The sequence below is a fragment of the Haliotis cracherodii genome, unplaced genomic scaffold (assembly GCF_022045235.1).
Source record: "Haliotis cracherodii isolate W230 unplaced genomic scaffold, xgHalCrac1.p SCAF_2, whole genome shotgun sequence".
Taxonomy (NCBI): Eukaryota; Metazoa; Mollusca; class Gastropoda; order Lepetellida; family Haliotidae; genus Haliotis; species Haliotis cracherodii.
The window spans coordinates 18849637-18921725 of record NW_027266275.1 but is presented as its reverse complement, the minus strand read 5'-3'; the positions used below and the strand labels follow the sequence as shown (position 1 = coordinate 18921725).

General features: G+C 39.5%; 2 protein-coding genes across 2 annotated transcripts; both read left to right on the top strand.

Annotated features, from left to right (window-relative positions):
* The first annotated feature begins 51011 nt into the window (after positions 1 to 51011).
* On the top strand, positions 51012 to 52814 carry LOC139467494 (uncharacterized). Its single transcript, XM_071249033.1, has one exon. The coding sequence runs from the start codon at positions 51012 to 51014 to the stop codon at positions 52812 to 52814; it is 1803 nt and encodes a 600-aa protein (XP_071105134.1).
* A 922-nt stretch (positions 52815 to 53736) lies between these two features.
* On the top strand, positions 53737 to 70561 carry LOC139468940 (neuropeptide SIFamide receptor-like). The gene is made up of 3 exons (XM_071251080.1): positions 53737 to 54182; positions 68135 to 68234; positions 68984 to 70561. The coding sequence occupies exons 1-3, from the start codon at positions 53909 to 53911 to the stop codon at positions 69777 to 69779; spliced, it is 1170 nt and encodes a 389-aa protein (XP_071107181.1). The 5' UTR covers positions 53737 to 53908; the 3' UTR covers positions 69780 to 70561.
* Positions 70562 to 72089: the final 1528 nt, after the last annotated feature.

Sequence of the window (72089 nt, the reverse complement as noted above, 5' to 3'; positions counted from 1 at the left end):
TTGAAAAAATAGAAAATAATAACTAGCAATTTTGTGATAACTAATTCCATTTTATGCTCATAAAACTTCTACAGACATGTAAAAATCATTACTGTGACGGCACTAAAGCATGGATCATACGATATAGACAGAAACCTTTTAGTAAGTCGATGTCCTTTCAGATCACCTGTTTTTGCTCTATTTATTGATGGCCTAGAAAAGCTCAAAGTAGTCATTTTAAAAGACATTAATACGCTTGGAAATTTTGTGTGAGAAATAGATTCAATTTGCTTTACAAGTACGTATTGAATTATATCGGAGAATACACAGTTATTTAACGTTTTCCCCAAACGTATTTATTCTCGACTTGTTTTCGTGTTAAGCAGCTTGCTGAAGTGTGTTGTAACGACACTTACACCAGAATTACACAGCTTCACACAGTGCTTGAAGTCAGACAGAAAACATTCATCACATGGTCGAGTTCGTCACCCAGATGTGATTCTCATCTTAATATCAGTAACAGTCGTATCATTAATTTAAGGAGAATGGAAAGAATATCGGTGTGGATCTTTATCCACATTGTGATTAACTGATAGTTCAACATTTCATGGCTACCTCCAGAGCGTCTGAGCACTAAAATGAGACGATATATCGTGACCAATTGACATGTCAGCCGATAATGGATATGTATTGCTCTCTAGCGTTATGTGCAGTAGTTTGGGTTTGGTTTGTTGTCAGTAGGTCTGTCAACATATCTAAGTGACCACCTGTTGTGTGAGGTTACATCGACGGTTAACAAATGACTTCAGTGACTTGCGGCTGGCATAATCGACATGAACCGTTTACACGGCTCTCCCCATATCACCTAATTCACTGATCACCTATTACCAAGCTCAACAATACCGCTTTAGTGAATCAATGTTATTGATTAAGTCGAGTCGGAATTTTGAGAATTTGTTTTGAATTTGTTTGTTTTTTGGAGCCTAGAGAGTCTAAAATTATAACAATGTTGGTTATTCTGCCAGTTATTCTGCGGTTATGAATTAGTTTAGGTTTTATCATGATAATTCGTGGTTATTTTAATGGGTTGATTAACATGGATACCCGTGCCTGTGTTTTCTTGTCTTGTGGTGCATCAGTATATATTTGGGTATGTGTTGGCCAGTTTGATTTGATGTGGTTAAGCATGCATATGTTGTTGGTTTTTTTCTGTTTTGGTGATTTTAGGTTGAGCTTGCATTATGCTATGTAGAGAGATATCTATGTAAGGTGGTAGTTTATCATGTAAATATTGTTGTGGTAAAGGGGCTTGTTGTAAAGTTTTGAAGTTGTGAGGAGTTTGTATAGGTGTGTTAGGTAAGGGTCTTTGTTTGTATTTGTTTTGAATTTTGAACCCAGGTAAGGGTCTTTGTTTGTATTTGTTTTGAATTTTGAACCCAGCAGTTTATGCTAATTTGTTGTCTTCTGTATTTGATAGATGTGGTGCCTGTTATTAATAGTAATATGTTAAGTGGTGTACTAGTCCTTATGTCTAGGGTTATTTTAAGGGCTAAATATAGAATAGACTTTAATGTGCCATTATTGGTATTGGATTGGAGCGGCGTAATCAAGATGGGATTGTGTGGGCGTTATGTATATCTGTTTAGTGGGGGTTTGCTGTTGATATAATTTTAAGAACCACGAGGTACTTCCTTACATCTCTGACGTCGATATGTATAAGTCCGGATTCTTAGAGATTGCAAGAGACAACTTCGATCAACAAAATCTACGATGACGAAATGTCTGTACTGAGAAAGAATTCCGAAATAATCCCAATCCAGGCTCTTCACCATTTCCCTACTTTTGACACCTACTATGTACAGAGAGAGAAAAGGAATCTACCTAAGTTACCCAAGACAACGACACGAGAACATCTGTAACATCTCTGTGAAGCTGTGGTCGTATTTGCTGATGTTACTTCTACTCTGTTAGTCAAATTTATACCCTCAATGCTGAACATCAAGGCATCATGTCTCCTCCTGTTTACTGCGTCTACCGAATAAGACTGAAGCTTCCTACACAGCCGCCTTCCAGATAATGAAGGATTAAGGATAACGACATCCGTATAATCTGAAACCCCTGGTATTCCAGGCTGATTCTGTTGCAGTTTTTGAAGATGTGGCTGTTTTTTCCATTATACTCAGGCTATTATGCTCTCTACAAAAAAGATGCAGAATTCAAGAAGCTCGCTACCAGAGCTAAGGCCTTTCCCCTTGTACTTCTTGACCAGACTGTCAATGTTTGGTTGGATACAATTGCCGACAGTCCACAAGGACAAACGGTCACTACGTTTATTGACATTGTAACTACTTGGGTAGAGAGTATTCACATCTTTGCTAACAACGGTCACATGACCAACAGCATCAAAGGTTGCATAACAAACTGCACTCTTTGACTACTTGCCACCCAAACAGCTTTGATTTTGTGAAACTAATTAAGCGTGAACAATCCAGAACCGAGCTAAAACGTGCCCAGCAGTGTTGTCACCCCAGACAACCAAGTAGAAACGTCGCTATGTTGTAGTCGACCAGGGGCTGCTGAGAGCTAAGGACAGACTCATCAATGGCCACTTATCTATCTTGGGCTGTATTGACATCTTCTTGGCGTGTGGGATAGCTAGTCTATAACAAGATGTATGCTCAGTGTGTGATTGATAGTGCTCTATTTATTTGTACCGGTGTATGAAAGGACGCATTTTTCATACAAAGATTTAAAATAAATAACATAAAAGCCATTCTTTATTTATTTGTTTAGTTTTTGGTAACACCTTAAGAATTCAAGAGTGGGATCTTTCATACCAACATCACCTAAGTACCTAAATCCAGTCAAGCAAAGAAAACCCACATCACCCCATTATGATTACCTATCGTTTACCAAAACATTTGGTGACGTGGATGGACACCATTTACACAAACTTAAAACATGAAATTGGGTTCTGGTGAATAAGCGAAAATGTTAATAAAGTCAAGGGCGGAAGCAGCAAATTCAAGACCTTTAATATTTCGAACATACATTACTTGAAGATACAGTGATGACACAAGGTTTTAGCGAAAAGGACTATGTCATTAAATATTAGGTCATACAAATCACTGTGATGTTATAATGCTGACACCAGATGATCGCGGAACGAAACGTTTAATACTGTTCACGGCACACGTCGTATATACATTAGATTAAGAAAATAGTGTTCTTGACATAGTTGGTAACGATATACTTCAATACTGTGTGGTTTCTTTAGATCTTTGCAACCTCTTTAGATCACAAAAAGCGGGATGTGCCATACTGCATGTATCATCAAACACTATTGCGAGATGTTACAATTATAATAATTGTAAAACATAGAATGTGATCATTATATTCAAATGTCATTTTTTAGCCACTGCAGTGGAAATAAACATATTCACGGCCCTGGTGTTATGGAAATTACACTTTCCCCCTTTCAACGTTGATGTATAATATATCAGATAACATGTACGTTGAATCAAATGCAAATAGAAAAACACAAAAAGCCTATTCATTGTAGTCCTGTCTTTAAAAGTGCGATCTGTCTTAATGTCAGCGACTTTCCAAACCTCGTTAGTGCAGACTCGTACAATGTCAGATGAATATGCCCCTGGCTATGATTCCTCAGACCTCTTGCACAACGGGGACACTAACGAGAGGGTTTACAGTGTTTCACGCAGGTTATGAGTATCAATCCGGTACAGAAACTCCAGTTTCAGGTCACATACAGGAACAAGAAGATATATTACACGAACCGACAACTAATGGTCCTGTGCATCTATTCAAGCTGCTATTTCTGTTATATTCTGCCTACAGGAAAGGTTGAGAAATGACCATTATTACCTTCCAGCATTAAAGAGTGAGTGAATTTAGTTTGACATTCGCGTTTAGGAATATTTCAGTTATATTAAGACCTTTCAGCTTGATGTGGGAGGGACACCCGACGTGATGCATGTCTTAAAAATTAACCGCTGTGGTGAGACCGCCTCTGCGGTCTAGTGGTAGAGCGTCCGCTCGGAGAGTTTCGGGGTTCGAACCCCTGCCGCGTCATACCAATAGATCTTTAAAGATGGTACTTGTTGTTAGCCTGCCGAGTGTGTGGCAGGGACTGGTCGGCCCGGAGTCAGTATACTGTGTCTGAGTGGGGTTTTCTTTACGACAAATGGAATCCGTTTTGGCAGATAATGTATACTGGTTATTCTCTTGCAATGACAGTTTATATCATACCCACAGACATAAATTCCGTTAGCATGGATAAAAGTCCCAATGACATCGCGATGTGGTTTTATCGTATGTGAAATACGTGTCGTCCACACTGAAGCTGCGTTCAAGGAAATGCATTGCTGTACATTGAAGCTCATTGTTGTTCTCAAGGCACTGATAATCAGTTCCCATGCAGCTCAGCTGAGGACCTGCACGAGTTGCATGTTTAACAAATAGACATAGAAAAATAGACCTTCACGTTCATACCTTGTTTCTGATTGAGAAATTGTCCACAGAGCGCATCTTACGAAAAACAGCTTCAGTCGTTGGATACATAAATGAAAGTGATTGTCCCGCAAAGGTGGCCGTCGAACAGCCATTTCACTACATGTTTGTTGTACGATTGGGGAAGAAAACCACAGGGCTTTTCAGCGTTTACACAGTCAATAGTTTGTTTTTCGATTCCTTCAATCAAGATGTTATACTGCTGGTTTTGACTGAAAGGGAATTACACTGTGGCGATTTTAGGCCACGTATAATTTTAGGTCTTCCAGCCTTTTAGGATGACTCCATGGTCATCTTTAAGCAGTGGCTGTGTCGTTTCCATTTTTAAATGTCTTCAGTTTCATTCGAAAATATATTGAAAATATATTCGTGCCCTTATTGTAAATGTTATGGGATGAGACGCACTTTGAAGGAGGTCGTAAAGGTGGGAGAGTTACTGTAGGGCAGAGTCATAGAGGCTATCAAAAATCAGATATATAGCAACGATTTGGCAGCTATATAAAAACAAATAAATAGTTATAAAGATACATGTTTTTTTATACGCATCCTCGATTTGAAAAAAACAAAACCATGACGATTTGTTATCAAATGTGAAACTTCGCAGATGAACTTGCAAGAAAATGTATGATTGATTTATTGTCAGATAATATACTGAATCTAATGTTAAAGACACGCAGATATCAGCATTCATCCTTGTCCACACAATGTATTTCCTTAGGAACAAGTTAATATTGTTCTCAATCTTATTGATGATTTTGTCACTCCTGTGAAAGATGTCCTTGTTGGCTCCTGATTTGCTGATTTGGTGCTGCCATGCTGTACATAATTTATCACCCTGGCGCTGGTTATTCGATAATTATTTACGGTTTTATCCAATTCGTTCCTCATTCCGTGTCAAGAGAATACAAAAGGTAGAATTTAAAGCCTGGAATAGCCCCTGAGGCTTATGTTAAGGCATATTTTATCTGTACTTCAGCCCAACCGACAACACAGAATATTGATTGTTGTTAAGCCGTGTCCTATTGTTTTCAATGTTATAGCTTATAAACAACTTTAATGTCAAATAAACATTGTGACATATTGGTAGCTTGTAAATAGATGATACATGTATGTAACACGTACAAGAAATATAACATCCTATGTACGTGTAGGTACACGCACATGTACGTGTATTTGCTATTTTCTGACACCCTTTCTTTGTTCGTATTGCTGAAGAAAAATGTATATTTCATACTGGTTGGTTCACAGAGTCGATGTAACAAGCTCATAGAATAACCTTATCAAGAATAGATATCTGAACATCGTAGCAAAGGACATCAAGTATCCATGTATGCGATATTTGAATATATTTGAATATATAAAATGTATCATCAAAACGCAGATGGTTCAAATTACAAATTTATGTTAGTGGTCTATGACACAACTGGAGAAAAGGAATGAACAAAGGAAACATAGTGGACCCTTGAAAGACCAAATATATAAAATATGAAAGGGCTCGGATACCAACATCATACTGCTGGGCGTCTATACTTTAACACTAAATATTTGAAGAATCACGTTAAGGGTAACTTACGAATGCTAATGATGATATGATACTAACTGAATTATACATGTATAGCAACTGTAATGCATGGTCACCAAACTCTGTCAATTCATTTGCAGCTGGCACTTTCATTTAACTATATGCTTATATGAATCTACAGCGGTGAAATATTTGTGAGCGATGAAATATTTGTGATCATTAAATGCGACGCCAATGTAAATTAACCATGGAAATACTATCACTTTCATATGGCTACACGCTGAATATTTGTGTTTGTCAAACGCAGCACACAGGAAATAAACAGCGATGGCATTTCTTACTTTTATAAGGCTACACGTTGAATATTTGCAGACGTTAGCGCCAAACACGACAGGAAATATTATGAGGCTAGATGCCCAATAGACGAATATTGCCTTTGCATGTGTTTGTGACGGGTGCCACTGGTGCCACCGGCGGTGCAGGGTACGATCACGGGTACGCGGACGCTAGTAGCATCACTATTTGATAGTTGTTCGTTAACACATGCGTACAAAGATTTTTCTTATCAATACTGAAAGTGTTTTGGCGCTCATATTTCAAAATGAACGCTCATCAAGATATGCTACTTTATTGTTGAAAGGATCGAGAGGGCGGGTGCCAGTAATTACTGCTAAGTATGAACATCATCTTTAGGAGTGAGTGAGTGAGTAAAACGTTTACTACGTATAGGCACAATCTCATCCATGTAGCGACGAGAACGAGTGACAACTAGAACAGGCCTATTATTATCTCTGACCGGACTGAAACTGTGGAACCCCCGGGGGATTTAGGTTTAGAATTGATTATGAGAGTAACGCTATTTGTCAAGGCATCACCATTTGCAGAAACCCCAGGGCAGTTGGACAGACCGAGAAATTCTGCAATTGATGGTGCCCTGAAAATACCGTAAGGGTTATTACACTTTGTCCTAATTTGTTCTTAGAATGATGATATGCCTGGTCCCATCCAATCAAAGAACAACGTAACGTACAGTGACACTGTACTTAAACACGTAATCAACAATGAATTACGCCACTATAAGTTACAGTGAAGTCATTCTACCTTGGCTTTTGATTCCGCCAACATCGCAGAGAAACAGTTTTGTGAGCAAATCGAAAGTACGTTTTTGGTGCTTGATGGACATGGACTTGTAATTGATGAGGGAAATTCAGAGTGGATATCTGAGTCTCTACTCTTTTCTTTTTAATATATACACTGGGTATCATCGACCCATAAATCATCAATCGACTGATAACTTTCGGGCCGTTTTATCGTGGATTGTTGATCATAAAACCAATCATTGTTTTGTCTGGTTCAGAATTGGTTATTTCCTGCCGCCATTTACCTTGAATATTGCTACAGTGTAGCTTTAAACAAAAAATAAATAAACAAAGAGTACAACAAATGCTTATATATATATATATATATATATATATATATATATATATATATATATATATATATATGCATGTATGTGTGTCTCTGTGTGTGTCTCTCTCTCTCTCTCTGTCTCTGTCTCTTTCTCTCTCTCTTTCAAGATGTAGTTTTTCATATGATCACGAATCATGCAAAATAGTTATATGAATATCTGTTCATGTCCATTGATCCTAGGAGGCATTTCCCTACAATTTGTGAACTTATCAAGCATTGTGAAAAAAAACATTGTTTAAAAGGTAATGATCGTACAATGGGGAAATGTTTTCCAAATTTGTACAATTTGAGATGTTTTTTTTTTTTGGTTATAGTGAAAATTTTAGTGAATAAATGTTGTTGAACACCGGCAATGTTCTGGCTATATCGCGCAACTTCTAAATGACCGAGGCTATCACTGTGGAAAGTAAAATTAATCCAATGTAGTTGCGAATGTTTACAATGCCATCTGAATTTAGTCGCACACCACGTATGGCCATATTTGATTAACTTAATATTACAAGTATTCCACATAGATATGCTCAAAATAACTTTACTAACTATGCATATCGGATAACATATTTAAGTTTTTTTGTACAATGTATTTTTTAAAGTAATTTAAACAAAATGATTCCCCTTTTTATGATTGAACGAAATGTATTGATTTATTACTCTTCATGAGGCTTCTTTGCACAGAAAGCTCCCCTTCGTGTGGTGCAAATGGTTTTCTTATAATTACATTTCCCCCGACTACGCTCAACATTGAACTACTCATCCATAATAACTATGTTCTTTTTTGTTCGGTAAAAGTAGCATGTTCATTGTGTATTCCCGGAAGACTCCAGGGCCATTTTCGTAATGTACATTCTTTTGTCTTACCTAAGCATATTATTCTCATTGACATTTATGAGTATCGCGTGTCCTTGTCTTGTGATATATTGCCATATAGTTGACTGTAGAAACAATATATTATTGTTCGATTGTAAACTGACGGCCAAAAGAAACGTGGCCGTAAGATATTGTCAATGTAGCGTTGTGCTGTCAGATTGCTTTCGATGATGACAAGTTCCATCTTCTCGTCCCCGCAAATGCCTCCCCTGACCATCACACTTCCGCCCCCGTAAGGTTCCACCTCCTGGACACAACAAGGAGCCGTACGTTCACCACGTCGTCGATAAACTCGCGTCCGCCCATCATGTTTGAAGAGTTGGAACCTGCTCTCGTCACTAAACAGCACTCGCCGCCATTCCCTTTGTTGCCGTCGCTGAGTTTGCCTGCACCACGTCATTCTGGCACGTCGATGTTGACGGGTCAAGGTAACGCCCTTGAAAGGGCGATAAGCCCGGAGACCATAATGTTGTAGTCGTCTGGTCACTGTTTGTCTGCTGACCGGATCTCCTAAGCTGATGACGTCACAGTAAGAAATCTGTTCCTCAGATGAAGTACCCGTAAAAAGCGGTCATCCTGTGGGGTCGTGACCTTTTGACTGCCACTCCGTGGTCTGTCTGCGGTTCTGCCAGTCTGTCGGAGACGTGCGACCAGTCTGGTAATGGTCATCTTGGAGCCGTTCATGTTAATGGCAACCGCTTTCTGTGTCGCTCCCACCTGCAGCATACCTATGGCTCTCTCCCTCTGGACAGCGGTCAGTCTTGGCATGTTCGTTGGTGTTAATCATCGCAACCAATGATAGGGAACAGATCCGGTCGTAATTTATACCCGGAAATTGCACGATAATTTGGGAAAAGAATGTTTTACAAAATTGCCGACAAACACCAATATCTCTCAAAACCCGCAAAGTACATGTACGTGCAAAGAACGACAGAGGACATGAAGGCTGTATTCGTGAGATGTGTTCTTTACTGTTTTTGAACAAGTTGGCATCTTTGTTTCAAAGTGGCAAATCAGTTAATGTTGATAACGTTTCTTTTGTCTCAGTTTATTTGCAAAAAGTAAACGTGCATGTACTTGTTGACTTTATACAGAGTAAGGAGAATACATGGCCCAAACATTCGAAAAAAGGTTTATCAGTATAATTTTCTAAAAAAAGATTGAACATTTTCTTTTGATCTCCGTTAATGTCTTTCAAACATCAACGTCACTTCATGAAAATAATTCCCGAAAGTTACCCATTGGAATGCATTTTTGGAGGTATCCCGCTTTTGACATTAGTCTGTATCCACATTTTACGTTAACGGCCAAAATAAGACACAAATATGGATATAATGGGTCACCAAAACGAAGCTTATCAAACGACAATGGTACAAAGTCCCAAATGCTTTTGATAAAAATCAAAATTCACTTGCGTTAGCTTGTGCCATTTCTGATAAACGGCACCCCAATACGTGGATCCCATATTCTTGTATCGTTACTAGCTGCATGCCAAGTTTTACGAAAAATTTAGGGAATCCAAAACATAAATCGTGTCACCTTAAGACCGTTAACATGAATTTGGATACAGACTAATATAAAACGAGACACCTCCATTGATATTTCAATGGTAAATTTTCATGAATTATGTTCATGAAGTGACGTTTCTTTTGCGGTTCAGTATATATCGTATGGCTGTGTTACCTCACGGTACTGGCCAATGGTTATCGGGACTTTCCTCAGCTGTTGCCGCATGCATAATGTATGTCATTATGATGTAGGCTTGCTGATGCGGACCATCTGTTAGTATGTTAAACTTTCAATGACCGTTTCAACTCACATGATTTGCAATGGATACCATTAAGACCACTATCATCACAAAAACAGGAAATACTCCCGGAACTTTCCTGTCGTTATCGGAGGCAACGTGCATTGTGATCGTTAAGTTGCTAATGAGATATCCTTTCATAGGAAATGTACACATGTGTCATCGTATCAGATCAACAGCATATTAACATAAAGTGGCGCGATACGTAATTCAATACAATCTCTCGATAAAAAGAATTGCGAGCGTTAATATTTTCACATTGCTCATATACAGACATATCACAGATCAGGCGAAATTACTAGGATGCTCATACGCGTTGGGCGTCCAAACACCATATGTTGTTTCAAAAATAGAAAGATAATTGATATGAAATAGAATAAATGATCTACATATGGTCTCTATGATAGACATTTGAATGTGGAGTTTTGGTTGAGGACTATGTTTACTGGTTTGGGTTTGTTTCTTTTGTTTATTTGTGTTTTGTTGTTGTTGTTTTTTTAGTTGATATATTTTTTGGGGGAAGGGGTCGTGAGATTAGAGGTAAGCCTTGACAAACCATCAACTGTGCCTCGAGTAAGACATGCACGTAATGGCAAATGTGTGCATTTCTGTTAAAGGCAGATTCGGATGATTCGACTATATTTGCCTGTGTATAATTAGTTGACATTTATCCCCAAACCCCCTCGCCCCCTTATATAATGACTAAGATGAAGACGTGCGGACAAATAAACTGGCATTTTCAAGAGGCTACAAGAAGTTATGTTCACGCAGTTACAACATAAACAACCCACGCCAGGGGGATTAACATATTAATCCACCTGATGTCTAGACTTTGTAGAGGTATTAGAAAGTGTGCATCGTTGTCCTTAGGGATACTGACACTGTAGTCGGAAATGTTTCAAACACACGTTACGGGCTTATACGTTGAAAACATTATGTATGTATGACACACGCTCGGTTGGCTAAACAACACCCTGCCTAATCCCATCTTTCATCCAAATTCTTTTTCATTGAGACTTAATACATTGCCACAAGATGGTGATCATTACGGTGACTAGTTCATGTTGCTCGGGGGATTCAAAGGAGTGTCAATGAAGATTAACATTTCCAAAATGTATACTCTCCCTGTGGGTATAACTTTGCTTGTGACACTGAATTCAACAAAACAAGAAATAAACTCATCTATAAATCAAATATGCATAGAACCTACGCAAAATACACAAGAAGCAGCGTACACGAATAACATGGACCAAAACAAACATCTTGTGTGTTTGGTTGTTGTTTAACGCCGCACTCAGCAATATTCCAGCTATATGATGGCGGTCTGTAAAGAAACGAGCCTGGAACAGACAATCCAGTGCTTGACATCATGAGCATCGATCCGCGCAATTGGAATACGATGACATGCATTAACCAAGTCAGGGAGCTTGACCACGCGATCCCGTTAGTCCCCTCTTACGACAAGCATAGTCGCCTTTTACGACAAGCATAGTCGCCTTTTACGACAAGCAAGGGCTGCTGACTATCGCTCCACAATACGTCACATATATGTCAGAGGAAGTAGTCAGCGTTGTTTTGTGTTTTTGTTTTAGACTATATAGTTGTAGACATTTTATAAAAAAAAAGGAAAAATTGTGAATTGAATTTCTTATTTCCGCGCACATTTATCGAGATGTGCACATAAAGGTATGCAACGTCGTTCTGGGTGTTGTGTTTGCTGTTTATGTACACGGATTCGAGCTCGCAAATTGGAGTTTGTCCAATATATTCTTCTTTGCACCCAATGCAGGTAATTACATAAATGACATTTCTGGCGGTACAATTTAGATCAAATCCAACATGGAACAACACTGATATAATCAGACCATTCCCCATTCCACATGTAATAATTACTGCTTCTCAAACACATACCTGCACCTCAAGAATAACTATTTTCTCTTAAATAGATCACAGGTTCGCGTTATCTTCAATACACTCCAACACAGAAAACACAATTTCTCTCTAACTCTCTAAATTGAATCATGCAAACACACTCTCTACATACCCACCCCTTTATACTGCCTACAACAAAGTCCGCACTAAAGTCTACGCTACCACCACGTTTACAACTCGCAAAGGATCCTTACGTCGCTCTCCCCCAGGACCGCGCTATTATACTCTCATTAAACTACAACTCACCAGCCAAAACAAACCTTCTCACCGTCCACGACAGGTCCAGGGGCGGTCGGGTAGCCTAGTAGTTAAAGCGTTCGCTCGTCACGCCGAAGACCCGGGTTCGATTTCCGACATGGGTACAATGCCCATTCCTGGTGTCCCCCGCCGTGATATTGCTTAAATATTGCTGAGAGCGGCGTAAAACCACACTCACTCACTCACACCTGACAGGTCCGTGTCTGCCTCTTATTTTATTTTTCAAAACCAAACCGCAGTCATACTAAGATCTATGTTGTTCCTTCACAGGTCTGTGACCCAAATTCCCAATCTGCAATTAAATAAATTTAATATCCAGTTAAGCTTTCATTCCGGCAGGTTAATACAAAACGATCTATTTATATGAACCATACCACCCCATATCAAAAATATTAAATTGTTTACAATGCCAAAGCCAAAGAGTACCTTATAAATTCCCCATAGAGCACTGCAAACCCCAGCATTTCTTAATTTCTCGAACAGCCTCAATATTCCCTATATCTGCTCACCATAAAAATATAGTTAAACACTCATTCAACAGACCAATTAAATCCGTATCTGTATGTGGATCAGTAATACTACCCACATCCATAGCGGGCAGGAAATGAAATCCTTGCGACCCAGTTAAATAAACATGCCGGAATTCAGGATAGCCACAAACTCATTGTTGCCCTGAAAGCTCATTTTCTGCACAGAAAAGATTCGTTCCTTGCATCAGGTGACGCGTCTGTTGGTGACGGCTGTTGCTCATGTCCTTTTACAGTGTAATGCCAACTATTTCCCTTCCTTTCTTCTTCATGGCCGTGTGACACGGTTAGGCATCAACCAAATGGCCACGTCTGTTTCGCTTCACAACTACCGGAAATGGCGCCGGTATATTAGTGTCTACCAGTGGTCCTGCAATAAGGCGAAATAATTTGATGACAGCGGGGAGTCTGACGGCCACCATAGCCTAGTTATGAATCCGTCTGTGGGAATAAGACATTATATTTGTTCGTTTCGAAAATAAAGCTATTAAAATAATAATGAGAAACGTGTTCAAGAAGACGTGGTACCACAGGGGCATTAAATGCTATTCCTGCTATTTTCCGAATATACCCAGAAATATATATTAAAACATGCATAAATACAACCTGTTCGTTGAACTATGGTACCAAAAATATGAAAATAATAAAATAAGAAAGGGAGGGTTGTCTCAGGTATAATATATAAATAATAACACATAGTTTAAACTGGTATGGTTTCGTTGTATATTTTAAGGGAAAGAACATATTATTAACTATTTCTGAGACCACATGGGATGATTTTAGCTGAGGAGTACCACTTCAAAAATTTGATGTCATATAACTAATCAATTGAAATACTCGATTTTTGAGACCCCCAATCCCATTCCCACCCCACCCTCACCCCCCACCACCCCTTCCAAAAAAACAAAGAAAAAGAGAAAAGAAAAAAAAAACAATAACAAAAACAAGACACTGTTTCCTGAGTCAAGCTGCCTGTGTGAAATAACAGTGTCGGGAAAGATTATGTCAGAGCACAAGAAAATCTTCCGAAATATAATGAAGATTCACGGAAACACAACATCAATAGTTGTATGTGTTATTCGACCCGTACAGTCCTTTTTTCGTACTTTTGCGGTTCCAGGGCAGACAGACCGTCCATAGGAGCCCATAATTGCTGCCGATGAGCCGACCTAATCTGGGGTGTAACGGTTATGCTTTGTTCTGGGGACATGTAATGGTCACGGTACACTGCATCAAGGCATCAATCGTTGCTGACAACCACTTGTGTGTCATGTTATTAACTAGTCACCATCATACATCTGCAATGCCGCTGACTAACACATCAAACCATACACACATGCAGACCAACCAAGTAACCTGAAGTCACGAGCTCGATATGTATCAAAAGTCAAAGATTCGGAAGACAATCCCAATGCATTTCTATCGCGTCAGAAAGCATATAGTTGATCCAAATGTCTAGACACTTTTCGAATTGTTTGATACATTATGGATGTGATATGCTCAGCCACGTCTAGTATGCATATACACCCAACCTTATCTGTATCCCAACATGAATTTAGTTACAATATAATGTCAAAATACGACGTACCTCCCAAACATGCATTGATGTTTCAATTGGAGACTTTCATGAAGTATTTCATGAAGTTACGTTTCGTTTGCGTTCCAGCCAGTACACAGTATGTGTGTGTGTGTGGTGTGGTGTGGTGTGGTGTGGTGCCGTGTCGTGTCGTGTCGTGTCGTGTGTGTGTGTGTGTGTGTGTGTGTGTGTCGTGTGTCGTGTGTGTGTGTGTCGTGTGTGTGTGCACCTATTTAAGGAGTTATGTTCTTAAGGCATCGTTACCTGTTCATCGATCGTCCATACAGTGTTTGTAATGAAATTAAGAAATGACTTCAATACTGTTTGCTTGTATGTAGGTGTAAACATAAAGACCAGGGAACACTTTGCAACCCAAACCCCACCCACATTATTATCAGACAGTCAGGGTACCGTAGACTCTCTGTTAATGGGAACATATATATAAAAACGCAAACACTTTTTCCTGTTTAGCCAATCAAATTTACTAAACAAGATTTTACTCTATACAACTTAAGACATGTAGCGACCAATGAAATACGATGGCCGACACAACGAACATGCAGGTACCGGGTAATTTGAGATAAATCAGCATCACTAACATACCTACATGCTCTCGTGAACACCTGGTGTCAATATTGATTTTCATTGATCCATTAACATAGAGAATCTCCCCCGAGTGTCTTTTGACATCAAATATATCAACACGAGTTGACAAAAGTGAAAAAATTCCGAGGCTTGCCGAGGATTTTTGCCACTTTTATCAACGAGTTGATATATTTGATATCAAAAGACATGAGGGTGAGATTTTATTTATCATCCAACATCATTCTTCCAACCTTTTTCAATTTGTAGACAGTAATTAGCAGTGTCTTCGGTGTAAAAAGTACTGCTAATAGCGTCAGTAGCAGAACCATTAGTGATGTCATTTGATTGTGACGTCATGGTAACCAGTGACGTCACAAGGGTCTGCAAAGCATTGTGATGTAATTTCATTGCAGCGATATCTACAGTGTAGATATCGCTTGATCTAGTCCAGGCGATATCTCCTGTGGGAGCCAGTTTTGGATGATGAATAATTTTCTTCGCTGTTTTGCCTTTTATACCCGATGGTGTCTCGGCGGATAATCTGTGACGTTGACATTAAGTACAGCATCGCCCCTCACAACAAAGGGACAGTGTACCTTTACAATAACTGGAAGGAACTTGCGAATGGAACAACGATGAACTACTTCAATATATCTGATGGTTTTATCGATTTATCAGCAGCATCAGCACGGACCCCAGTATGAATGTATGCAATGCATTCACTGTCGTCTTTGGGCTGATATCTCGTCACGGGACAGCTTTAACGCGTTCCTAGGGAGATTTATGACCGCTTCAGTTAACTGAGTTATCTCAGCAGCACATCGTTGGTGATTGGCGGTTCGTTAAGACTCAATGTCTGTAGGGTATACGCGGAGCTCCAGAAGAGTAACTGTACATCACATATATATCTCCACAGAAGCATGCTGAGTTGTACATAGCCTGATCAATGATTGATTAGTGAACGTCGCACATATAAACTGTTCATGGGAGGCAGCTCTGATATTGTTTGTATATGTTTATATATGTGTACAAAGAAGGGGTGATATAACTTAATGCTTAGTTGATCCTTTCAAACTGAAACCAATAACAGCACATTCTATCCATAGAAGGTATAGAAAGTATCACAAATCAACATTAACGCTTATTTTGTTAGCTACTCGTTCGTTCGTTTGCTCGGTGAACGAGTGAGTGAGTGAGTGAGTGCGTGAGTGAGTGAGTGAGTGAGTGAGTGAGTGAGTGAGTGAGTGAGTGAGTGAGTGAGTGAGTGAGTGAGTGAGTGAGTGAGTGAGTGAGTGTGCAGGTGCGTGTGGGAGGCCAATATTTTTATACAGTTAACAATAATTAATTTGGTCATCAGCATTCCAAGTGAAATCGCAGGAATATAGTCCGCAATAACAACAGATATGTGGATTAAAGAATTCGGAGTGAAGGAGTCACGTTCTTTTAAGAATAGACAACATAGGGGTTTACATAAATCTACCTCAACGTTCCTACTTGCACATTTTGACAGGTTCCCAGGAATAGGGGCGTCATGAACCTATCATCCACCGTCACAGTTGTGTATATCTTCACTGTCCTAGTGAAGGAAAGTTCGTTACCATATTCTATGGCACTATTTTTTCAATTGCCTTACCGATGACGTTCCCCGAGATTAGTTCTTAGTGAACTTTACCAGTAAACGTTATATTTGGTGTTTAGGTTCACATCCTGACAAAACATTTTCTTTCAATAATCATAACATTCTTACTCTTAAAATACAATTACTGAAAAGGTGAAATGTCCAAATCGTAATTTATTTCCAAAGGGAAAACCAATCGTACAGAAAACTTTATTGAGTAAACACGCACAATTAGTGCTTTTATCACATTCAGCCAAAGCAGCTTAGAAATTATGCTTGCGTTCATCTGCTAATTTAAACTTAAAATTTGTAAAACGAGGCAATGGTCACAGAACACCATAGAAGTATTATAGCAGGGATGATGTGTTACGTGTTGAGTAATTCGATCTGGCATTGCACCTGGGAAGCCCTTACGTTAGAGGTTTAGTTGGTTAAAGGCAATTATTTCGTATCCCGTTCCTAATGGAGTGAGTAGTTTTAAAGGTTATGTGTTATACCGGATTGCAGTGATCACTTTAAACGTTATATAGTTGCTTCGTGCCTTTAATCATTGGAACTTCTACTTCAGTGGCTGTTGATTAAAATATGGTATATCGCCGTCTGAGAATTTTGATGTTCCATCGACCAAGATAAATAGAACATACATTGCAAAACATAATGTCCTGTCAGCGATATATTGAAGAAAGAAGTCTTGCAAATGTGACGTGATGGTGACAATAATGACTATACTTGCAAGTTGCAATAATTGTTTTGCATGTTCCTAGTAGATTAGACAAAAGTAGGTGTTTAAAGGTAAAACGCCGAAGCAATTATTTGAACATGTGTCTGTTTCCGGCATCACAAAGACGTCGACACAGCCATGGTCACAAGAAAAGCCAAATGATATCATTCATTTGGAAGATTTGTTGCCTCTCCTTCACGAACCATTGTGACTGCAAAATAAGAACAAGACTATACTCTGTGTCAGTGAAAGAAAGACACCAGCAAATTTTACAGATGGGTGTCTACAAACAGTAAGAGCACACAGTATCGACTAGAGAGTATAGTTCTTGATATCGCTGTGAAACATTTGGCCAAAGAAGAAACGGACTCCACTAAATCAGACAAAGACCGCATGTTCTTGAATTTGATGTTTACAAACACGGGACATAATGCCTTCTCTATTGTTGACAATAACAACCCTCGTCAGTTATTCAAATATGGACCAAACCACCGTGAGCAACCGCCTACCAATTGGGATCACAACTTTAAAAACATTATAGATGCTTTCGATGAATATGCCAAAACATAGGCCAAAAGAGAAGAGCGACCTGTTGAATGTCATTCTGAGTGGGTTAAGTCAATCTGTGATGTTTCCATTGGTAGAATGCACTCACTAACAAAGAGGCAACGGAATTGGAATAAACCTATTCTGTCCCAGCCAGCAGACGTCCATACATGAAACGTGGTTGTTCCCACTGACAAGGCCTCAAATAACATAACCGTTATATGTTTTGTTTTTCTTTTGTATTTTGTTTAACGCCGCACTCAGCAATATTCCAGCAATATGACGGCGGTCTGTAAATAATGGAGTCAAGACCAGACATTCCAGTGATTGACATCATGAGAATCGATCCACGCAATTGGTCTGGTCTGGTTTGTTGTTTTACGCCGCACTCAGCAACATTCCACGCAATTGGAATACAATGACATGCATCAACCAAGTCAGCGAGCCTGACCACCCAATCCCGTTAGTCGCTTCAAGTAGAGTCGCCTTTTACGGCAAGCATTTGTTGCTGAAGCCTTACATGTATTCTAGCCCGAATCTTCACGGGTTACCATTATATGTAAGCATCACTGGATTAATTTTTTATCAAAGAACTTGGTACAAAAAACATATCAAATAATGCAACATATAAGGCCAGGGTATTAACTGAGGAAGAAATCTGCCAAAACCATAAAATCAGTCTTTTTGACTATACTCTAAAACCTGAAGACCTGTGCGTTCCTCTTTTGTACTGGATTCCAAAGCTACACACAAATCTATACAAAAAGAGATATATTGCTGGGTCCAGCAAATATACCACCAAATCCCTGCTTCAAAGACTTACCATAATCCTTAAGGACTTTCGTTATATTCACGGAAAGTATTTGAGACAAGTGGAATTAATGCCATGTTGATTCTCAAAGGATTTGCTTGACTTTTTGCAATCTCAGAAAAGAACCAAGTTCCATTCTGTCAAATCATTTGATTTTTCAACTTTGTACATTACTATCCCACATGAAAAATTAAGGAAAAACTTAATTCCTTGATCCATGGGGCTTTTGTTGGCGACGTGACCACAGATACAGTCACGTATCTATATTCGGAGGTTCAGGACAATTTGGAAAAATGAAAGCAAGACGAGGGTTAGACATTAAGGCAAGAAGTATCTGCCCCAATTATGCACCCCTTCTTGCGCATCTGTTTCTTTGTGAATATGAATCGGAACTTCTGCTCGGATCGGCAAACTCAAAACAACGTAATTTTGCCAAGAAGTTCAACTTAAGCTTCAGTTATATCGATGATCTGATATCGTTCAATAATAGCCACTTCCACTGATTTATCCACCTAAACTAGAAATAAAGGAGACCAGTGAGACCGCCTCGTCTGTTTCATATTTAGATCTATTCATAATGAGTGACAAAACACTCTCCACAAGACTGTATGCATATGACAAGAGAGATGACTTCAACTTTCCAAGTGTCAACTTTCCCTTCATGTCGAGCAATATTCCAGCAGCTCCAGCCTTTGGTGTTAACATTTCACAACCTTTGAGACACAATCGCGCATGCTCTTTCTACGAATATTTCATAGAGCCTCATACGAATCTTGCTCAGAAGTTATTTGATCAAAGTTACAACATTCAAGGCCTCAGTAAAGCTTTTAGCACGTTTTATTGAAGACATGTGGAGGACATTTCCAATTTTGATGCATCAGTGACAAAAATGATGTCCGATGCAATTCCCTATTTTGACATGTACCACATCTTCACGTATGTTTTTTTTTAGGTGAACAATTGACTTGCTTTCGTATATGTTTGTGACAGGTGCCACCGCTTTAACCTTTTCGCAAACACCTTGTATCATCACTATTTGATAGTGATTCTTAAACACAAGCTCGTACAAACGACACTGGTTTATGATTTCTATCGGATATGGAAAGGGTTGTGTCGCTTTATTTAAGAGCACAGGACAAGCAAATGGTGATCGTATTTTAATAACAGGATGGTACTATTCTTTCTTGTAATATGTTGTGGGCTCTTTTGAATAGCATGGTATATGTATTAGTAGTGTAAACCACTGGTACAAAATATGAGTGTGTTAAATACGCGTGAAAATGATGTTTAACATACCAGCTAGAATTTAAAATTGTCGTTGAGTTAATTGAGTTAATTGTTCGAATTGTTCGAATGATGTTCTTTATCGCGAAGGATATTTATCTAAAGGTGTTCTGAAAACAGATAAGAGAAAATGTGTTCATTTGATTACTGCATTACTATCATGCTTATTTTTTACAGCTTGATTTTGTATATTATGAAATCGTTCATACTGTATTGGCCCTCGTTTATTGTGAACGTGATTGGTACAATCAGCACAAAATAGCCAAAAGGATTCATTTTTCATGATTATCAGGGGCGTTCTGTAGCCTAGTGGTGAAAGCGTTCGTTCATCACTTCGTTTGATTTCCCAAATGGGTACAGTCTGTGAAGCCAGTTGTATGGTGTCCCCTTCGTGATTTTGCTGGAATATTGTTAAAAGCGGCATACTCACTCATTCTGACGAGTCACTTGAAGATATCGCTGATTTCAAGACCCTGGAATATTGATGAAAGGCTTTAAATGATACTCACTCAATAACTCAAATTCTGGAGGTCACTTTGGAATGGGTCTATGTGCCTTGTCCCTTTTCATACATCTAGAGAACACATTTACAGGTCTGGTCTGCTTTGTACTGAAAAATAGTTGCGATTAATGTAAAATTACAAAAAAAATGATCGACATACTGGAGAACTACATGTGATCGAGAGCTTTGAACCTATGTGACACTTCAAGTACTAGGCGGCAAGAACTCTTTCAAACATTCAAGTGTATTGAGCACCACCTAAATGACTTTCATTAGTGTTTATCAGCTGCGCCATACGTCTGTTCTATTGTAAAACACAACTACTAGTTACCTAACGCCCATGGCTTCGCCTCCACCTCTCTTCTTATGTCGAGTACATATTACCCTGGCAGTCATGGCAGCTGCCTAACACATGATTCATGTACAGTGTAATTGGTGAGATTCAGTGCAGACAGGTGAATGTGTTATCGTAAGACCAATGGAAGTATGCGTTGTAATCTGACTGATTTGAAGCTGTAAATATTTCGTGACTAAACGTGTTGACAGTATGTTCATTTAACATTGCAAACCTTGATGGAACCTTGATTATTCTTCACATTCAACTAACCACGAGATACTGTAATTTCGGATGACGCCATAGACATTTTGTTGACGTTGTTGCATTCAAAACTTTAGATGAAAAGGTGCAACATTTACCGATAACAGCTACAGTACAAAACCAACAGTTATTCGATGTTCGCCCTTTCACTCACCCATTCACTCACTCATTACCTCACTCACCCTCTGATACATGGAAATACATGGAACTTGATGTCGTTTTCACTTCCGACTTTAAGTGCACATATATTCAGGTCATACACAATATGATACACTCTCACCACTGTCAACAACAGTTAATACCTATAATGTCAATACAAATTTGAACTACTCTAATACATCTTGTTATTGATATAGAAGAGACAAAATCTTTTCAATTTTCATAAGAAATCGCCGCTAAAAGAATTTCAGAATAAAGAAGACCATAGAGACCACCTCGTTTGTTTCATATTTATATCTATGAATACTGATTCAGAGTGACATAAAAATTATTCACAGGATTGTGTGACAAGAAGACTTCAACTTTCCTTTAGTCCAATTTTCCAATTGCTGCGTTTTGACGCACCGTTTATCTAATATCAGGCCACAAACATTTTCCAATAACATATATCCAATATATAAACTGGATGTTTTGCGTAGTCAGGTTCAATGAACTACATACTACAAATGTGTTTCATTTTTGAATAGTTTGCTTCATATCCAATTGCCTGTGGTGGTGAAGCGATTTGTGACTCATTAACTCATTGACGTTCAATGCAGTGTCTGCTTGAACACCAATATGTATTGGCATGGTGCGTGTTTCAGACAAATTTACCGCGCTCGTCTCATACTCATAATTATATAAGAAGGCAAATAGTCTAGGCAATGTCAGTTTACCATTTTAAGCAAACGTCTTGATCGAGATTGTTTCAAAATCGAATTATTTAGACCCTCTTTAGCTGTACATTTAAATTTTCACGTTCAACCTACCTCTTGTCACCAGTTTAAAATGAATGTGATCACATTTGCTTTGCTTACAGGAAACACTGGAGGCATGGCAATTTAGAGAACAAAATTAATGACATGTCCTGTTATTGTTATTCAGGAAAAAAACTCTTGTTACGCTGATAATTCATTTCTCCCGAGTATAGTATGTCATGCCTATAGTGCTGGTGTAACAGGGGGCGGTTCAATAGTTCCATGTCAGATAAAAACTTTAATGCCATACGTGCTGTGACCTCACACCGACAGACACACTCTCTAAAGCGTTCCAATGAAATATATTCAGAAAGAAATGCATACACTTTAAAATGAGAAGTTTGGTGCAACACAAAATACGGCTGATGGTTTTTGAATTGGCAAAATCTGTATTGTATTTCCTATCGCCATACCTTCGACGTTGACGATGTTCAGTTCCCGAATAAAAATGTGAAGAGCTGCCACAGAGCTGCATTTATTGACAATAGCTGTAAACCCCCTGCTTTTGTCGGATGAAAACATGCAGACCTGCAGAGGCGCACATCGAGCTTAGGAAATTAAGATTGTTATCGGATGTCGAACGTTTGAAATGCTCCCCAATGTGTTAACCTATGAATAGTGACGTGTGACGGAAAATAGAGGGATTATATTTTGCCCTTTAAATATCACACATACCGAACGTCATTATATCTTTACGATCACTTTCTTTATAAATGATATTATTATACGATGGTTGATACTTTGAAATCATACGTCATTTCGTTCAGCACGATGAAACATTATACTCTGATGAATTAACTGAAGGTGTTATTTCAAATGGCATTTCGCTAGGATTCCGTGTCAGAATTTTCTGTCCTATTACCTATACTTGACGTCAGATGATCGTGCTCTGCTGATCGTGTTCGTGATCGTGACTCGAATATTTACAAGGGGTAGTGATATAGCCGAACTTGTGCGGATTGTGGCATTAAACAAAATTCACTCACTCATTCGAAAAGTTACTGCATATTCTAAACTCAGGAAGACTCCAGATGACAACAGTATTAATGAACATTAACTACGTCATACTGACGTCACCTTGTGCACATATCGAATGTAGTCCCTTGGGCAACTTTGTCACAGATCCTTATAAACCTTTCTTTGAACAGGTCGTGCCAAATTATTTTAGGAATTGTAAAGTTAAACTGATTTGCCTTGAGCCAAAGAGATGCTGAAATCTTAATGAAACCCATATTTGGTTGTACATGTACCTGAGATCAAAGGCGCCGCACATTCTAATAAGCAAGAGATAATGCAGTGTGCATGCCTGTGATCTCACCTCCGTACCCGGTCGCAAAATACAGCTTGGAATATTTCTGTTGTGATTTATACATTTTCTATGATCAAGCGAAAAGTGAGTTAGCCCTCGTCTTTAATGTCAGACAAATCACTTTTTATCACTTTCCTTTGCTGAAAATGCAGTTTAAGTGCGCTGCAAGTGCGCTGAACGTCACTGAAAGATTGCTTTGAAAGCACTGTTTGCCTTGTCTGACGGGCAAAAGAAACTATACCAACATTGATTTGGTGGTGACAACATTATCAAATATATCACAAAAATATAGTGTTGCGAGTTGGAAAGAAAATTTATCTGACAATGTTCTGATTCAAATTCCACAAAGGTGGCATTTACAGGAACTTCAATATCAGGTAAGGAATGACACAGGGGGTAAATGTCAATTTGCAAAATAAACAAATCATTTGAACGAAAACTGAAAACGCATTTTTTTGACAAATGCATTACTGTCAGTATCTTGTATGGTCTCCATTGCTCTGAATACAGGCTTAGACACCTCGTCGCACGGAGTTTACAAGATCCCTGATGACGTCATTGGGGATGGATCGCTCGCCATTCTTCCAACAGTGCCTGAATCAACGTTTGACGACTTGGTGGAGGGGGATTTCTTTCCCTTATTTGTCTGTCCAAATAGTCCCACAAGTGCTCAATGGGTGTTAAGTCAGGCGATCCTACTGGCCATTGCAAAAGGTTTACATTATTTGCAGTTAGGAAGTCTCTGGTGATCCTGGCGGTGTGGGGCGAGCGTTGTCCTGTTTGAAGATTACTATGGGATTCCTCTGGAGGAAGGGAAGCACCACAGGACGCAATACATGGTCGATGTAGACTTGAGCATTTAAATTATGGTCAAAGACAACCAGGTCTGTTGTACGGTCTCTGCAAATCCCACCCCAGACCATGACGCTTCCACCACTGAATGGCACGGTCTCCTTAACACAACATTGGGCTGTTCTCTCTCCTCTCCGACGATACACACGCACACTGCCATCAGCTCGATACAACTGGAACCTGCTCTCGTCCGAGAATAGAACTCGTTGCCAATTCCTGTTTTGCCACTGCTGTACCATTCTTGCCGAATGGAGGCGGTTACGTCGGTCACGACGGCTCAAGGTCATCCCGCGAAAGGGCCGGTAGATGTCAAAGGCGCTTTGCAACTGTCCTTCTGCTGACCACATGATGTAAGGCTTTGGCTGCCGATGACGTCACAGTGACGAAACGATTGCGTAAATGTAAGATGCGGAGGTACCGATCTTCATCGGCGGTTGTGACCCTGGGTCTTCCACTTCTTTGCCTGTCATCAGTACGACCTGTTTGTGTGAGTTGTGTCTGCATCCTCGTTATCGTTGTTCTGGTGCAGTTGAAGATGCGAGCGACATGGGCATGGCGTGCTTCCCAACTGCAACATCCAAATTGCTCTCTCTCGCTCTTGTGCGGTCAGTCTCGGCATGTCAGCTGTTGCGATCAGTACGATTGTGGTGTTAAACATACTGATTGGCGGATTTTGTACCGTTCCGAGCCATTTTGTCGTGATGCACGTGCATCCCATTTTGAATGAAAAAAGCTCGATTAAGTCCATATTCGGGAAGAAGCAGGATTTTTTTTAAACTCAGTAATGATTAAGCTGCGTTCATGCGATTTTGTTTGACAATGAAAACTCCAGTTCAGTGCTGATGTGATATTTTTAAAATAAAAATTACTTAAGTATAGTTTCTTTTGCCAGTCATTATATATGTGTGTGTGTGCGTGTGTGTGTGTGTGTGTGTGTGTGTGTGTGTGTGTGTGTGTGTGTGTGTGTGTGTTCCACAGGTGTTCGCGAAAAGGTGATTTCAAAGACTTCTAGATCTTGGGAACACTAACGAGACATTATTCAATGTATCAAGAAGGTTATGTTTCCATCCGAGACATAATAAATAAATCGACAGACAGTCCACTTATTGACATTATGAGCATCCATCTACGCAATTGGGATACAATGACATGCATCAACCAGGTCAGCGAGCCTGATCACCCGATCCCGTTAGTCGCCTCTAACGACAAACATAGTCTCCTTTTGCAGCGTGTTGCTGAAGACCCATTCTCTACCCGGATCGTCACTGGTATACTGTCAGAGTGGAGGTTCCATTCTTCTAAAGGGAAAGGTCTTTAAGAAATGTCCATGATTAATTCCATTAAAAATGAGTGAGTTTTTGTTTCAATCCGCGTTCAACAGTATTTCATTCATGTCACGGTGTGCCAGCTTGATGTGATAAGAAGAACCGAAGTGAAACAGGCTTGTACGATTCCGACTGTCATAAGCATGTCTTTTTGAATTACTATCAATTAGTGATGAAACCGGATGTTCGCGAAAAGGTTAGCGTATGCTGCGTCACCGGTGGCACCCGCCACAGACACATGCAAAATAAACATACACCTGAACACTTACAGGAACATATAGTAAGAGTCAAAATACAAATCAAGTCAAATTTGGAAAGACCTCCACATGTCTACAATAATACTGAAAGATTTACAATGATTTGAATGTTGTAAGATTGATCAAACAACTTTTGAACAAGAGTCGTATGACTCTTTGAAAACTTCATAGAAAGAGCATGCATGATTGTAACTCAAACTTGATATGTAGACATCAAAGGTTTAAGATGCTTGAATATTGTTCGACAAAATTGACAGTTTACTATAGAATATATTTCTAGTTCAGGTGTGTAAACCGGTGGAAGGGAATGGACTATTTCATTAATTTTTATCAGATCATCCGTATACCTGAAGCTTATTAAGTTAAAGGTCTTGGCCAGTTTGTGATTAATGATTCAGAAGATATCGGTATGTGTAATGTTTCACGTGTCTGTATGGAATTATCAACCAACATGAATCGAATTAAAAGGACATATAGATGCCAATGCGTAGTTAACCTAAACATTACTCATCTGCATTTACCATGAGTGTTTCAGACAGTCATATGTTTATCTGCGTTTAGAGCATGCTGCAAACAAAGTATGTTTAGTTTTATCTTTCAACCACCCACTCCGTGTCTGGTGGTAACGCGTCTGGGGTCTGGGGTTCGAACCCCGGCCGCGTCATACAAAAAGACGTTAAAAGATGGTTCTTGTTGTTACCGTGCCTGGCGCTCGGCATTAAGGGGCTAAAACAATGACTGGTCGGCTCGGAGTCGGAATACTGTTCCTGATTGAGGTATTCGTGATAAACAACGGCATGGTATGTCAGTGGGCCAGATTATAAACCCGGCATTAGTCTGTCCGAGTACAAGCAGCCATACACACATGCACGTTGCTATTTTAGTGTAATAATTTTGAACAGTTACAACTCATTTCACCTCACTACAACTTACAACTTACATTTTACAGCTGACACAGGTAGGTTAGAGTATGGGGTAGTGACACCTACATGTACCTGTAATTACATATCAACAGACAATATCAACTTGAAGGCATATATACACCGTTCCTGCTCTATTGAGATGCTGGTGTCGTCAAGGTAACCTGATGAGGAAGAAACTCAGTATCGAAGACAGACATTATACAGTATAGAAACATGTTTTCATAATAAAGAAGATTGAATATAATATGCCTGAAGAGGGATTGACAGTTGTGTCCACAATATTGAAACAAAAAATGAAAAGAGTGAATGGGTCTGGTGATGTCTAAATTAACTGAGTTTTCCGAAGATGTGAAAAGTGATATTTTCATTACAGCGAACATAACACTTGATAATTCACTGCAGTGAACATAACACTTGATATTTCACTGCAGTGAACATAACACTTGATATTTCACTGCAGTGAACATAACAGTTGATATTTCACTGCTGTGAGCATAACACTTTGACTGAACTATTTTCATACAAGGGTTACCTCCCCTTACGTTGTCTCCCTTTGTCGCAAGGGACTTGCCCAAACACAAACTGTTGACGTCCCTTTTACGTTGAGAAAGCAAAATAATGATAGATGGTCTTTTATGGAGTTAATATCACTTCTTGGCGTTTGTTATTCTCTCGAAAATGTTTCCTAATAAACTGTAAGTTATCTCATTCAACTCGTCAATCGAGACTGTTCGTTTCGCAAAGCGCCGTGTTTGTTACTTAACCAGCGTATATTCTATCGATTCTAACAGCGGTCTCCTATTTTTCAAGATCTGTTAAGATGTTAAAGTTGATTTTGTGTATATTCATATCTAAATATATGATATAAAAAATTCTTGACCCTAAATATTTGTTTATACTTTTGGACATGGTTTTAAGATTTTGCAAACACGAAACTACTATTTAAGTCGCAAAAAGGTGTGGAGAACCATCTCTGTGTGTTAGGTAGGGAGAATCTACGTTTCGAGGTTTTACACATGGTGAATGTAATTGGTAATTGTATTATCTGGTAGAAAAATACATAAAACGTATATGATAAACAGGATATTCCACGTGTCTCGTGTCTCGATGAGAGAAACATGATAATTCAGTCGACACATGAAATATCCTCTATATATGTTCAATAGCTCGAATTCAATTTGTGGTACAACAATTGGAGCCAGGCAATTCACCACGTGCTGTTTTGTAAGTCAGTTGGTAGGTCTTACGATACAAGAACTGCACAGTTCTTGAAATTAGCAAAACAAATTAGAATTCGTGATGAAATGTATCATGTGTGTTTATTTGAAAGAGAAATAGATGAGTTTGTTGCGTGTTATAGACTTTCCATTTCCAATGAGCCAAAAAGGTATACCTCATCATGCTGAAAATGTGATTGATAATTACATGAATCTCATCTGTGATTTTATGCGTCAAAATTGCGACATGCTGTTCAACAGATGCAGATAATAACTTGAAGTTGTGTGCATGTGCCACAAAAGCATATTAGATTATTTTAATCAAAATTTCATTTTTTTATTTCATTGAAAACATGAAGAGAACTACATCAGGGAACTACGTGTTAGCATGATGTGACAATGTTGGAATTTTAAAACAGTAACTCTAACACTGGGAATATTGAAATAATTTAAGTGCGTGCAATGTTCATTCATCATGCACTCTTTCACTTCATTCCAAACCATTTCATAGTATTAAAATTGGCTGAGTTGAATCCAACGGATTAGTCTTCTTTCTTTAAGGATAATAATAATTGTTGAAAACCTTCTTGAATATCAATATTCAATTTCATCACTGCAAGGATTTTAAGGCCCCGTGGGACGCATTACAGGACATATTAGCTCAAGATGTATAATGTCTGATGACAGTTGTTGTTATATGATGTTGGGAGGACCAGCAGAAATATTTGTAACAACCGTAACAGACCGAAAAAGGTTGTTGAATGGAACAGGCTTTTAAAATTAAAAACCGACCATTTAATATGCGTCGCGGGGAGAGGGGGGAGACAGAATGGGGAGAATATATTCTAGTCAGCCTGAACATAAACAATTTCTCTCTCAAATGAGAAGCCAAAGATTTACCCTCAACATATTATTTTTCGGAAGATACATCATATCCAATATCTGAGCCAAACACACGTACCATGCGTAATGTCGACACCACAGCGATCACTCGTCACGTCGACAGCCCAGGTTCGATTCACCTTGTGATTTAATGATCGACAAAGAGTACCTGTACATGCTCACCTTTCCATTTAGTTGTGGCCGGAGGCACATAATGCTTAACAACAACTGATCATATATGAGAGGGCGCCATTTTCATGTGGCCATTTCCAGTCTTGGTCTAGACACCGCAATGAAGGCCCTGCACGAATGTGAGATACTGTTGATGTAATTTGATTATTGTCCATGTCTAGATGGAACCAGATAATAATGCAAGAGGTTGCAGACTTATTAAGTGCTGTTTTGATTCAAACCTGCTAGGCGTCAAAACGTTTAAGCTACTTTCTACCGGAAATAGAAAGGATATGTTCCTTCACACAGTAACTATATTTCACATAAGCATACTACTCACTAAATCATGAGCAAAGGGTGGCCTTTCTGTGGTTTGAAAGAATTCCGGCCAAAGTGTGTACACATTACCACTTATAGGGAAGGGAAACCATAAAATACTCATCAGGATTATATTGTCTATCATACATAAATATTTGTGAAAACATAACGTCTGCGAGAAAAACACTTTAAGGCATTAAAACATTATACATCAGTTTTAGAAATACACACAATTTATGGATACCAACTTCTTTTTTATTCGGCAATAGTGACGTTTCGGTATATATCTTTTTACCGTTGTGAAGTGAGATGGCTAGACAACGTTATGCGGATCTATACCGAAACACACACACACACACACACACACACACACACACACACACACACACACCAGAATATATATCAAATCATGGGCCCCTCATCTTACTTCTCTGGGGTTGCGTTTAAGCCTATTTCCTTTCAAAATTTCATTCTGTAAAGTAGTATTTTCCGATGAACGCAGAACCTTGTTAAAGAAGATTGGTCATGACGTTTGGTCCATAAATACAATCATGCTGATTGACATTAACAGGAACTAATGCATATCAGTCAACTGGGCATAGACTCTAACAGATTGTGAAATGTTATTCCCACTCTTTAGAATAGCCTTTAAAAGTGTTAATCTGTACCTGGATAGCTTGTTTCTTGCTCGTTGAGGCCACATGTTACACTCACCATATAGCCAAAAGAGTATACTGAAACTGCTACTCCAACTTGAGGTTTACTAGTTTTCCATTTCAATTTGTTACTCATCAGAAAATGTTAAATACTTACGTGAAATTACTCATATTACATCTGATAATGCAGCCAGAAAAGAAAATGACAGGTAATATAAGGATAAATATATTTCAACAAAGAAAGTTTTCGCATTCGATAATTAAAGGCTGGATTAAACGTTTCACAGGTGTAGAATGACATTACAATAACCAGGAAAATCCTTTACACAAATAAGTCTATTTCAATTAAAAATATTATCGATGGGGTTATCTTTATCTGCTACAAACATTTTCAACAGGGATGTTATTATCTGGAGTCGTATACGAAAACATATTAGCTGCTGGAAGTGGATGCTGGCCTTGATGACGTCCTTTTTAAAAGACAGTTCTTAGTTTTGTTATAAATTAATCTTTGTATTGGTGACTTCTAATGTCGCTGACTTCATCAACAGCTCCTGATAAATCGACACAAATATGTCGTTGCACGTCGGTCAATTACTTGACGCTGTATGTTACTCTTCAACGTCAACGCCAGAGAATAATCAGTTTCGATTACCTACCGGAACAGATTCCATTGGGCGTGAAATGTTAAATAGCGTAGAGAAATATATAGATCGCTAAAAATCAGTGATGGCACCAGGTGTTCGCGAAAAGGGTAAGCAGGTTCTGGGCAAAGCCATGTTATTCCAGTGTTACCTAAGTAAGGTCCGTTTAATTCTCTAAAAGATGCAAACACATGCATACTTGCATATGCACATACAAAAGTATGTAAGTATTAACCCCACCCGTTTTACTGACTGGTCCCACAGCCGGGAAATTACACTTTTTGGTGAGGTGAGATGAAATGGGGTTTAACGTCGCGTCCAAGAATATTGCACTTATAAAGCGACGTGCATGCACGTGTGTGTGTGTGTGTGTGTGTGTGTGTGTGTGTGTGTGTGTGTGTGGCTGCTTTTACTAGTCCGGACTTATACCGATTTATAGTGCTAGCTCACTGAGATACCATGCCGCAGTTTAACATGAATACCCCACTCAGACACAGTATACTTACTCCGAGCCGACCACCATTCCTTGTTTTAGCCCTTTAATGCCGAGCGCCAGACAGGGTAACAACAAGTACCATCTTTTAACGTCTTTTGGTATGACGCGGTCGGGGATCGAACCCCGGACCTTCCGCTCTCCGGGCGAACGCTCTACCACCAGGCCACTGGGGCGGTTACACTTTTTGATTTGCCAAACATTCAGGCAACTTGGGATATTTATGTTCCCCCTCTGTCCAACCAACAATTTGCCATTTTGTCTGTTCATCGAGATACTATCGGAGGCATGTTTAAGCGTGTGCTAAGCTTAATTGCATTAGTGATTGAAATCCGTGAAGATCCGACTCTGCTTGTAGGAAAAGGTAACTGATATGATCGGGTGGTCAGGCTCGCTGACTTGGTTTGATGCATGTCATCGTATCCCAATTGCGTGAATCGATGCTCGTGGGTGTCAATCACTGGATTGTCCGGTCCAGACTCAATTATTTACAGACTGCCGTCGTGTAGCTGGAATATTGGCGTGAAACAACAAACAAACAAACAAAGCATAAGTGATTGTGAGTTTCCCTTTGGGCGCACGCACTTTAGTTTCTGCGTGCACGTGCATCACCTGCTGTTCATGATGTTTAATTTCATTGTGATAAGATGCAACGCTACGGTATTGCAATTATGCACCTGAGCGATAGCTACCTTAAAATCATTACTTTCGTAATTATACATTACATTATACATGTACATGTACAAGAATCATTGATGAAGAAGACATTTTCACTTCGAAATACGGGGAATATATAATAAAAAACATCAAAAGTCACATGGGTTGTAATTATTTACATTTTGTTCTGAAATTTCAAATCCGACCAAAGCAGCAGTTCAAAGTAATAAGGTATGTTTTTTCATGATCGTCAAATGATGTATAGCAACATGAATACATGAATATCTGAGCGTGAAAATCTCTTAATCATGCTTTCTCAGTGTTAACATTATTATGTTATTCAAATATGACGTCCTTTACAATGTATCATGGGATCATTTCAATGAAAGACATCCATCATAAAATTCTAGTAGGATAATTCAAGATAAGAGCCAGCGCTTTAAGTGAAGTATCTGATATGTTCGGTCACAGGAATTTCGGATCTTTATCCGTATTAAAACTCATTTACAAACACAAGGAATGCCCGATTGTCTGTTATTCGAACCCAATTCCTTATCGAATATTATCACCTGCGCAAAGTAACGAGTTGGTCCAGTCAAGTATGATCAAACCGGTGATTAAGGCGGGGAACACAAAGCATGGTAGGACCTGAAGGTTAAGAAGACGTCCTACTCCTACAAGCAGCATGAACCCTGTAACAAATGTTATATTTGGGATAACACTTTCTTGGTAAAGTACAGATTCTTGTACTTTTGGGGGTGGAGTCCCCTCCGGGATTCGAACCCACACCTGCCACACCAGCATGAACCCTGTAACAAATGTTATATTTGGGATAACACTTTCTTGGTAAAGTACAGATTCTTGTACATTTTGGGATTGAGTAACCTTGTCAGGGGGGTACTCAAAGTATGTGATCTAGACTACCAGTTTACCCCTGGTACCATACGAGGTCCACACACTTCTGCAAACGATGCGTGAGTGCCTGAATCCACCGTGCAGAAAGATTCCTCCTGGAGTGTAATCGGCCCTTCACCGCAGAAATGACGTCATCATCATTTGCATAGTGTTTGCCAGACAGGTCTTTCTTCAAATGTGTGAAGAGTTGGAAATCAATGTGACGGTGTCAAATCTGGTGAATACGGAGGTTGTTCAATGGGTTTAAAGCTATGGGAGCTTAAGACTTGTACAAAGGTGCCATGTACTGGTAAAGCCTTTATTCTTTAACCTTTTCATGCTCGTGCAATGCCTGAACAAATTAGCACAATATTGGCTATTAAGGGTCTGACATTCTGGAGGTTGTCCACAACACTAATTCATTTGGAACCGATTACGTTGGCACCTGATGGAACATATTTTTCCTCCTTAGGACTCAGAGACGTTAGATGTTTCCACTACTTTGATGGTTACAAATCGCTCAACAAAGTCAGCTGGCTTTGCTTCAAAACGACGTCCTTTTTACGAGAGATGATGAACCTAGAGCGCCTGAAGCCATGGAATTTAACGTTCTGAAAGCTTCGTCATGACCGGTCTATTCCTCAGAATGTTCACAACTCTCTCATGAGAGATGCCTACCGCATATGTCATGTGGTGTGTCGTAAGTCGTCGAATATCCATAATCACATCAGGTATTTTATCAACATTTTCCTCTATGGTGTCAGTTCAAGGTCTCCCTGATCGGGGATCATCGTCGGGCTGTCTCTTCCCCTCCTGAACTCATTAATAGGGTAAGGAAGGTGCATCGTCCCCTAGAGTTGGCACCATGTCCTAATGGTTGGCTGATGGATTTAACCCTTTCGGTTAGACATACTTAATAATAACCACTTTTGTCCATTTTCATCAACATATGCGTGCCAAAAAATGCTTCCTTTTTGTCTATAGCAGCCTGCAAGCATGGAAAGTATTGTAATTAATTCATACAAACTGTTGAGGGTGTACTTTACATCCTCCTAAGTTAGGGTCAGCCACCCTCCGTAACAACATGTTGTCCACTTTGTCAGATGGTCATAATCACATGTTTATTGGATAGTATCATTCTATTCAAACAACGCCCAGATGGCGGTGAGGATTATTTCGTTGACTTGCAATTGTGTCAATACATTCAGATGGAATCAGTCTTATAGTCCATAAAGAGTGTTTGAACGGCTTGAATCAGATTTGCTTGAAGTGTCAGTTTCCCCGAGCGTAGGCCTTCTTTAAATACATATGAGTGAGTGAGTGAGTGAGTTAATATTTAACGTCACATCGGCAATATTTCAGCCATATCGTGACGAGAATTAATACATTAATAACATATAAGTATATATACTTTATAAAAAAACTGTCAGCAAAGGACAGTACAATAACTAGAATATCACAGAGTGTATTAAAACTAGTTGAGGAACATATAAAAGCAGAAAGAATTAACAACACAATATAAAAATGGGCTAGAGATCGTCAGTAACTAAAGGGAGATCACCATACCAGGGACCATGGGGACTTACAGTGCCTTTGCTTCCTGCACGGGCCCTGGCTGGATCTATATCATCCCTTCAGTCACTGGCGATAGTTTACCAGTTAAGCCTTAGATTAAAATGACAAAAATACTACGTTCTAAAATTCTGGTATGCATAACAATACATTGAATGATGTGGGACTGACATACCCTCTTAGGGGGACAATAATTTTACGCTACTTCAACCCCCTTCGAGGGTACAGCCACTAACAATCTAAGTTATATATTAGCACTACCAATATATAAAAACATATTACGTACATCAAAATTTATGGATTAAATCAATTTCCTTTAAAAAGTGCAATACTAAATGAGAATTAACTTGACTAAAAAGGTCCTTGACTGTTTTGACACTATAATATTTATCCCTTGTGATGGAAAAATCAATGCAGTCAAGCAGGACATGCTTGACCGTGATTCTTTCATCACAAGGGACACAAAACGGAGGATCCTCACCTTTTAATATATGCTCATGTGTATATCTGCTGTGGCCAATACGACATCGTCGCATTATGACCTCTTCAAATCTGGACTGACAGCCCAAGTAGGTGTAACCGATAGTTGGTTTAATTTCATGTAATTTATTGATACCTACTTGGGTGTCCCACTTCTTTTGCATTAGATCACGGATGTAAGATCTAATCACGGGTTTATAATCAGTGTATGGAATAAGAAGTGGTGTCACAGATTTGTTGAGTGCTGCCTTTGCAGCAGCATCAGCCATTGTGTTACCAATGATACCAACGTGGCTTGGTAACCAACAAATTAAATACATATGACTGTGTGGAACATCATAAAACACTGACTGGCTGTTTTTCCTCAGAATGACACAAATATTTTCCCATGAGGTTTCTCCCGTCTCCCGTGTATTTAATTGTGTTTAATATAGGGAACAACGTGATAGGATTAGTGCATCATTATTAGATAGGGTCTACCAGGACGATGAGTTGGATATCAGGTAATACCCAAAGGGTATATGATGAATTCAGTTCGGCACATGAACGAAATAACTATGATTGTCGAGTAATATCCTGTAATGTCCTTGTGCGGGACCTTGCTCCCACTTTTGGACTTGGATGGAGGTCAAGGAGACACATAGGTTATATCAGGACTTGGGTAATTAAATACGGTGAAATTACAATATCCATTTGCTAATTAGAACTGTCGCGAGCAATAGGCATACTCGACATAATATCATTGATGGAAATGTCTCTTGTTATCTTCTATTGCTTCGTGGACTATGAACTTCAGTAAATGGGATTACGGTGGGACAAGATACATTCACTTTTTTACAAACACCTACAATGTATCATCACTAATTGATAGTGATTGTTGAAAACATGCAGATAATGTTGTCGGAATCGTACAACAGACTGTACTTTTAGCAGAGATTTCTTTTGATTATGGAAATTGGTTGGTCGATTTTATCATTTCGTATTCCACATTAGTGGGAAATTATTGAATAAAACACATGATAGAGTGTAATGTAAAGATCCCATTGAACCATTGGTACTATTTTTTACTGACTTAATTTTGGTATTAGTAAAATATGTTTCTATTGTGACATCAGTGAATTTAGTGTTGAACATGTATGTATTTTTTTCTTTCAAAGCACTTGACTTTCATGACGGAAATTACCACAATTGGTAAGAGGAACATATTCAATGTCATATTGGTGAGGCCACTTGTCATACAAGCCTCTTGTCGGACTAAGTTTGCAGATTGATTCTGAAATTTAACATTACCTTGTCCGGAAAAATGAAATTTGATAATAAAAAACAAAGCAGATGACAATAAAACCGATCGCCCAAACGCATTACGGCAACGGCCATGGTAACCCGATGCACGTGTGTTCCGTGCAAATTGAAAAGCACATGTGTTCCCCCATTTCTTGCCCTATAAAAATCCACCCAGATCGGATAACATTCATTCGTTATTGAATTGCTACCACATGCCAAGATTGACAAGAAATCAGCGACAACCCGCCTTTGGGCGATTAACTTGGACAAACGACCGGCAAGTAGCCAATGCATTTCAAGTCCACGTAAGGGCCATACGGTAACAGGCCACCAACACTACAGATGACCGACCACGTAGTGGAAGACCAAGGGTCACCACCCGACGTCAGGATCGTACGATTGTGCGACAGCATCTTCAAGATCGCTTTGTTACTGCTGCAGAAACTGCTCGACAGACCATGGGGACACACGAGCGAACACCTCCACTGTCACAGGCCACACCGAGGACCCATTCTGACACCACGTTATCGCCGGGACCGTCTTCAGGGGGCAACAACACCACCATTGGCGCCACCAGTAGTGGAGAAGAGTCCTCTTCTGAGACGAGAGCCGTTACTGTATCTCAACAGCAGATGACAGAGTGAGTCTGGCGACGACGTGGGGAACATTATTCGGATGCTTGTGTTGTTGTGAGATTCGTGGATTGGACCGAGCATCATGGTGTGGGATGGAATTGGTCTTGCACAGAGGGTCGGCCCTGTGGTCTTCCAGAACATCGGTCCAGGGAGAGGCAATGGTGTCACAACAGCACGGTACATTGATCAAGTCTTGAGAGAGCAGCCAGAGACTTCCTCCAGCAGAATGGCATCAGAACCATGCAGTGACCTGCCCCCAGTCCCGATCTAAATCCCATTGAGCACCTGTGGGACGAGATTCAAAGACGGCTGAATGACGTCCGACCAAGGCCGACAACTGCAGCTGAACTACGTCAGGCGTTCCTCAGAGTGCCTATGGCCTTCATCAACCGCCTCATCCATTCCATGTATCGACGTTGCACGGCAGTCGTCAATGCACATGGCGGACACATGAGATACTGACTTGTGATGCCATTTTCTCTACTACTTTTCAGGCTAGTGTCGTGTTCCACTTTAAGAACATTTGACACTTTAATTTCAACCATGATGATCAGTTTTGCCAAGTTTCATCTTTTTAATATGTCTCAAAATATATTAACAGTGTTTGGGCAAATAAGGTTACTCATATATCTATTTATGATGACGTTTCTTTTGCGGTTCAGTATAATTTCCTATACATTGTATGTGCAAATAATAGAAGAAAACACTTTTGTTAGTCGATGAGACCCGAAGCGTGCTTCTTAAATACCTGGCCTCTGCATTGGAGCGTTTTCTATGAGAAGTGAGTTAACTAAGACATTTTGCCAGTGTTTGCAATCCGTACAAGAAATTATCATAGTTAATACATCGCATACACACTTTGATATTTGACAGTGAATATAAATGCCACAATGCATCGTGTTAAATGTTGCAACGAACATGATTAATACAAGCATTCTCAACATAGCAGTTTTGTAAACCATATGGTAGATAAATAATACATCAAAACTAATCATTACCTGCATTGCCAAGCTCCGTGTATAATCATTACATACCTTACCACTCACTATAAGTCCTAGTAGACATGCGAAAGCCTACGTGTTCTACTGGATAGAGCGTCTGCCTTGACAGCGGAAGCTGGGTGTTTCGATCACAGATCGCGTCTTACCAAAAGATGTCAACAGACGGTAATTGCTCTATCTTTGCCTGGCGCTCGGTATTAAGAGGATTAAACAAGTACTGGTTAGATGCGCGCATGCATGCACACACACACATGCATGCACACATACACGCACACAGACATGCACATACACACATTTTAACGCTGATCTCAAAGCGTGTGTACATAAAGGGCATGTTTTCACTCCTAACCCATGCACACTTGTACGATAAAATGGCGGAGATATAACCAAAGAAAGCTGTTATTCGTTCATATATAAAAATAGACATCATAGTGACATGTTCCTGACGGAACTACAAGACGTCTTTAATCAACATCTGGACCTAGGTGTGATCAGGTTCCCAATACATCCCTCCACGTCCCTTCAATATGCATCATACTGATAATAGGTTTATGATAAATGAACACGTCAGATACATGTATGAGAATTGTCTGATCATTCTTCCAGGTAGATGTAAATGAAATATGTGTCAGTTCCCTCATCATACTTCGTCATGGATCAAATCGATATTCTGTAATTCACTTCCATATTGATAATTAATCCAAGCACGTTTTGTGAAGCCCATTTCTGGTGTCCCCAGTCGTGATTTTGCTGGAATATTGCTAAAAACATCATAAAACCACACTCACTCACTCCAAGAACGTTTCATTTGTGGGGTATTACACATGTGTGTTGTTTCTACCGATGGGGCAGGACATTGTCATAATTTGCACGAACACCTGTGCCCATTTTCACGAAGTGACCTCAGGGTTACGACTGTAGTAAGGATAGGTTATGGTATAGGAGTGACTATCGTCGTAGTGCTAAGATTGCTTTGTGCAGGAGGACCCAGGTGTCATCATTGATTTTCAGGGATCCATTCATATAGTTTTCACAGCTATTGTGACTCTTAGCCCAATGGAATCTGTTTCTGTGGACAATCGAAACTGGCTATGTTCTTGCATTGTTCTTTTTCCTATTTACCTTTAGGTTTTAGTGTGTAAAATATAAATCAAGCAATAACAACTATTTCCATAATCAAAAGAAATCTCTACTAAAGTTCATTGTAGGACTAAGACTATACCATAAGCAGGTGTTTATGAATCACTAGTAAATAGTGGTTTTGCCAGGTGTTCCCGAAAGGGTGAGCGTATCCTGTTCATGTGGCACCCGTCACAAATACATGCAAAGGCATGTCACATTTTGCGTAAGAGATAAATGCTGGTTATGGATTGTTGTTTACTTTATGATAAAGATGAAAATAACCTCATCGCCATCTTCTACGTTATTATTACGCACAATGAAATGCCAAAACGGCCAAACATGATAATAAATCAAGACTGCGTGCTGGAGTCCAACAGATTTCATCGATTGTGTTTCTCAAATTAACTTTATATGACATCAGTGAAGTTATGATCATACTTGCGTATCTAAAACGCTATGTACTCTTAAACAAATAACAATAAATCAAATGTTCCTTTGATTTAGCGCCATACAATACAAAAGAAGCATAGCTCAGTGTGCATATCATATTTAGCTTACTGTCAATAGGTCTTTTAGCACTTCAATTCCATTACTAAACTCCCTAGGGGGTAAACAAGCCATGCTACATGTTAGACTCCAGAAAGTTGACATTCGATACCATCCCATCCTACAAATCAATGCGAGTACCCGATCACAGAAGCATTATGGTCGATTATATGTCTTAAGACACACAACATATTTAACAAATGGGGTACCAGTCACGGGTACAGGACCAAACCATTAAGAGCTATTTCCTGACACTGTCACCGTGCAACACTCTAATCAACACCTTCAGCTTAAAGCTAGTTTTTGCAAGATTACTTTAAATAAAAGCGACAAAACCATTTCCATTGTACGATTCCGACAATGTCATAAGCATGTTTTTATGAGTGAGTGAGTGAGTGAGTTGGGTTTAACGCCGCTTTTAACAGTATTACAGTTATATCACGGCGTGTCAGCTTAATGTGGGAAGAAAGCCCGAAGTGATGCAGGTCTCAGACGTTTACCACTTCAGTGAAAACCTGACAAAGCTAGAAACATAATCGTGGCGAACCGGGATTCGAGCCCACAATCATAGGTTTCTGGCGTCCCCAAGGGACGCAACTCTGCACAGCGAATCGCGGCACCTTAGACGACTGGGCCACCCATGCCCCCATGTGTTTATGAATCACTGTCATGTGTTCTCGCAAAGGTGACCGTGTCCGGCCCCAAAGGTGGCACCCGTCACAAGCACAATCATGTTAATAAGTAAGAAAGTAAGTAATAGAATACCAGCTTTGTTTTTCTGTCAACGCCAATTTACGTAAAGCGTTGTAGTAGTGAATAACACCGCAACTTCCCATAATATTCACGAAACTGGGTTGAGTGGGTGGAAGTTGTAGTTAACAACATGGCCGGACCACGATGACACACATGCAGAGAGGCCATCTATTGGAACCCTCTAATCCTCATTAGTCGGTTGTTATGACAAGTAACAAATACCAGGGACCTAAAGTATGTTGTCCTGGAATATTTTCTGGGTCGGTAGTGTACAATGATTTTTCGGATGCACATCATTCTATTAAGAAATAATATTGAAACTAAGACGATGCCTTAGTTTAAAGCCCTTGACTTATTACTTTACGTCACGTCCATGACTGGAACTATTGTCCTCTTTAATTATAAAGGGTTATATTACTTAGGTCAAAAGGCAGACCTAGTGGGTCTTTCCAACACCACTGTCTTCATCTGGTATCTGAAATTTTATGATGCAGATCAATCGGCTTGTTTCAGTTTCCCAAATGGCGCCAAACACCTTGTCTAGATCTAGACTGGAGCTTTCAACCAGAGTGTTCAGTGATCTATATTTTCGACTGGACCACATCTTTATAACACACAATACCATATGCACGTGCATGCCCACGAACACATATCAAAATACGAGACGTTGTCATGGTTATTGTAACAGTCGGTGCCAACAGATATTTGTCCGTAAAATCTTTAAATATATGTCCATAACGCAACTGTTGGTGTGTTGAACATAGCAGTTCTTGCTCCTTTACCGAATGATGCCTGCGATTGGAAATATTAACACACCGATGGAATTACTGCTTTGAATCACTAGTCACGTCTTCTCTTGCTGCAAACGGTAACATTCCAATTGCGCAAATATATCAAAACGTTTCAGGTTCACCTACAAAGACCTCACCTTCTGTTTAAACATCACAAGTACAGACGCTATGTCTTCTTAAATCAGCAATAACGATGCTTTGAAGAAGGCTTCCTTACTGTCGGTCAAAGGCCCGCTCTTGTCATTAATCCCTGGCCGCACTGTTCTGAAGGACTAAATTGAATCAATTGATCATTGGAGACTTACAAGTCACAGTCGCAACGCACCGTTCACAGTCTAAGTCTGCATGAGGTCGGGCCTGATTTGAGGGCTGCTCTTTCTTTCATTAGATCCCTCTTCATGAACATTGAGAATAATTGAACATATAAACCGATTTTCCATGGCGACTAGAACGCTTCGATTTCTTATTAATTGTACCTAATATATATCAGTCTCTTTTTACCATACACGCAGAGCCATGTACATTAATTTGTCATTATGCGTTAGATACACATTCACATCATCATATATTGTGTGGATAGTGTAATAGCAAGACGCTGATATTAATATGAAACTTGGAGTTATCAGAATACAACTTTGACATCGTGAAGATCCATTTCAAAATACACTATTCGTGCAATTTTGTGTATGTGTTAAATCAATACCTTCATATTCCCTGTGGCAGTTATATCATGCCGCTACTGCGGTTGTGAGCTCGTGCACGCTTACAGTAGTCAATCTAGCCCTTTCACATGGGCTATTATGTTCCGGGGGACCTGTTGATTTCTAACCACAATCCGATTTGCATGGCCTTGACTTGGTCGAATTAAACTGATTCGAGAATTAGGTCAACCTGTGTAGGCAAGATACCACAGGGAACATAGACAGATATCCATTTTGGGCTTGTGGGATGATATGAGCCCTCTCACGAAGCATATAACACAAGCATTGAAACAGCATTTTCCTGTTTGGATCGCCAAAGCATACAACTTCACAGGGTGTAGAAATATACCAGTATACCTCAGACGATGAAAAATAGGCAGTTTGACCTTCTGGTATATAGCGAAGTCAATACTATTTTATAGTCAACATGGAGAGAATTGGTGGAACTATTTCAGTTGTTATTGATGATAACTGGTTATACTGAGTTACGTACTGAAGTTGCTTTTGTGTTGAAAATCGGTGAATATCATGGCCGTTACACCTCTGCTAGTCCAAGTCCATGATCGTAATTCATTGTTTTAAACGTGCAAGTGAGTTGAGCAGTTTAGTTTCGACACATACTTCATAAATACAGTTTAATTTTTACGTACATTTGCTGAGATTTTAATATGTTTTATTTCCGCGTCATATAATGTCTCGAATAAGAACAGCATACATGTTCAATAATTCATACCTGGAACCTTAATCAGTTTTGATAGCGAGAGTGTGTTTATAAGAGCAACAACTGTCAACAATAAATACTCAAAACTTGATATGTTTTCAAAGGGCATCGTCCATCTATAACACTATCGGAAGATGCCACGGCTGCTATTGTTGAACAAAACTTCATGATGTATCATCCTGTCAAGCAGTACATTTAGAAGTCACTTAAAACATACATGCATGTGTTTTTGTACAAGCATTATGCAATAAGTAAAAAGTTTATTCAACGAAAACAAATAAGCAGCATTCACCTAGTGACAGATAACAGGCCTATGTCAGAACTGATGCTGAAACTCATATTTCTTGGAGTTAGCGACTCATGAAACATCAGAGAACGAAGAGAACAATTAACATAGCAATGCTGTTGAAATTCCCATTCGTGCCTCATGATCTTTGTTTGAATTTTGCAAGAGATATATCAGTGCATGTCAAGTGAATGTTGTTTCCTTGCCACCCATCTGGTTTCCTCTAAAATGAGTTTCAGCTAACCTGTTTCCTGTAAGAAGTGAACTTATGTCCTGTCGGCGCTCATATAGATGTTTTGGATAGGCAAATTTCAACATAACAGTTTGGTTGAACAGTTTTTCTTTTATATCAAGGCATGTCAGCTTAATGTGGGAGAATGTCCCGAAGTTATGCATTATATATATTATCGAGACGTTACAATCATTATAGTATAAGCAAAGACCAAAGTATGCGATGGGTCTATTAATAACTATTGTTTGAATCTTCACACTTATGCAGAGGTCAATATCATAACGAGTTAGGCATGGTTAATACCTAAGAAAAATACATTATACAGTTTGAAGAGGTTTATCATTTATTGATTGTAAATATTACGTTCTTTGTCTAGTGTTTTTCTGTGTTGGATTCATTGTTTTCTGACAATACAACGGAAACACTGGCTGCCTTTTTAAACATTAAAACTATTCAAACTAAAAATAGTAGTACTTTGGACGGAAGTAATGTGGAACACGAGAAGTTTAAATTGAACCTGTTTCCTGATCATTATTCTCATTCAACTACAACGCTGCAACTATAAGAATTGAGTGGAATGTAAACAAAGCTAGGTTGCAAATGGAATGTGATCAAAAACAACAATGCTTCGCGTTAAGTACCATCAACTCACATGCCCATACATGAAAACTCAAAAGTCCCTTTAACTCCAAGGATATTTTGTTTGCTATGAAGTAAAACGATTTGTCCTTGTAAAACCTTCTCTTTTCAAACTAAACATCTGAATTGATTCTTTTTGTAGTTTTTTCTCTTTCATCGTTAGTGAGAGAATTGGTTTTCGATTACAACAGAAAGAACTCTGAAATCACCACAGGCACAACTTAGCAAATTGCAGATACGGTAACATGAAGCCGTCCATCAATACGTTGAGTTAGCCGTCGCTCAAATCAGCAGTGTATGTTTAGACACTGAAATAGTTATCTTATTCTGAGAGGGCTTTATTATCGGCTATTCTATATTGTACAGAAGCGACAATCTTTTCGGGCGTAAACGTATCTGATTTCCCCTTCGCTGGCTCTCAGACGTAATGCCCCTTGAAGTGCTCGTTCACGGTCATAAATTCACGGAAAGCATCATGCAATAACGCATGACGACATTGATGGGATTTCTGATTAGTCTTTGTGGTATGTTCTTTGGAAAACTCTTCAACAATATGCCCAGGGTTGAAAAAATAAACCTTTAGTTTGCATTCATGCATGGGTGTGCATTCATGTTCCATATGCTAAACAAATTTCCGACATTTTTTTTAGAATCTTTCACGTAAATTGTGTATGACATTGTTACGTCAAATAAAGGTTTGTTTGTACAAGTCTTAATCTGTTTCGATTTATGTCTTTAAGAATCCCCTTTCAGTCAGGTTTTCCACGTTTGGTCTTTTCTTCACCAGTATTCTAATAATGCTCTTGCAGCTATCTTGTTCAATCATGGGTGTTTCCTCGAAAGATATACTATTCGCTCACGATAACTCGAATACACTGTATTGTAATGTGATGAAGGGGGCACTGGTGGCCCAATCGTCTAAGGCGCCGCGATTAGCTGTGGAGAGTTGCGTCCCTTGGGCACGCCAGACACCTGTGATTGTAGGTTCGAATCCCGTTACGCCCCGATTATGTTTCTTGGTTTGTCAGCACCATACCCGTGCTCGTGGGTTTCACCGAAGTGGAAAACGTCAGAGACCTGCTTCACTTCGTCAAACATTAAGCTGACACACCGTGATATAACGAGAATACTATTAAAAACGGCGTTACACCCAACTCACTCACTGTAAAGTCATGAAGAAACTCTTTCAAACGCAGACTGGTGGCAGCCTCTGAACTAAACCATTAGCACAGTCATAATAAACGTGGGTAGGCTGAAAACTAGTGGTAGAGTGAGAATAATTTTATACCGCTTTTTGTGACATTCCAGCAATATCGCGACAAGGGATACCAGAAATGGGCTTCATATAATTGTACCCATGTGTTGAATCGAACCCGGACTTTCTGCCTCACGACCAAACGCTTTAACCACAAGGCTACCCCACCGCTCCCGAAAACCGACTGCAATATACCTGACGCTTAATGTAGGGAATGTGCAGATCTAAGACATTTAACGCTTTAGTAAATATCACTGGCGCAGGTATATTGCTAACACACATGGGCTAATGATATTCAGATTCTCTCACGGGAAAATAGTGGAACCACGCATGCCCATTAAAAACAAGTTACATCAGTTATAATCGTTAAACTGCACAGTAGAAGATGTAGATAAATGAGAAAGATCTAACGCGATGACAACAATCAACTAGGTGATGTAATGTATCTTCTCTGCAATGACATCCTCATGGAGACAAGTGATACTTAAAAACCTGAAGGAACATACTTGGGATATTTATTTTGACATTCACTTCAATCCCAGTATCTGAATATGATGGTGTCGTTTCCATAATTAGAAACTGTACATGTAGCCAAGTTTTGATTTCAGCTATTAGAGCATGGGTGGCCCATTCGTGCAAGATGCCGCCTTTCCCTGATCTGATTCTTCTCTGCCCGTGCTCATGGGTTTCAGCATTTATTAGTTACGCCATTGATCTGTACCACTGTTTCTTCTGCTTTAAGGCTGCACGCTGTAATGATATTAATGAAATACTGCTAAAAGCGACGTCAAACACAACTCACTTAAGCAGATATAACATCAACGACAGATATATTTAAATGTAATTTATTAATCCTAATATACCATGGTAATTTTCTTTGCATACACCTTGTTTTAAAAATATATCAAACTTGGTGTACGAATATGACATTGCCAAAGACACTATTCAATACAATAACTAACATTTGGTGCCACCTTTAAATAGGCACGTGGACATTTATCATTATTGTGGACAGAGTTCTTTCCGTTATAACCTGCAAGAGTTCAATCGATTAACAGGTTCTATTTGTGATAAAGACGCATAGAGTGGCGTGGTTTCTAAAACAGTTCCATCAGATACACAAACGCTCTCGTGAGGTTGCAGTTAATTACGCGAATTGTCCTCTGTTGATCGATACCCAATCAGTCTCCAATTCGAGGTCAATACTTGCTGGTGTATTTGTAAATCTAAGCATGCAGTTAGCAGTCTGACAAGTGCGCCATGGGCTGGAATCACTCCCACTAATGAGAAGCTCATTTGGAACGGTAACATCTCAATAGTAGTCCTTTCAATAATTTTCTTTGAGGTCCTATCTCCAGGATGGTTTAACAACCTGAATTGGATGCAGTGCTGATACGATGACTTGCTGTCGCTCCAATTGTCTAGGTCAAAGCTTATTTATGTTTAGGGAACGGTTTAAAACAACTAAATTTCAAATGTAGAATGCGCAAATGTAAATCCTGAATAAGGTCGAGTACAAAACACGTTATAACCTGTATACGATGGTTATTTAAACACAAGTTGATATTACCAGTGAACTAAACCTTACGGTATTGCGTAACACGTTTTAGTTTGCATTTAATTACTGTTTGTTTTTACCTAATGGGTGCTTTTAGAAAACGTTTCGGGTACTATTCTTAAAAACACTTTGATAAACGCAGTCAGCAAACTATTCATTTTCTGTATAAATGTAGTGATCACAATATACATGGATGGAAAGTTACACGGAGACATAAGTATGTTTTGCCTTTGTACACGTTATCTCAAATCAATCAGGTTCCCATTCAGCATGAGAGGGGTCTTGTAAAACAACACGTCGTAATAACCCTTCAACAATATCTCATCTAAGCAAAACGAAACATTTACAGTTCTCGTTCTATACGTCACGATATAGGAAACATCAGCGCCAGATAATAATCAGCCTCGACTATCTGCCGAAACAGATTCATTTGGGAGAAAAAGGGACAAAAACTTTGAAACTATGTGAAAGGATAAGTGAAAAGGGTCAACGTGTCCTGCTCTATCAGTAGTAACCGTCACTCAAATAATTTGCTTCAAAAAGTAACTGTGTGTTGCCTACCGTCGTTTTCATATGCCGTCAAGACTTTCATAATTCACAGCCAGACAAAGCGTCCCATACTCGTATATGAAATCAGTGAAGCAGTAACGTTGCTTTGGCAAAGGGTCAAGACGATGTCCAGTGCACTATGTAACCCACGTTTCCTGTAACGCCATTACCTGGTAACCAAGCAGCTAAATACCTTGTGTCCTGGTTATAAACTCTTAAGTGGTCGTTCTCTGTCATTGCGAGAGATGACTCAATTAATCGTTCAGGAATAGCCACATTCGATTGCCTTTTAATGAATATTACGACTAGGTTCTCAAATCAGTCATCGTGGGAAATAGATTTAAGCTAATCACCACGGCGCCTATTTGATTACATTTGAATGGAGTTGCACATTCCATTTTAGAGCTTAAGGGTATCAGCAGAAAATAAGGAACGCTGTTGATTTTGATGTATATCTTACAGATATAATCTTTGCTGTCTTCATGTATTTAAAACATCACGATTGATATTACAGACGCTCCGAAAGATCTGGTTTGCACTCACTTACATGTGTAAATTTCGATCAAAAGACTCTTAACATTTAATGAAGCTTAAGTACTTCAAAGGCGACTAAACTAATTTTTCTCATAATCAATATGAAAAATCAATATTGATGTACAACCTAATGACGCATTTGCATTTTCATAAAATGTATGGTTGTTTTTAACACAGACGCTATGATCATTTTTCCTTTCTTGCAAGATGAAACATTTTAAAAATTTGATCAAAGTACTATTGGTGTGGTCACTGTTGATGACATGGTGTCTCTACGAGAACATCTGCATCTCAAAGTTTATCAGTTCTATTATTGCAAGAATTGATAATATAGCAATTGTATTCTACAGATAACAACTTCAAAATAGAGATACTATCAACACACTTTTGCGCTTGTAATACCCAACTATTTCCCATGATAATCGTGTAGTGTATATTATTTCCCGTACAATTATCCAATCAAAAAAATGCGATGATCATGAACGTTTTCATACCAAATTTAACAGAATTGAATGAAGCGAAGAAATATCATTAGGGAACATGGCATTTTTTAAAGTATTTTCATTAGTGCCCTTGCCAAGCGAAACAACATAATTGCCGTTATTCATTTCCCAAAACTTTTTGCAAGCTTGAAATGATGCCATCCTATTAAGTCATAACTCAGAAACTTTAACCGATTTATCAATTTGGGGCACTGGCATGAATCTATCTCATTTATTAAACGAGTATCCTTGCTTCAATACAAATTGCATTCGAACATTTGTGATAAATACTTTCGGAATATATGCATAAAATATGCTTGTATATTTTAGTGAACGTGCCTCAATTGTCCATACATGACGTGTATAATAACATTTCTATACGAGTATACGAAAATATTAGTTTTTTTGTCAGCTGAAAACGCATGATATCAGATATGAAGACAGGGGTATTTATCGCTGTTTCATTGTTTTTCGGTTTATATTGAGAAAAATACTATTTTGAGATAATCGTATTCTGCATAACGACAGTTCACTTATAAAGAAGAAATGGTTAAAACGTGAAAGTAAAATTGGCTTGTCCTGAGGGAAAAGCAGAATGCAGCCAATGCATGGTGAAGGCAATCAGCACAGTGCCAGCCCGTGGAACGAACGACGTCTCGACTTCGGTTTTCAACATTCACCCGAACCGACCTATGCGGCAATATTGATCGTTCAGAATTTACTTTCAAGTTAAACACTGTATCGCCTACAGTTAGGTCTGGGACTTTTTCTCACTACTTGTTTATGGCGGTTACCGGTCCGCTACAAAGAATAAAACCCATGGATACATGCAGGTTCACAATTAGAGCAAACCCCTCTGAGCAGAATGGACTGAAAAACGTCAGTATTTGTAGCATATTCCCGTGCCTCCTTGTCAACAGGCTGCGGTTAGTGCCTTCTGTATGGCTCCCAGCACTGATTAGTTCTTATAAACGTCAACAGGTGGTGTAATCAAGCGAGGTCAGATTGGCGTTGGAATGTTACCAGTTTAGCATGCACTTGAGTGCAATAGTTCAAGGTGATGGACAATCTGGTAAGATGTCTGTGGCCATTCAATCGTTGTACATGCATGAGTACTTGAAAACATCGGAGGATGTCTTGTATGATTAAAAACTGTTGAATGAGCACATTCTCAGAAGGCACAATATACATATGTATATAGTTTTCCTATTTTAATTGAACCAAAGAATAACACGCCATCCCCTCCCCTAGGAATGCGACAAATTAATAAAACATAATTAAGCGTGCTTTACTATCAACAAACATTAGACCTAATTAGACTCATGTTAATGTCTTCGTCAGTAATTATTTAGAGTCGAAATCAGTTATTTTGAACCTAGTGGCACCGTGTTCTAACTTTGAGATATCCGGACATTCGAGATAACGAGGCATGAACACAATGTGGTAAGGCGGTCGGGACCGGAGAATAGGTTCGAGATAACGTGGTTCAAGATGATGAGGTTCGACTGTATATAAATGTATTGTATATTTCAAGGTGATTGATATCAAACTTATTCTTCACACTTATTGATGATTGTAAATGTCTTTGTTCCTATAGTTTCTTTACATTTCACGTGTATCTGTGTATATTTCTATGTTACCGTGCGCTTATCACTGTGTATGTAGCAGGTCTTGACAATTAGCTTATGCTCTGATAACATGCGAACAAAGGTATCACTTCTTATACAAGTAGATATAAAGCTTTGTACGACAATGCTCAGTTAAGCATTTTAGGACATTGTTTTCTACATGGTTATTGAGCTATCGAATGTACTAATTTTCATACTGTCACTCATTGTGGAAGGACAGTGAAATGGGGCCTAGCGTGGCCTTCAAGATTATTGCACTCATATAAAAACGTGCTGCGCGTGTACGTGCGTGCGTTAATGAATGCTGGATCTTCTATCATTTCGTAGACGTAACATGAAACGTAATATACGGTACGAAGCATCCGCCACTCACGCAATTTTCATAAAATAACTAAGCTGGGAAAGTCCAAGTGTCGCCACGTTTCCGTCAAATGGGTATCACGTACATGTGTCTGTAAAGTGAAGGCGTAATATATCCCGAAGCGCAGATCTTGTTAGTCACTCATGCCATTTCTCACGTTACATTTTCTCATCTACTTTTTCTATTTTGTAATAGCTTTGAAATAATCATCTGTGCTTTGGTGAAATCAAAACGAAGAAATGATGCAAGAATCATAGTCGTGTGATTTTAATCGAAACTAAAATTTAGTATGAACTGCCTTTGAGGAGAGCCTTGCAACATCTCAGTGAACTGTCTGCATATTTAAACGTTGACTGGTTGAGCAATCCTCCCGACTTGGGCAGACCCATGCTGATATTGTTTTTCGACAAATTTGTTTTGAAGGAATATATAAACTCAACAACAACAGTTCCTGTGACACCAATATTTTAGTGTATTCTCAAACAAGTAAAGTTTGGTTTTCAATATTGCAGTACATGTATGGAATCAAGTCATAATAACGCAACTGCTACAGAAAAGCATGCATTCCATTAAAAAGTTGACTTTTATGCAAGCCCTATGTATTTCACTACCCAAGAATGGGTATAGAACATGTGCGTTAACGGGATTCCATATGCATTATTTAGCATCGTGTTGACAACAACCACTCAGAACAACAACACAATTACGCAATTATTCTACATTACGAAATGCCATGCCTGTCCGAAAATGAGCGTCATTCGTATGCTTGAAGCAGGATCGAGTCATCGTGAGTTTGCAAGACAATTGAACGTCCACAGAAACACCATTTGGTGTTTATGGCAACGTTGGCAACAGACGAATGCAGTCAGAGACCATCCTCGGAATGGCAAGCCACGCGTAACCAATAATCGACAAGACAACTCGATTCGAACAACACCCTACGAAATTGATTCCAGCCTGCAACAGTGACTGCAAGAAGCATCCCTGGCCTTCGACGAATATCTTCACAAACCGTACGTCGCCGCCTCAGATGTGCAGGGATTGTCGCCAGAAGACCCGCCAGACGTCCCATTTTGACAGGAAACCACCGTCAAGCACGTCTACAGTGGTGCAGACGGTGTCTACCCTGGACGGCCAAGTAGTGGGGACAAGTTCTATTCACTGACGAGTCTCGTTTTCACCTCAGCCACAGCGATGGACGGATTCACGTACAGCGCCAACCTCGCCTACACCGTCATCCACACCAAAACCTCTTTCAACTACACCATCACCCACGCAACCTCCTCCACCTACATACTCTACACCACCACCAGCGTCCACCTCCTCTACCTACACCACAACCCGCCCCACCTCCTTCATCAACATCGTCACCCACACCACCTCCTCCACCTACACCGCCAAACACACAACCTCCTCCACCTACACTACCATCCGCCCCACCTTCTCCACCTACACCGGCACCCACATCACCTCCTCCGCCTACACCAACACCCATTCCACCTCCTCACCTTCATACTCTACACCACCACTAGCCTAACCTCCTCCACCTACACCACCACCCGCCCCACCTCCTTCACCTACATCGTCACCCACACCACCTCCTCACCTACATGTACATGCTCAACACCACCGTCAGCCCCACGTCCACCTTCTCCATCACCCGTCGTCCCACCTTCCTCATCTCCACCACAACCCAGAACACCTCTTCCACCTACATACTCTACACCACCACCCGCCCCACCTCCTTCACCAACATCGTCACCCACACCACCTCCTCCAGCTACACCACACACCAAACACACAACCTCCTCACCTACATGCTCTACACCACCACTAGCCCCACCTCCTCCATCTACACCACCATGCACTCAACCTCCTCACCTACATGTACATGCTCAACACCACCGTCAGCCCCACGTCCACCTTCTCCACCACCCGTCCCCGCTTCTTCGCCTCCACCACAACCCAGAACACCTCTTCCACCTACATACTCTACAGCACCACCCGCCCCACCTCCTTCACCTACACAAACGCCAATACCGCCTCCCCGACCTACACCACCACCTCCACCACCTACACCCCCACCCCCACCACCTCCTTCACCTACATACCCTACACCACCACCAGCCCCACCTCCTTCACCTACACAAACGCCAATACCGCCTCCTCCACCTACACCACCACCCACACCACCTCCTTCACCACATACTCTACACCACCACCAGCCCCACCTCCTTCACCTACACAAACGCCTCCTCTACCTACAACACCACATACACCACCTCCTCCACCTACACCACCACCCACACCACCTCCTCCACCTACACCGCCACCCACACCACCTCCTCAACTTACACCACCACCAGCCCACCTCCTTTACCTACACCGCCACATACACCACCTGCCGAACTACCTTATCCACCTACACCACCACTCACACCACCTCCTCCACCACCAGCCCCACCTCCTCCACTTATACCACCACCTACACCACCTCCTTCGCCTATACCACCACTCACACCACCTCCCGACCCACTTTATCCTCCTACACCACCACCCACCACCTCTTCCACCTACACCACCACCCACACCACCTTCTCCACCTGCACCGCCACCCACTACACCTCCTCTACCTACACCGCCACACACACCACCTCCTCCACCTTCACCACCACACATACCACCTCCTTTACCTACACCGCCACCCACTACACCTCCTCAACCTACACCGCCACACACACCACCTCCTCCACCTGCACCGCCACCAACTACACCTCCTTTACCTACACCGCCACACACACCGCCTCCTCCACCTGCACCGCCACCCACTACACCTCCTCCATCTGCACCGCCACACACACCACCTCCCGGCCCACCTCCTCCACTTACACTACAACCCACACCACCTCCTTCACCTATACCACCACCAGCCCCACCTCCTCCACCTACACCTACACCACCACCAATAACGTTAACCACCACCTTTACTACCAATAGGACAATCCGATCAACCTCTTCTATCTTCACAATCAAATGCAAAAACACCTCCACCTGCATACTCGCACCACCTAATTCATCAACATGTTTCTCACCGACGTCGCCAACTAAGTCACATATTTTACTTCCCTCATCACCATCATTGTTCTTTCTTATAGTTTGTGTGGTATTCAGGCCTACATGAAACGTATTAGTATTCGCATACACATCATACCATATATATATATATAAATATACTAGTGTTACTCCCTATTGACTTGCTGGTGATTCTCTCACCCTAGCTGTATGTTTGAACGTCCCATTCAACAACGTATTCAAAGCGTAGTTGCTGGTGGTGTCAAGGAGGTAATGATGCAGCTGCTTTGTAACTTTTATGATTAACAGAGTATCAATTACCTACTTTCAAACGCTGCATATTTCCTCCTATCATATGATCTTTCCTCGAGGAATTCAATCATTAAGAAAAGCATTCCTGCCACGGGCAGTTGTCTTTGAGAAATTGAGCCCCGGCTTCAAGCTTCCACGACTGATGACGAGCTTACATTTCTGGCCGTACGTTTAATTGACAATGAACCAGACGGCAGATAAGAGTAGAGTGAGGATCTAACGTTGCTGTGTGCAAAGGAGTGTTGCCAGTCACATGATGATCAGCGGCAGGCCGTCCACGCATGAAGGCGGGACTCACCAACAACTCTGCCACTAGGCATTGTGTGACATTATGCTGCCTGTGGGACAATTATGACTTTAGCACATTGAACCACACCATTCTTTATTATAACATAGCTACTTTCACCAACAGTGATATCGGAATTCAATTTAAATACTCCAGTTAAACAATGAAATGTCCTTATGGAAGTTTTCGAGAGGGCACTTTGTTTGCTAAGAAAACTGTTGTACCCCGATAAAACGTTATTCAACGGATTTGAAATCATTAACTCGAGGAGTGTTGGAACCAGCGCCGGCTGTTGAAAAAAAGATTATTTTCCGCAAGTGGCGCTTGAGTCGCGGACAGGCACGGACGTCAAACTGTTCCACCTTGGCGTCATGCTGCTAAGTAGTGGTTGCACAGATCACTTCCAGTAAAAACTTTCAAAATGGACGTCTATAATAACACTACTATTTCCTACGGATCTGGGGAGTTCTATGCTCTTGTGAAGCAGCCAATATATATGGTGGTGGTTTTATCTCTAGCATACGGGATGGTTTTTATATTGGCGGTCTTAGGAAACGTCTGCGTGGTGGCAATTATCTGTCAGGACAAACGGTTTCACTCAGCGACGTATGTGTTTCTGGTTAATCTGGCCATATCGGATCTCTTGGTGGCGATTTTCTGTCTCCCGATCACGCTAATGACGAACTTATTCAACGGTAAGTAAAGTGTCGTGTACAATCCATTAACGTTACTCAAGGCTAGACCAATACGTCTGAATGTGTCCCTGCACGACGCCGATATTGTTTCAGAGCACAGCGATTTTAACTTGTATGTTTAAGTATCACTATTCGGAAGTAGTGAAAAAGTTATGTCTTGTTCTGAAAACACAAACATAGAATGTTGGTAATAAAACGCGAATACTTGACGGTATGTTCATGTCTTAATCATCAGTAAACTCACTAGGCATTATTCTACTTGATATTCCCCATATAAGGCCATTATAACAAAAATCAATTAAGCCCTAACGTGATAGACAGGAATGTGTTATCACCTCTTTAGTGGCAAGCTGGCACGATATACTGACCTGTGAGCTCATTATACAGACAGATATTAGTTATTGCCTGCTAATGTGATCAATATTTGATATATCTCCTTCATTTATATGAAATATGGCAAACTAAGAACGAGATGTAGTATTAACATGAATATTTAATCGCATATTTCCAAGCTTTTATCATTGGCAATCAATCTAACTTCCCTTTTCTATATTTTATATTTACGCTTTTGCCATTATACTTTTAACAAGTAGGCATTTTTCTTAATGAATATCTTTTTGTTTTATGAATAAACAATGTATTTTGAAGCCAGAAATTCATGACAACATACAAAGATGGTGAGGTGAAATGGGGTACATTGTCGCGTTAAAGATTATTTTAACTGAAAAGCGACGTGCATGCACGTGTGTGTGTGTGTGTGTGTGTGTGTGTGTGTGTGTGTGTGTGTGTGTGTGTACAGGTGTGTACGGGTGTGTGTGCATGTGTGTGTGTGTGCTTGGCCTAGTCCTAATGCCAGATTGTTAGTGCCAGCTATAGTGAGTGGGTGAGTATGGTTTTACGCCGCTTTTAGCAATATTCCAGCAATATCACGGCGGGGGACACCAGAAATGGGCTTCACACATTGTACCCATGTCGGGAATCGAACCCGGGTCTTCGGCGTAACGAGCGAACGCTTTAACCACTAGGCTACCAGAACGCCCAGTGGCAACTATAACAACTGATATACCAAGCCGCAGTTATCATGGATACCCCACTCAAATACAGTATACTGACTACGAGCCGACCAGTTCTTGTTTTCGTTTTCCCTTAAGGCCAAGAGGGATTACAATTACAATCTTTTAAGATTTGACGCGGACGAGGATCGAACCACCGACCTTCCGCTCTCAGGGCAGACGCTCTATCCACTAGACCACGGAAGCAGTCCTGAATATGAAAATTCATAAAGAGCGATACCCACTTTCAAGGGAGATGAACGTAGTTGACAAAACAGACAAAGTTGGATTTGCAATATCTTCAAACTCCATTAAAGTTTCAGTAAATGGGTGACATTTTAAGACCCACTGGAACCCTTTTGACTAAAAAATCAATATTTACGATGACATATAGCTGCTGGAAACATCCTATTCACTGCAAAAGGTTAATGTTGTTGTGTGTATTAAACAGGATTAACATTCTCATTCAATTAACTCCAATTCATCCTTAACATCAAAGAACATAATTGCATTGTATCGATATTATTACTTCTCGTGGATGTCGCTCGTTGTATTATTAAACGTTTAATATTCTTTGAGGAGATCTTGAAAAGGGAATCTCCAAAATTTGATAACAGGTTGTTTTCTTTCAGCTCAGATTTCTTTAATACATCGAGGTGGGTATCTTTGTTGTTAAAACCGTAATATTGCTCAAAGTGGCGTAAAACCATATTACTCACTCATTCAAACTAACGGAAAGTGTCTGTCCACATATATCTTAGTTGCCATTGTATTATATAATCTTCATGAGGCCAACTCATACCATGTTCAAATCATATATATGTTGCAAAAAGGTTTCCAAGACCAAAATCTGTGTCTTTAATTCATATTTTACAGAGTAATGACCTTTACTCCGTGCTTTTCAACTTAGTGCATACTACGGGAAATGGGGACAAGTTTTCTCAGAAACTACTGACGTGAGAGGAATGAAAGTTTCCATGCTTATCTAAGAGATAGTTATCAATACAAGAGTTCAAGACAGATGCCTTAAAATAATTTTTACACAGTAACCGACCTTGATCCTCAGTGCACAGTGTCTGCATAGGGGACAGGTACTGAAGTTACTTCAAGGAAACTTCGCAAGCGTATCTTAGAGAATCTACATGTATACTTATCAAGAATTCTAAACCTCAAGAGGGCGAAAATTGGTGCCCTAAATTATTATTTCAGAGAAAGGTTGAACAGTTTTTAATTTTGTCAGATTTTCCCATGATATACATGTAAAACCACCCTAGTCGTTTTCCCTTTTTAAAGCTTATTGGACAGATATATATATTGAATACTATTCAAAGCGGTGTTAAACCCACATTGTTTGATAGGCATTACTTAGAAGTGACGGATGACAAGATAGACACAATTTTATGGATAACAACTTCTTTAATACTGTGAAAAGCGACGTTTCGGTATAGATCCTTATACCGTTGTCAAGCAAGACTATATGAGGGACATAGTACAAAATATATATAGTAGGTGGAGGATTAACAATAACAACAATTGCATACATGAGTGGGATACCCAACTGATTCACTCACTCATGGCGGGGAATAGTGATAACGCTGTTTTCTTGTTTAAGCACGATGTTGAGTATTGATTGGTATAATACAATAATGCATGTACGTGACTAACAGACCATACTCATTTAGGATGATGAGCTCGGAAAAGCTTTTAATTTGATTTTGATTCCGTATAACACGAGCTGACACGAGCTGGCGTGTATTGGTGCTTTATTACGTCGGTTTCTATCATGAAACATGTCAGTCAACTGTCAATGTCAAGCCATGCATCTGACTATCATGGTACCGGTGTAATGGTCAAACTTTCAAAGACACGGACTTTGATACATTTGATAATAAAACACATCTCATTTCAACTTTTAGAATAGGGCTGCTAGTTGGTGACGACAAAGGTGAATGCAAACACAGGTTATTTACTTACTTGTTTATGTTTGTATGTGTTTTTCTCTAAACCACCCACCTGACATGATATAATGAGATGTTTTATTAAAGATGAAACGTTTTTCACCTGTTGTAAAGATGTAAGATAAACTGAATCGTATTATTTCTTTATTGATAATTCATTTTATCGATACTAAAATATTAATATGAATCGTTGAGTACTTAGTATAACATAATTTGTACCGACATGTGCGCCCGTACAGATCATACTAAACAGTCCAGAGAGATGTTACTAGAAAAGGTTACAAACGTCTCTAGGGACATTCGTAAGGAACCGACTGTGACAACACTTGACATACTATGTTGTTAAGACTCTGTAACCAAATTTGGTTTTGGCTGGTGAGCAAATTCCACGCCGTGTCAATGTCAACAATATCGTCTCACACCACTAATAACGTCTTCAATTCGTGTGCACTGTAGGTACCTTATGTCAATTTAAGTGTGATACAATAACCTCAGACACTGCATTCTCTGTTGGGTGCGTCAATATATGCACAGGCGTGTCGACCTTTTGTCAGCAGACAAGAGTATTTCCATCGTCCTCATTACCATTGATGCCACGTTGATCTTCGGATGAGGGGTTATCTTGAGGACATGGTTAGAAGGCCACAGTACTATTAAGGACGGTATACGTACGTGTTTTTATGACCGTTTTCTCAACACAGTTTAAATGTTAAGTACCGGGAGGAGGGCTTAAGGCTTCACCTTTGGCGTGTTGAGATGCCTCTGGCGTGACCTGTACGTAGATGTACCCTGCTTTCACTGTAGTGTCCTCAACATTTCTTTTCTCTAGCTTGTCTTGCTTTGGACATGACATACGACATGTTTTGTTTTCATGTATCTAAGCTTGGTTATGAAAGTAGTTTGAGGCAAATGTGATTTCATGTCAGTGGACAAAGAAGTTTTGTTGTAAATCCTCATGCCATGGTTTCCTTGCTAAAACTAAATATTATGCATTGACTGTGTGTACTTGTGTCCAATGGTTATTTTCTTAGAAATCCGGCTACGCAAATAGTGATGTAAAACCACGCTAATTTCCATGAACCCTTTTTGTGATTTACGATCCACGGTCACAACCTTGTCTGTTATAAGTGATAGTCTATAGTTCACCATCAAGTAACTTGAATTCTCATCTCTAGCGGGTAATAAATCCATAGCTCTGGGCAAAGGATTTATCAGAATCAGTTCAGGAAGAATACATTGCCGTCTTTAGTCTCTCTCGTCACTTGAAAAAGTAAAATTCTTGCAACGCCCCCGTTGGAATACTAAAATAACTTAAGCACCCCATTGCATGTTTACCGTAAAAACAGAATAATGAAGATTGGTGTGTCATGGCTGGTTTGATGCTGGATGTTCCAGCAGTGTGTGTAGTTGTTTATCGATTATTTACATGACCAGTATGCACCTGTTTATGTCTTACTACACTCGCGTGGCCTATTGGCCTAAAGAGCTGCTGTTCGCTGTTGAGAGTTGCGTCCCATACTGTGCCAGGATCCTCAGGTCAGGGTCTCGAATGGTATATAAATCCTTGCTCATGATCGGGAATTACAAAAAAAGTGGTAAACTTGTAGGAGCTCGATAAACATGTTCAGATTTAATGTTTCAGTAACTGCACCTTGCGCAAGTCATTAAATTTGGTAAAATTTAAATACGTATGGCGTAATTTATTAATAAAAGCCATATGGTAATAACGTATTTAGAATACAGCCACATGTAGAGATTAATAAACCTGTCTTCGTTTGATCTCAAATATCGATTGCAGTCGAGAAGCTTAGAGGTAGAAATCATGAGTCATTCCAAGCGTTGCTTCATCCCCAAATGAAACTTACGTCAATGTACTATTTTTAGTGTCATTGCACCGAAGTCCTATCTCGTAGTTATAACGCTGGTGTACCATGAATAAAGTAAACTCCACTGTGACGTGTTTAGATCACGTGTTACGTTATGACTTCCAGCCTTTGGGTATCGCTCGTTGGCTTCCTTTTTACTGTTTAAGTTTGTTTTGAGAATCTCCATCCAAATGTTTGGAAATGATTTAGATCTACTGCGTGCACATTGCATTCCCAAGGAGGTTTATTTAAATCTTTTCATGTTTTTATCAGGATTATTATAGAAATTATGCATCTGTCTGTATAGGTAGGTGTCTTTACTTTAATGGTCTTCAGCAACCTATATTTGTTGTAAAAGGCGACTAACAGGATCGGGAATCCAGGGTCACTAACTTGGTTGATGCATGTCATCGTATCCCAATTGCGTAGATCGATGCTCATGATGTCAATCAATGGATTGTCTAGTCCTGATTCGATTATTTACAGACCACCGTTATATAGCTGTAATATTGCTGAGTGCGACGTTAAACAACAAACACAATAATATTACTTCTGGGATACATGTAATTAAATACTTCACTGTGCGTGGCTTTAATGAATATATATTGATTTCGTCGCTATATGCCTGAAATTTTGCCGACGCCAAGCTTGATGTTAAATAACTCACTCTCTTATTGTTACAGAGCTACGAATAAGAATATTCCTTGGTTATAACGGGTTTTTCTAATAATCAGCGTTTAATGTTACCAGTAGTGGTCGTCAGTATATGAAAAATAATATACGTAAACCCCAAGATGCATCTTATCATTATTGGAATCGTTTTTAAATTACTTCACTGCTCCGGAACTAAAACAACATCGTGTTTGCATCTGTTCGCCTATTGATTAAAAAGGTTGAGCTAACATACTGTTGACTAAACAATGAATTCTGGAACTCCCAGTTCACTGTGTACCTGATTCAATGGCAAGATTCAGATTAATACTGATGTATCACACAGGCTGCAACCGACATTCTTAAACTCTCTTTCCAGGACAGAGGAAATTAAACACACTCCGATAGCAGTAAATCGGAAAAATAAATGAACTAGAGTTAGTCTCCAAGTCAAGGACAAAAAATTCCGACTGGCGCTTCGGCTTAATATGTTCGCCTGTGACAATACTTGAAACACAATCATTTGGCAATATCATTATCTAGTGTGGCATCGATTGCTGATATATGGATGGTGTTTTGACCCAGACACGAAACGCGCTTATAGAATGACAATGGACAATTCGATTACCAAAACAGTGACATAACTTTATGTTGAGGACATTCCCGAATTTGACCGATCAGTGACACAAACGTATGTCCGATGCAATTCCTATTTTGACTTGTACATACAAGTATGTTCCTGAGGGTTTTCAGGCAATTCATTTGCCTTTGCATGTGTTTGTGACGGGTACCACCTGCGGGGCTGGATACGCTCGCCTATTCACCTGGCATCAGCACTATTAATTTCACGGTGATTGATATAGTCGGAATCGGAAATTGACTTTGCTTTTGGCAGAGATTTTTTATGAATATGGAAAGAGTTGTGTCACTTTTATTTTCAAGTACAATATGACATGTTTTAACATTAAACATTATCGATATCTGCCAATGCTGAATTCAAACTCTTAAAGATGAACTGCATCATTTGGATCTCAAACTACAGAGTCATTGTTCTTAAGTATTTTTTTATTGACAAAAGCGAGAAAACCCTTTCCATACCAAAAAATATCTGCTGAAAGCATAGTCTACAGAACGATTCTGACTATATGTACATGATTAATATGTATTTATGAATCGGTGTCTAATAGTGATGACACCAGGCGTTCACCGGTGGTACCCATCACAAATACATGCACAGGCAAGTCACATATTTACTTCCACAATCACGGTAATAAACGGTTAAATTAAAAAAGAAAAATTTGGTAATGTCCTCCACTAGTCTTAAAAAGAAAATTGCGTTCAAGTAGCTTAGAATGAGATGCCCGCTTACACGAGAAAAAAAGATCTTTCAGATTTTAATGTTTGCTGATCCGAATCATTTGCGATTGCAAAGTCCACACAGTGAAGCAAAATATGCAAGGATAGATGTATATTTGTATTAAAGGTGTATTTTTCCATAGAAAAGTCTTCAAAATAATGTCACTCTGATGAAGGTCTTTGAGTTAGACGTACGTATTCACAGAACGCTGTGGCATAATGCGAAGCCATTTCGTTCAAGATTACTACATGAACATCAATCAACTTTTTCAGCAAATGATATGCTACAATGGTACGCATTTACAGTTCTATAAATACCTTGCTTTTCAATCTTAGCTCCAATTGAAACCACACTTCAGTGCTGGGTTATTCTTCAAGTTTGACATTTTTGTTCATTTGGAGCGCCAGACGCAAAGTACATATTCTCGTCAATGTTACGTGTTAGTGTATTTAAGGATAAATACTCCATTCTTTAATTATATTTAAACAAATCTGTCATAAGCCCGATGTTTACGAGGCAGTGAGGACGCGGGTGGCATTTTGCTGAGCACGGATGCATCTCTCAGTTGCGTTCCGGAAACGTGTGATCGTGGGTTTGAATCTCGGTTTTCCTTGATTATGTTTCTTGGTTCGTCAGCATAATACCAATGACCGTAGGTTTAACCAGGGTGAAAAACGTCTAAGACGTTAACAAACGGGATACTCCGATGAAAAGACACGGAAATACAATGTGGTAGAAACACAGAGGTAGTTCTCCGTTTCTGTGAAGCACTATCGCCTCTGGCTCGAGGTATACAACCTTACGCAGGACGCATAAAATCATATGTACCCCGAGTGATACCATTACAACGACATGTTTTCATATGACATTGTAAGAGATTTAAAACAAATTCATAATTGAGAGAAAACAGTTGTTAAATCGAGCCGAGGTTAACTTGAGCTACATTACGTGACTTTCTTTGCCTTGAGAAAAGCGTGCGGTTTTTTGCTTCGAAGCGGGGTATAAGGGATTTATTCTCCCTGTCAAAAATCCACGACGGGAACTCTATGCACGAAACTAAATACAGGAAGTGGCCATATTTGGTGGTGGTGGTGGTGTGATAATGTGGGCAGACATCTCCTACCCTGGAAATGTCCTTCCCATGATGCAACAAGCGAACATCATTTTCCAACAAGACATCGCCCGACCTTACACGGCAATACTGACAACAGCCTTTGTCAGGAATCACAACATCCAGGTCCTACGATGGCCATCCAGGTTTTTAGATTTAAACCCAATCGAACATTCATTGGATGCACTGGATCAACGACTGCGAGCACGTCAGCAACAACAACATAACCTCCGACAGTTAGCACAATCACTGCAGATAAATTGGGTGAACATTCCCAAGGCCACAAACTAAGACAATGATCACAGTTGGTATAAGTAATCCAATTAAATTCATTATTAAAATACCCTGGATCTTCCAGCTTAGTAGTTTCATGTAAGTGCTGCCATGACTCTTGACATGTTAGATATGGTAGGTTTAAGACAAGTCCAGTATGAGGAGTACCTTCTACCGTTACCAAAGCAAGACAGTTCCAGTTTTGCCTCAGATCAGAACTGATGTTTATCTCCTTGAGAAATGGACTGTGAGAACATACCTTTCTTCCCTTCGGTGTTGGAGAGGGCAAAAAGATCGTAGCTTACTTCACAAAAGATCAGTTGCATACACTTCAAATAGCAGATACCAAATACATGGCCAACTATTCGAACTTTTGTAAACAAATCTAGAGCAGCCATGGAACCTTTATCAATTTCTAACAATCAAAAATCAAATAATATCAATACGATTTTTTTATTTTTTTTTTAAAAAAAAGACATTTTATCAATACTAAAACTTGCAATGTGTGCCCTACTCACACACATGACCAGGTCAGCCAAAATTGCTATGGCGGAAGGCGTCCTGTGAGGAGTGTGGCGTTAAACTGCTACAACCAATCAATCTTACCTGCCGCAGATTGTTTAGCCATAGATATGTGCATCAGCAGCTATTTAGGTCGTAAATTTTTCCCCTAGCCAGGGTTAAAAAATGACTTAGAATTTGCAGTCATCCATGTCGATGAGCCCGATTTTCCTGATGCTGAAATCAGGGGCTGTTTGTTTCACTTCAGTCGAGCACTAAGGCGAAGGGCCCAAGATTTAGGCTTGGCTGGCATGTCCCACAGTATGTTTCTCAAGACATGACAACATATATCATGAAGATTATCTTTGCCTTCGTGGATGCTCAAAAGCTAACTGTGGACAATAAAATTAGTGCCCATCTTATGCATACGGGCCTTGTCCAGAACACATACAGACAGTGCGAATTGACTATTTCGTAATCAAAGCGAAAAAAAGAAATTTCTGCTGGAAGCAGTCCATTGTATGATTCCAACTATATTATGAGCATGTGTTCATGAAACACCATCAACCAGTGATGACACCAGGTGTTGGCGAACGGTTGAGTGTATGCTGCCCCACCATAAAGCTGTTTCGTAAAGAAATTTATTACGAGGAAGCAATGTCATCACTTCATGAAATCTGTACACAGCAGTACGCTTTGTTGTCGACGTCACTCCATGTTATAAGGGGCACACATCAGACGTCAATTGCCTGCTTGCAATGTCATCTCGCAGTTGCCATCGATTTCCCATCAGCCTGACCCGTGTATGTTCAGAAACGTATGAAGAAGGTCATACTACAACAAAAGTGTCGGTCATTTGAGCAATAATTGACGTTAATGCAGGCGAACAAATTATTCTTAGAGGCGTAAAATCATCTTGAGAGAATCCCCGACTATTAGGCATCGTGACTTCCGATTCCACAGGGCTGTAATTAATCTGATACTGGCATGATGTTTTGAAGCAAGCCTTCTTAAGTAGGATTGAGCTTCTGAGCAACGTCAAGGGAGCACTGGTGCAGAGAACAACCTACACAACACGTCCACTTGTCTCGCTTTTCCATGTACTTTTGATATTTTCATAAGGCTACATGTTTTCTTTGGGTCAGGTTCGGCCACAGACACCTCGGGAAACTTCCGGGTCAGAATAGATCCACAGTAAACTATGTAGGTCGTAAGAGGTGACATAATAGATCGGATTGTCAAGCTCGGTGACCTGGTTGACTCTTTGTCATGGTACCCCTAAGGTGTGGTAGGTTGTTTACAACATCAGTCAATACATTATCAGGTACACACTCGATAACGTACAGGCCATCGTCATATAGCAGGAATATTTGCTGAATGCGGCGTTAAACAACACGGGCGGGAAAACTGGAAGGCATCCAATGCATATTATGTATCTGGAGAATGCATTAGATATTGGCTTCGCTTGTTGAGCAGTACCTGCACCATCGTTATAGAATGTTGCTATTTGTTATTAATCGCGACTTGGCAACACATGTTAATATTACAGTATATAATTTAGATATGGATTTGGTTCCGTGTGGATTAAACAGAAAGGTGATCACAATGCTATATTCATGTCTGTATACGACCATTGAAAGACTGCATCAAAAGAATGGTGGCCATTAAATTGTAAAACAATGTAAAGTACGTTCTTACTTAAACGTCATCTTGATTGTGAAAAAAATATGTACACTTCTCTTGCTGTGAAGCATACAATGGAAGACATTTGGACGTGGATCTAATGATTTTGGAAATCATGAAATGCGCAGCGGTTCTATAATTTCATCGATAACGATATTGTGTTACGATCGTATATATGTAAATGTTGCAAAATAAATTGTAAGGCTTCGAGAGCAATTGTAATGTACAGTTTAACTCGAAAGCTTAAACTATCAAAAGTATGTATTACTATTGATGCGTTTGGCCTCTGATTCAGAAACATCCTGTCTGTCAGTCTGATACATGCATGTGTTGATTATGCGCACTTCAGTGTTTCGAACATTGCGTTTGTCCCAATTCCAGGATAATAGTTTACTGATACAGAAGACCCGTGAAGATTCCGGGGTAGAATAGGTCTCCCAGCAACCCATACTTACCGTAAAAGGCGACTATGCTTGTCGTAGAAGGCGACTAACGGAATCAGGTGGTCAGGCTCGCTGACTTGGTTTATACATATCATCGATCCCGATGCTCATGATGTCAATCACTGGATTGTCTGGTCCAGACTCGATTATTTACCGACCGCCGCCATATAGCTGGAATACTGCTGAATGCTGCGTTAAATAAACAAACAAACTGATACAGAAAGTTCGTTTGTCTTCTCGAAAGGAAAGTTTGGGAACTTGATTACATCACACAGAAGTCAAATGGCTGGACTATCCTTTTTGCCATATGAGTTATGTTACTACATAAGTAGAGCGCGGATATCACTTGTTCAATAACTTTATCCATAACCAGTTGAACTTCTAACATATGATATACTAGTAAATCCACTCAACCTTTTAATCAACATGCACTTTTATATATCACCGTGGTATATATCTAGTCTGTGATACATCAAAATATTTCGTAAATGTCTGATTTTCATTTCTATGTATCACTTAAACGTTACGTACACAATTCAGTTATGATATTATTTGATGAGGTCTATTTAATATTTAACATAAACACAAAAACAAATTTGATTAAAACGATTTGAAAGGCGCTGAATTTAATTATTATATTATAAAACCAGCATAGTTACGGCCCAGTGACCGCACAGCTCCCCTCTCCTAGAATTGTCCGGCTTCCTCATCAAAGTCTGGCATTCGTCGTTGTCCAGTTTGTTTACCGTCATTGTAGGAGAGTTATTGACCCATATATTTCATTCTCTAGAGATTTAATGGCACACTTCTATCTTGTATTGATTTGATATATGTTATTTCATATATGTTTGCTTACTTATTCATGTGTTGGTAGTGTGTTTTTGTGACTATAATTTTCAAACAGGATTAGCTAGTAATTGTACATATTTCTCATTTATGTATGGTCATTTTTGCCACCTTACACCTGGTTGTAAATCTTAAGTGATAAAGTTGGACAGCTAATGGTCAACGCTTTATTTTGGTACTTGCATTTTCCGTGTTGGTTTAGTAGTTAGTTTGCTAGTGGGGTTATCCCGATGTAATGAAACACACTTTGTTAAGCTCGCCAGGCTATTGCATATCCCGGCTGACCAGGATAGGTTGTCCTCTCCGATCCGCACGTGCGTATAAAACCCTTGTCAAAGTTATGTGTCTTCACCTACAGGTTTCGTAAGACAGGAGAGTCCTTCGAAACTCGGATTTGGTTATTAAATGTTTGTCTAGTTTAGGTCAAATACCTATTTACTATTGTAAGTCAAGTTACTCTTTTGGTCAAATACCCATTTTTACTGATTGTGAGACAAGATACTCCTTAGGTCAAGTGTACTATATCTTTGGGAAGTTTGTAATTTCCTTACACAGTCTAAATGGGTGAGTTGTACGTCTATAAGACTAGTTTGATATTTAGGCGATTTCCATCAATTTTTAGTCCAAAGGACTTACGTTGGAGATAGGCCCTCTGTGTTTATTTCCCGCTATTTAACCCAGCCAAGGTTTTCTCTCATTAGAGTGTTAGTTGGTTGCAGCCGACTTTATTGGCTGTCCATGAATCTTGTCAATATCTTGTCAGAGCGTTGTTTTATCCATCCTTACTTTATTACTGTTAGACAGTTGCTCAGCTAAATCAACTTGTTTATTTTCTCTGATTTAATTAATCTTTGTTCCATGTCAGTGTAAGTTTGGATTTTGGTTCTACATAGTGTCGTCTATTGATACAATTAGCTACCAGTACGAAACATGTTAATATGTTCGCACGTTTTCATTATTACTTTATTCTTCTGGTTCTGGTTTCTGGAGCACAGCTCCGTGACAAGCATTCCTGTCTACGGTCAAAATAGTTTCCTCATTATATTCTTAGTCAAGTATAGGTAGTCACGCAAGCAATGGTATCAGGGATGGTATCTATATCGATTCCACTAAGGCGTCAAATTCGTGCAGGTCCTTGAACTAACATGTAGGTTGTGTCTGACGAATATGCTAAACTGAGGGGCGAAAGTAAGTATACCGAGTCTGTTTTTATGTAATTGAAAATTGAAAGAACTCTTGTTAAATTTGTTGATGGCTATGTAACCATCAATCATTCCCGCAACGGTAAGTAAAAAGGTAATCAGTGGCTGGGTAATGTTATGTAAAAATAAATTGGTTCAGAGAAGAATGAGGAAAAAATGAATTTACAACCATATGAACCCTACCATATTTGAAATGCAAAAAGCAAATGTATTGATTTTCAAAGATAAGATGTCTAAGAGTTGTGGATTATGAGAAACATTATTTTGAGCTTTTAAAAGCTTTAAATCAAACTAAATTAAACAAATCAAACTATGTAGAAGTATTTCTGAATGCTGACAAAGCGCCGGGCACAGGTCTTTTTGAGATGTGATATGCTTTTGGAATATAATGAAAAAATCAACTGAGAGATATATTTTTGTTTGCCCCTCAGTATAATATTTTTCACCGAAACGTCAGATATGATAACACAATTCCTTGTTTCCTGACCCACACGTACATGTTCTTTCCAAAATTTGTCAAATGTTTTACTGTCCCTCCATGACATCATTTTGCAACAAAGTGAAAGTTACACGTAGATTTGTAAGTCATACGTCTTAATTATTGTTTTCAAAACGCTCAGAATCATGTACATATTCTTAAAATCCCATTCTACAGCAAGGATATTATGAATTAGGATATTTTGGAATGGGTATTCAAGTCACAGTACTTGTTAGCAAAAGAAGGTCTTAGCCAGGAATGTGCTATTCACGTCACAATGTGTCTTGTGAAGTTTTAAGGAGCCTGTGAAAGCACATTATCTATCTATTCCCATATGAAGTTTGTGAATATTTAATTTAAAAGGAAATCATTTCCAGTAGCAAAGTGGACAGAGGATATCAAACATTAAGAATTGTATGTCCCTCGCTCCAGTTAGCTACTTTTAAATCCGCATAATTATGACATCGATAATTGGACTGATAAAGTGTGATTACCTCATTAATACTTATATCAATTTATTGACTGTTCACAGGATGGAGGTTTGGAGCGTTTATGTGCAAGGCAGTCCCGTACCTACAAGGAATTTCCGTGTGTGCGTCGGTCAATACTTTGGCAGCAATTGCCTTAGACAGGTATGTAAAGTATAAATTTTAAAATACTCAGTTCGCAATGGTTCCAGCGTTGCCTATTTTTAGACAGTCTGTAGTACACCTCGTTAATTATTGATTTGCATACTACAAAATATCAAGGTATATTCACCAACGTTGAGACGCCCTTGAGTTATGACTAATATGAAGTTGTTGATTAATTCCAAGACATCAAACATTCATTCTATACGTGCTGGCTTTGGGGTAATTGCTAGAGCAAGCCATAAATTATTATTAACACAATTATTACCGAAAACTGTCAACCATTTAGACATCAAACAAGATACTTATTATTAGCTGTAGGTAACATCCTGCTAAAAGAATAACAAAATGTATAATTTCGTCAACCGATAATGTTGCTATGATAATTATGAAGCATGATATGAGATATGATTTAGTTTGGTCATCACCATCACTAATAAACGTATGACGTATTCACACACATGATCAAGGATTAGCCTATTTGATATGATGGGAGCGACCGATTTATCTTTGGAAACTGGGAATTTCGGTCCTGGCATGATTTGGTTACGCCATAACATACATTATTTCAACCAGTGAGCTGGACATCATCAAATATGAGTTCCTTTATTATTGATATACATTTACTTCAGCCTGAAACATGTTAATGTATCAGATACACACATATTTCACGCAGATATGACAGAGTTTCCGTTGTTGTAATACATGGCTTCTTAAAATTCATTTGGTAATATTGGTTCTCTCTATTTCAGATACCTTGCCATTTGTTATGTGTTCAAATTCAAAATGACAATGCGTATCGCACGCATGATATTGATGGTGGTGTGGATGTTGGCCTTATCCATCATGGTGCCGTGGGCTGTTTACTATACCCAAGTAGACTACCAAACAAACCTGCAGCTACTATACGTCTGTATCCAGCGCTGGCCGAGACCTGGACAATACAGAGAGTTCTTCCTCGGCGCTATCTTTCTTTTCTGCTATGCTATTCCTCTCAGCTTCATTGTTGTTTGTTACTCCTTCATTGGCATTAAAGTATGGAACAGAGACGCGCCAGGTATTACAACAGAACGGGGGGTCATCCAGAAATCAAAGATCAAGGTTGTGAAAATGTTAGCTGTGGTTGTGTTTCTCTTTGCCTTGTCCTGGCTTCCTTTGTACGCTGTTACTCTAAGGCTATACTTCTTTCCACCACATGACCTCAGCGATGAGATGAAGACAATCCAGGACTTCGTGATCCCTCTTGCTCAGTGGCTGGGCACATCAAACAGCTGTATGAATCCTCTCGTGTATTGCCTCTTCAGCAAGAGGATAAGGGCTCGAATCCGACTTATGCTAATTTGCGCTTCTTCATCTGACCGCCATCGCTCCCTGTTTAGCCATTATTATTCAAGCACACGGCACATGACGGTGGACTATTCAAATGGTCAAGTAAAACTGGCTTTCAAGCGATACCAGTCGAACGTAAACGGCGAGTTTTGTAACAACATCAGCAGTAGTGATACGCTTCATGAAGCCAAAGATACTGGATCCATGTCAATGCTCTGATGGACTATTGAATGATCAAGCGAGAATTGCTTATCTAAACCACCCATTTAACGTGAACGAATAATTGTAAACCTGATCAGTAAAGGTGATACATTGGATGAAGCTACACGCTTTGAGCTCAATGTCAGTCCCATGCTGTCTCTCTCAAGTGACCCAGTGAACTGTCAAAGTTATCGTGGACGATTCTATTGATCAGCTGATGCAGCCTTCAAGTGAGACCCATTAAAGGTCATCTGATACTTCCGTAACAATCAGCAGCCAGAAAAGTACAGAAACTGGATCTTCGTCACAAGCTATGTGAGATGGGCCTCATCAAGGATGCATATTGAATGGCGATGCAATGATAGACTAAATCTAATCTATTGGACAAGTTATCACTGTCAACTGATATTTTTGTACCAACAATGGACCCGTACTACAAAACGATCGTAGTGCTGCGACTGTCGTAACTTACATATACCCGAATGTTAATGTATAGAATAACGGCGGTCATAGCGCTAAGATCGTTTTATGAAACTGATCCATGAAGCAGTGATATCCTTCAAGCGTATTGGACTCGTTTATGCTGATGATGTTATGTGTTTACCACATGTGCATGATTTCATTGTACAGCGTGTGACAGATCTATTACTTTGCAGCCACTACGTGTCTCCGATGAATGGCTTTGTTTTAACGTTCTGTTGAAGTCATCTTTGTGAACTGAGTTGCTCGTGTTGTATTATGCATGGAACATTCAAAGAAAATATGATAACATATTCTATATTTTGTAACGGTATTTTGAATTCAGTGCTTCTTTACACATTGTTAATGGATATGTGATACAAAGCCTAACAATCCTATTCATGATGCATTATTTTGGGATTCTGACACCTCTACATCACTCATTTAAGATGATAAAAATATATAAATTACAACTTTCCTCGGTGTCGTGATGTATTCCTACCAATCGAGTTTATCTTAATTAACATCTGAGTTCAAGATTATGACATACATGAAGTGTAATATCTTTACCCTCTGTTGGAAATCCCGGGGGGCTTGATAGCCTTGTGGTTAAAGCGTTCGCTCGTCACCCCAAAAGCCTGGATTCGATTCCCAACATGGGTACAATGAGTAGCGCCCCATTCTAGTCTCCCTGTCGTGATACTCTTAAATTTCTAAAAGCGGCGTTAAACCATACACACTCACAGTTGGGAGTCCAGGTCAGAATGCGTCCCGAATACCAGATGCTTGTCATAAGAGCCGATTACAATGGGGATCGGATGGTTCCGTGGGTGTTATTGTACCCTAACTGGTTGCGTCGTTACTCATACATTCAACTATTGGCCACCGTGATATATATGGAGCTGATACGAGTCATTGCTTGCTGTAGCATAAAGCAACACTCAAAAGAACCTCTACTTGTTATATAAGAAACCTTATGAACACCGACATTTCAAGTCTTAACCTACGCTTGTTACAAGAATTATGAAGACAAAGACCACTCTCACTATTGTCAAAATTATCGTCTGTACTATAAACTAAACTATAGACGTGCGTATGAAAGAAGGACATGATTTCAAGGAGAATGTGATGAATTTGAAAATATTTAGCATAGCCATTTCCTTGTGTCTTGCACTTTTTTCACAATAACACAAAGTGATATGATTCTGGTAATTTGAGATATAACCCATGTTTCTTATGAAATAGGATGAAACTACATGTTGTTGAACACGTTCGTATCTTCGTGCCGCGCTGTTTGAATAAAACTTTCTGTAAAATCGGAATATAACTATAAACCGATTTTACAGAAAGTTTTATTCAAACAGCGCGGCACGAAGAATTTTCAAATTCATCACATTCTCCTTGAAATCATGTCCTTCTTTCATACGCACGTCTATAGCATTCACTTAAGAAGACAATGTAACTTTGAAAACCAGCCTCTAACACTTACGAGATCACCGTAATGTTGAGCAAGAAAACGGTAACTGCACAAGTTTTCGAACAAAATTGCATCTCCCAGATACGTCTAATGAAATGTTGACTGGAAGCAATTGTAGACTTTCGTTATCCAATACTTTTCCTAAAGTAATTGGATATTTGATCTGAATGAACCTGATTCGGATGAGTATATACCAAGACATACGTCTATGGAGACTTCAAAGAAAACCGTTTACTAATTACAAAGGATCCAATACTGTAAATGACGAAAAAAATATTATACTGTCAAAGTTCGCAGAAGATATCAGATTGAATATACATCCTTGCATGTGCATGTGTATGGTTTAACACAACTTCAAACGTAGGTACCGAATTTCTTTGATTATTCCGTCG

Excerpts from the sequence above, each read along its gene's own strand:
- LOC139467494 (XM_071249033.1), top strand. The coding sequence starts at position 51,012 with ATGGACGGATTCACGTACAGCGCCAACCTCGCCTACACCGTCATCCAC.
- LOC139468940 (XM_071251080.1), top strand. The coding sequence starts at position 53,909 with ATGGACGTCTATAATAACACTACTATTTCCTACGGATCTGGGGAGTTC. Across the intron at positions 54,183-68,134 it reads AATGACGAACTTATTCAACG|GATGGAGGTTTGGAGCGTTT; the intron begins GTAAGTAAAGTG and ends GACTGTTCACAG. Across the intron at positions 68,235-68,983 it reads GCAGCAATTGCCTTAGACAG|ATACCTTGCCATTTGTTATG; the intron begins GTATGTAAAGTA and ends TCTCTATTTCAG.